The sequence below is a fragment of the Anarrhichthys ocellatus genome, unplaced genomic scaffold, assembly GCF_004355925.1.
Source record: "Anarrhichthys ocellatus isolate YVR2014 unplaced genomic scaffold, GSC_Weel_1.0 scaffold44, whole genome shotgun sequence".
Classification (NCBI taxonomy): domain Eukaryota; kingdom Metazoa; phylum Chordata; class Actinopteri; order Perciformes; family Anarhichadidae; genus Anarrhichthys; species Anarrhichthys ocellatus.
This window is the reverse complement of record NW_022280074.1, coordinates 1659242-1730096: the sequence shown is the minus strand read 5'-3', so window position 1 is coordinate 1730096 and position 70855 is coordinate 1659242. Positions and strand designations below refer to the sequence as shown.

The window sequence follows — 70855 nt, the reverse complement described above, 5'->3', positions numbered from 1 at the left end:
GTTTTTGGGGTTATGAAAAGCTAATGCCGTCCAGTTCTAATACCACTTATGGTTTGAAATATCCAATAGACATAAGCAAAACAAGGACAGGAAAGGAAAGGAAAAATAACAAAACCAAAGGTGATGCGAGGAGAGTAAAGAAGGTATGGCAAGAAGAGGAGTACCCTGCCTTATCGGTTTAGCCGTGGACCACTGGTCATGGGTGGCTTCAGGTCATCTGGCACTAACACACTGGACCTCAGAGAGAGACACAAATACACACTTAGACAAGGGCCACTGGACAGGAGAGAGAGAGAGTATGGAGGAGGAGGAGGAAGAGGGAGCTGTTAGAGAGAAAGAGCAAGTGTAGCCGTGTTGATGTGCTGCAGGGTTTAAGTCAGAGGTTTGGAGCAGGGCCATCAGGGCCAAGGACAGAGGAGAGGAGGGCTCAGACGGAGATGAAAGCGAGCGATGATTCCCATGTGGACATCAGGTTGTTTGGGTAGTTGTAGTTTAGCTAGATAGGGTTTCGATAATAATAGACATGGGGGTTGTAAACATAGAGTATCTTATACAGTAAAGGAGTACGCGGATATGTTGGAAACCTCCACATACAACAACAAAAGCTCAATGGATGGCCACATATACAGTTATAATTAATATGGTGAGATGCACGGATGCACATTTCTATTCTTGTATCCTGCATATTATATTACACTGTAGCATTTGCTTTGACTGGTCATTTTAAGGGCAGGAGATTGTGTCTGTATCTGCTGGCTTATCATGAAAAGTGCAGCTGGATAGAAGCGATGGGCCAAACCAAAATGGAGAAAACTGAGTGAAGCCTAATGCACAGGTGAGCCGTTAGTCTACATGATAACATGTAGACTAACAGTTTTTTGATCAGGAGACTGAAGGCGTCGTGCTAACACTTTACAATTTTACCAACCACCAATTGTTGCAATAGTGTGTCCTGCTGTATTTGTGTGTGTTGACAGGTGACAGGTCTTCTGGGCCAATGAACTGGACAGACAAGACGCATCACTGTCACCTCATGTCTGCTCTGACAGGCAGCCAGGGCGGCCATGACAGGCGTAAGTAACACGTTTTTGGCCTGGACGCTAACACACTGTGACATATGCTCCCTAACACACAAGCTGCCCACTCACCACTTACAGTTTCGACAGTAATTACAGGAACCACACAATATTTTATGTGGAATGCCAGTGATTTGGATGAAACTTGGATGGTGAATTATGCCTCTTACATATATGTTTGTCACACACACACACAAAATGTTTTCAATGTATTTGCAACACCACTTATTGAGATGACAAATGAAGTGTTTGGGGTAGAAAGATGTTACAAGTCATTGGTTTCTCTTAATCAACTTTCAATTTGGGAAAGAAAAAGCCTACACTCTTTATTGTTTGTAAACTCAATCAACAAGCATAATGAGAGCTAATGGGCTCTATCGTCATGCAAATGCAGACAATTTACACCCTCGCATTGTCTTATGCAGTTATGTGTATCATCAATCTGGGATGTTTAAAATGTGCTTAGAGTCATTTCTTTTGGCTCATTGTGGTTATTCTCTTTGTTTCATATCTTTACATGCTTCGTCTACTCACTCCTCTGCTTCTCCCACATTACCCAGAATAACTGTCAGTAATGTTAACAGACCACATTAACCTTTAATGGTGAACATGGATCACATACAGGCTTTCAATATTTTTCATAGCCATGTCGTCTATAGCCATACATTCATTGAATTCATACTTTTCAAGGAATTAATAACAACAAAAAATGAATTCAAGGTATGTTGCTAGCTGTAATCGTGAACTCCTTCCCCAGAGGATTTGACAGAGTCGACATGCAGAGCTCTCCGACAACACAACAGCACATCTCAGGGACGCATGCGGTTGCTCAGGCTCTAAATAGCCATAGCCCACATTTCATCTCTATTCACAATGTGCATAATGGCCTCAATCATACACAGTCACCTATGCACCAGTTATTTCTTTTTCCATGATATATGACTTCATCTCCCCTTACATTATATTCAAAACCACCACAGCCACTGTTGCTCATAGCAACTTAGGACATATAGATGCTTCATTATTTAAAAGAAATATTTGGTAACAAGTGATGGAGTGATGCCCATGTTTATAATGCACCATAATCATACTTATAATACATTATAATCTCCTTATAGCACTGTATTTTATAGTTATTAGCACTCATACATATTCATAATGATTTATAACAATAGTCATAACACTTAAGGCATTTTATAAAGATATATAAGGTCAAGTATCATAATACTTCATAATTGCTACTTGCTGACATATAATTCCCACAGTTGTAATACATTATCATCTTTTACAAATGCATCATCGTCATCATGTTATAATGCCTTGTAATGTGATTATAAGTTACTCTAAGTGGTCATTGTTTGCTTTAAGTGAAGTGAAAAAATATCATTAAATCTATGCAAGAACAATACACAAAATGTATTTATTTTTTTACTTTACTTTACTAAAGCAAACAATGACCACTTAGAGTAACTTATAATCACATTAAAAAGCATTATAACAGTGGGTATAATGCATTATAAAAAAGATGATAAGGTATTACAACTAATACACAATGGTCCTTGCAAAAACAAAATGTCAATGAGTGACCAGCAATTATACCTTTACCTTGTAAGTCATTATAAAATGTTTTATAATGTGTAATGATTGTTATAAAGCATTATGGATATATGTGGGTGCTTACGGTTGTATAGTGCAACAGCCAGCTGTTTAAAACACATTTTAAGTATAATGCATTATGGACATGGTCGTCATAGAAAGTGTTAACTAAAATGTCATGATTATTATGTATTACACTGACATCATGTTCAAAGCATCCAGTAGACAGTATTTATCAGAATTCTTCAATAAAATGTTGTCTGTTCAAACATGGTAAATCATTCATATCTGAGGTGTAGGCCCATATCAGTTTATTGAAAGAGTTTGAAACGTGTGTACTGTTTATGTGTATCAAGGTATTTGGTACAACCTTGCCAGTCACTGTGAGAAAGACGTATCTGCAAACTTTTCTAACTAAATCTTCCACGAATTATATATATTTTTTGTTTTATTTAGATAAGATTTGGTCAAAACTGCATGTTGCATCCTTTATGGAATATTTTTCACCCAGTGTCTGTTAAAAAAGATAGAATGTGTAGTAACTTGTAAAATCAGTTGAAGTGAAAACAATAACCCGTGTATATGGGATTATCCTGCAATGTGCCATGTTGTGTGTACAATACTGTACATAAACATAGGATGCCACACATGGGACCATCACAAGAACACATGGGGAATGATGCAAAGTTCAGCCGTATACACAAACATACAGTGTTTTGCTGCTGTGTTTCCCAGATGCACTTTTCAAAAATAATGAGCGTTTTGTTTGTGAGGAGATTAAATATGTTCACAGCCGTACAGCTGTTACAATCTCATAACTACCATTAGGCATTCATTTTTTAATTAGATTTAAACTAAATGTTTACACAGTCTCTTATGTGCCAGGACAAGGCCCATGAAACAAATTAAAACACACATTTTGACAGTCTTGAAGCCAGTAGACTTTCGTACTGTTATAACTAAATAAACAGCTCTTCAGCGGTAGAGCAGCTTTATATAAATTGATTTTTTTAAAGGTTCCATTTAGGTCCATTCTGGGTCTTTGTCTATATACATTTTTTCTTTAATGTCTATACCTTATTCTTCAATAATGTGAAGTACGGCTGTCACAATATCAGATTTTCACTACACTATTATCGTGGCCAAAAGAATTCACGATAAAGGTATTATTGCAATATCTATAGAAACTTAGTAAGAAAGTAAAAATGATAATGCAATCAGTCAAATTCTTCTTTAACTATTGTGCGTTTTGTCTTTTTTGGCAAACTAAGTACACTCAAAATGTGTGTGTTGGGGCAGGTAGACAAAGCGAGAATGTAAAGGAATGGAAATGATTTAAGAGACGCTGGATTATTGACATAAATATCATATGTTTATTATTTACGTGATATCAATATTTAAGTAATTTTAATGTCACAGTTATTGTCAATTCCACTATATTGTAACACCGCTATTGTGTGGTATCACTAATTTGTTAATAATACCCGAATGCAACTGTCTCAAGCCCCAGGAGATACTGTATGTAGCTATTAGCCAATTTAGCTGACATTTTTCTTTATATTACTTATTTTTTATGGATGAAACCGAAATTTGTCCTGCCCTGCTGTCTGCTATTTTCTATTCGGAGAAAACAACAGTTGTGGAAACCAGAGAATAGCATACAAGGACAAGCCTGCTGACAGCAACACCACATAACATGGCAGATACTGTCCTGTCCTGTCACTGACGATGTCTGTTGTGATAAACACAACGTTACTAGAAAATGCCTTCTTAGAAATAAGAGAAAAATAAGCAGCAGGAAATTCTGCTTGTTATGAGCACATGTTGGAAAGGAAAGGCAACTCCAGTTAGCATGCACAAACCCACAAGAAGGTTGTATTGGGAAAATTAATTAGAGGATGATTGTGGTTTATTACCACTTAGTTAATTTGTAGTTTTTGCCGTCAGTTCTCTTGGTAACCGTAAGATTGTACACACTCAAGATATATGGGAACATGGCAGTAAGATTTGGAATAAATCTCCAGGACAACCAAACATATTTAAATCAGAAGAGACAAGTCGGATGAAGAAAAGATAATTGTTTGTTATTAACAGATGATATGTGATGATAAAGTCTTTGTCTTTGACTCTGCAGGGACATTTGTAATCGAGGGGCATCTGCCCTGAGCAGCAGCGAGATAAATCCCCCCTTTAGAGTCCAGACACTGGTGGTGGTGGCTGATGAGGCTGATAGAATGATGAGTTGATGAAGATGATGGATCTGTGAAAAGCGGGCGAAAATGGGGAGGTTAAGGGGCACGTAGCGGCATCATGAACGTACTGAAGGTAGAGAGACAATCATATTTAAAAGAGACAGCAGCAAGATGATGGGCTAACGATGTAATTATTTTGTTGTGCCATTGGATAGAGGAGACCAGCTGATCTAAACAGCTGATATCATGATTGACAGCCCCGCACAATGACAGCAAGGAAATAATGAGCAGGCATGCGTGAGGAGTGATTGGCAGATGTTTGAGAAATAAACTACAAGCCGAAGCATACAAGAGTATAGTCTTACTGACTGAACTCACAATAGAGCTTCATTTGGAAAAGAAAATATTATTAGTAATAATCTGTTTCACTTTAAGTTTTAACTCCAAATAGAGTGGTTTAGATTTGAAATTGTCCAGCTACACTGTTGTCTGATCATCTGAATACATGTGTTTCTCATCGTAGGTTATAGCTTCTCTGTGTTGTGACTTTGGTGAGTGCAAAGTTACCATAACAAAATTATAAATAGACCAAAGCTGTAATATACTGTAATTATACTTTAAGATAATAGAGTTATCCTTCTCATACTGGCTGGTATTTCATATGCACATTTAGCCCTACATGATGCCTACTGTCTGAACAAAGACAGAATTATGTTCAAGTCTTATCTCAGTTCAGAAAAAAAAAACACATTAAGATCATTGTGCTGTTGTACTTTACAACACTAGAGATTTTCTGTCTTTGACTCACCGCTAAAACTGCAACCCATGCTTCTCCTTCATTAAGGAAAGCTGTCGAACCCAGCAGATTATAACCAGATTGCAGTTTGTCCAAAATTCTGCAGCTGCTTTACTGATGGGAGCTTAGTGAAGAAGACAATCTTATACTCCATTTTAGCTTCACGTCATTGGCTACCGGGGCAATTTAGGGTTGATTGTAAAATTTTATTGAACAGCACCTAGCTGCTCTTTTCTCCTTAGTAGTCTAATAACGCCACTGTTGCTGCAATAAAATTGCCACTTAAGCCACTTTGAATATATAGACGGGGACACATTTTGCAGACATGAACAACTGTCTTATTATATCCTTTCACTCACATGGCTTTCTAACCTCTGACACTATTTGTGCCATCATTCTCACAAATGAATACACTACCCGGGCTAACGCTCATGATTATCTCCTTTTTCCTCAGTCTTGCACTCATGAATGAAAAGTCAATGTCCTGAATACTTTATAAGGCCTGAGTTGGGTCATTACGTTGAGGGTCACCCCATTAACAGCCTCCTATAGCCCGTTATTGCCGTACGCTCCAATGCAGCAATTACATGCCATGTATACTATCAGAATTGGCCTGCTTTGCTACCCAAGCAGCCAGCACACAAACAGTGGTAAAGCTGAGGTTTGTCATGTGTTGGCCAACGAGCAACATTAATGAGTGGGTGAGATGAAACATGGCACAATGACATGCATGCCTCCGAGGCTCGGTATAGTGGCACCGCTGGGACTTGCTGTATGAGGAGCTGTCATCGTCTGGGCAGCGCACCAGCCTCGTACACGATGATAATCGCTGTTTAGATGAGCACTAGTGTGTTCGCTATTGCCGCCATTGTTCATATGCATGTGCGTGTGTTACCCATCTGTTATCAAATGTTAATCTGTGACAAACATGAATGCAGCATCTGCTATTCTTAGAGAGTGATTATAACTAATGTGTTTTCCTTTTCTGAGCTGACTTGACGCTGGGTCAGACGGAAGGAGAGCCAGGTGGCCGTCTGAATGGTATGGACACATTTGGGAATGCGAAACGCTCATGATCCGAGTCCTGATCACCATAGATGTTGTGACGATTGATCCTCCATGACAGTTGTCTGCATGGCCAAGGCTAAACTGAATAGCACCAATTAAAATGTCTTAAATCATCTGAAAGACTTAAAGCTGCACTAATCAATCCTTTACACATTAACAATGGATCAGATGTCAGCGCGTGATATGAAACAGGTCACTTATAGTAATGAACTCACAGAGAATTAAAACTGATTTCCATTCCACGACTGTTTTCAGCACAAAAAAGCTCTGATAAAACCACTATATGCTACATTGCCAGCTCTAAACAGTAACAGGCATAGCTAGCAGTTAGCTGGTGAACATAGTGGAGGATTTAGTTGCTTAAGAGCCAAATATTTTCCTCAGGAGTTGGTGGAGACCAAAAGCAGAGCGAAAAGGAAAATAGATATTGTTCATTCATCAGGTGGCCATGAAACACAAAGTGAATGTTAATGTTGCTTTGTGTCTGCTGGATTGGAAATAGGCAACTGCTTGCTAACATGTTCATCTTAATGACTTCATAGGGTGATGTGTCAAATGTTGTGTTTTAAAGGGCCAGCATTTTGGGGGATCTATTAAATGAAATATTTGTAACTTATGTTTTCGTTAATAATCACGTTAAACTAAAAACCATTTTCATTACCTTAGAATGAGCCCATCACATCTACATCGGGAGCAGGTCCTCTTCACAGTACTGCTATGTTTCTACAGTAGCCCACAACGGACAAACCAAACACTGGCTCTAGAAAGGAGCCTTTCACGTTTTTTTACGTAACCTGAAGGCTACACTCTCCAACCTTATATGTTTAATATTTTGTTGAGTTTTAGAAGGCGTTTTCACAGCAGACATGTCAAAGTAAGAAAAGTAGGTGTTATAATGACATTAATGATGGCTTGGTTCTATTCAAGAGTGCTAGTAAGTCATGACAGAGTGACACCAGAACCAGCATACACAATACCAGGACCCTGAATCTGAAGCAGCTAAATGGAATTCAGCCATCATTATAGTTATTATTTACACCCATGCTTTTCCTACTGTGACATGTCAAAATGTCTGCAAAATGAAACAAGGCAAAGCAATGTGCAGCTTCGCCACATCAATGGGATTGGCAGTTGTGTTGGTTTTACTTTATTTATTAATTTATGAGCCGGCTATGGTTCTACTGATGTTTATGAGGGTCACTAAAGTCAACTACTTGTCCCATCTACTCCTATATCTCAGCTTCTCGTAAACCACAAAGATGATTTTTGAATCTTTGTACAGTTGAAAAAGCATAAAATAGCCTGAAATTAAAAGATGGAATATCCATCAATTTTCTCCAAATGGCTCCTTATAATTCAAGGGTGTTGAAGTTCAAAAAATTGCAGTAAAAGTTTAATACATACCTCATTGTCTCCCATTTTTTCCTGTTTTGTGCCAAAACTGAACAAAAGCATTCAACGTGTATATTATTTATATCATCTACATGTGTATAGATATGAGACATGTCATGTCAAAAATGTACTAAAATGAAATTGCTATTTATTTTGAATAATGTAAAAATACTGAACATGTTGCATGTTCTAAATTATTCCATGTGTCTTTATTTACAGTGTCTTTATCTATAAGCAGCGTCTGAAGTCATTTAACTGCCCTGTACATGTTCTTTTGCAAACAAGTTCTTCTTTGCGAACCTTTCCATGTGGAAAACACGATTCTTCCCTCCCGTTCTCCCATGTGAAGAATGAATATCGCCTACATGCTTGGCTTGTCTTGTTCTAGTGGGAATGGTATACCAATATAAAAATGTTAATGCCATGCTCTACCAACTGAGGCCCATGGGACAAAATATGGAAATTTCTTAGAGGTCTTTGGGCACCCATTAATATCATTATCATCACCACTTCTTCCACCGTCACATTTGCATGCCAGTGGATGGTGTGGTCATGCTTTGAGGAATAATATCAGCTCACAGAACTTAGCTACACTGACGACAATCTTCAGTCAAGGACTGACTGGAAAGCAGTGATGAACCTCGGATGTGACTTCCTCAGAGGTTTCGCATGCCCAGTCACTGCCCGGTCTTTTTGTTGCAGGGTCTTTCGTGATTATGTGTGTTTTTTTGTTGCATTTGGATGCAGAGTGTATGGGTGTTCCAACCCGCCATCCCCCGCGGAGGTCACTTTGAAATGGAATAGATTTTTCAAGATCTCAGCCAAAGCTGTAGGGAAGGTCACTTCATTAATCACAGCTAAATGCCACTGTCTGCCCGTCTCCCTTCTTAACCAAGTAACACCGACAGATAACATCATTGATTGATACTAATAATTAATTCTCCTTCGGTACAGGACGACAGAGAGTACCATTCTGCGGGGAACCTTTAATTACCATGTAAAGACTCATTAGGTTAATGCCATCGCGTGCTCCGGTGGCACAGGGGGCAAATGGATGTCTTCCTCAACCCGTTGCCTTTTGTGAAACAAGCTGCTCCCCCCTCTTCTCTCTCTCTTTTTTACTTCTTGCTTTTCTCTCTAGCAGTACTCGTCTACGCGCTAGCCTACTTTCTCTGCTGATTCAGTGTTGGAAAATGTCAACTCAGATTTTGCTTGAGCAGATTTTGGCAGATGGGTTGAAGCCCAAATGATGGAAACGAACCGACACAGGCTCAGAGTGTGTGTTTCTGCACGACACACACACGTATAGGTACGCGTGTGTCTGACTTTGTCTTGAGTCACGGACACGCCGCCAGTCATGCTAGTGTATCTGCATCACAAGCAAGAATAGAGGACGTGCCATGTTATTTTATTGTCTACCAATCCACGTAGTGTGAAGGAAGCTGATGCAATGTACCGCTCAGAGGCTATTACTTTTGAAATAATACTCTGTGACAAGTTCACATAAATAAATGTGTCATCTATTACTATCCCATTCAGTCTTTTTGTTTCAGCTGACAATTATGGAAGCAGAGTCAGGATTGCTATGAAAGATTTTGCATTTGCTGTTCTTGATTGTCGGTGTCTAGAAGATCTTTTCTATGAATAAACCTCCAGCACTTAGGCAGTGATGCATTCAACATCTGGGATTCATCATGAATAAACAAATGAACTTCGTCGTTAGCATTAGCAGGGAGAGCAGCTCTTTCATCAAAATAAAAAATCCAGGAAAAACATGGATTTATGGATTCCCACAAATCCAGACTACTAAATGAAAAGCCTAAATGTACTGTATTTCATTTTCTAAGCAGTTAACAGATTTAAACAGTACACACACCCATGTCCAAAAGAAGTTACATTTGGTCACTGATATGATGAAAAAGACCCGAATGCACCATTCACCTCATCCTGTGGCCCTCTGCTAGACTTTAGCTCCATCTTGTGGACCATTTAGATCTATTTCAGGAGAATATTGAGACGCAACCTCAAAGCTGCAACCTGGGTGTGACATCTTTCCACATTTCCACATATATAGCTTTTATTCTCAAAGTTGTGATTATTGAGTTTGAGCTGGAGTGAGAGCTGTGTGGGATCAGGGGCGGCTGATACTGACAATCTGGTACATCTTGTAAAAGTACCATTTGAAAACAGGCTTATAGCTCAATGCGGCATATTTAGCAGGCTTTAAGAATATGTGATGCTGTGTTTCTGAAAATGGGATCATCATTTCACTGTTCAAACATAACATACATGTAATGTAGTGTAAACTGTTTACTTCAATCACTGTCTGGATGATCATTAGCATGTCCTCATTTAACTGAATCCATTTTGCTCAGACATGGCACGTGTGTCATTGAATTATAGGCTGAACTATTATGTTCCTCGGAAAGTAAATTGTCTCCATTTAAACAAGTCTTATGTGACAAAATGCTGGGTTATTTCTTTGCTCTGTAGACAACCTCTAACTTTCCTGCCAGACGCGGATGTAATTCGCTCACTGGAAGTGAATCAAAAACCTTTGTTTTTGGTGTCTCAAAGACTCCAAAAATATTTCAGAAATTTGGCATTTCGCTGACATTTACCCAGACAGAGGGACGGAGGCTCTCTTCAAGCAGTTGATGAAAACTATTTTCGGAAATGACCCAGGAAGATTGACAAAATGCAAATAACTGGCAAAGAGCAAATGGATTTATGATCAATATTGGCAACAGCAGACAGGCCGCAGATGTCTGTCAAATTGCATTTCTCAATTTTGGATGTATTAGCCCGCAGGTATAGCATGTAAAGTCATTACGATTACATAGAACAATGAAGTATCCAGACACGCCCGGAATGTGCATCAATGGTCAGCGGTAGAGTGGATTCAATAAATCAAATGCATAAATCCTCCAGAGGAGATCATAGGGACACAATATATACTTTAAGCTCTATAGCTTTTGGTCAAGGTGAATGACAAGATGAAGGAAACTTTTAACTCATTTGGTTCCTTTTACAGTTAGAGTATACATTTCAGCCTGTGCCAGGTGCTAAATTGTCCTTTGAAGATCATTGGCTGCAGCCATTAGTGGATTATTTTTTTAAATGTTACTCAACAGGACGGAGCCCATCATAAACCTCAAGCAAGAAGGTTACACTTGTGGGCTTTAATGTGTTTTATGAACTGAAAAGCCTCTGAGGTTTATTGATTTTTAAATTACTGTAGCTGTACTGTACTGCACTATGGCTCAGTGGTTACAGCAAAAAGGTCTTGGGTTCGGACCTGAGATCTGCTTGAGACTGCAAGGCCTACTGTAAAGTCTAAAGATATGTCTGTGTGTATTTGCCCTGTCACCTTATATTTGCACCCGGTCCCCTTCACGTTGTGTGTGTCAGAAGCTCCAGTTCCTGTGACCCTGCATAGAATAGACGGTCTAGAAAATGGATAGATAGATGGATGGATGTATAGTTAACAGTTAGTAGCATTGCTGGTCTTTTTCTGTCTATCAACCACTTTAGTCTGGACTGAAAGTTCTTAAATGCTGTACCTTGAAATTTGGTACAAAATTTGGTCAATCCCCTGACTTTTTCTCTAAGAGTGCTGTGTTATCATACTAAATCATAAAGGTACAGAAAGAGGTGTAATTTAGCCAAGCTGCTATCATTCTACAGCTTTCTGAGAAAGACCTTACAATGGCCCCACTTCTTGTATTTTACAACATACTGGATGTCTTCACATGTAATGCTTTTGTAATGCTATCTGGCTGGCATCATGGAAAGCTACAGAATAGAGTTGTTTCTAAAGGAGTTGAAGCAACCGGTAACATATTGCATACAGAGCCGATATCCTTGACAAATGACACTAATTGTTATCTATATTCCAGAAAATGTCAAGGACACAATTCACACAGAAGAGAGAAGAGACAGGAGGAAAAGCTGAATATCCTGGAGGATGAAGATCCAGATCCAACATGTCTGGATCTTGAATAAGGTACCGACAGCCAGGGGAGAGAGACAGGGAAAGGTCTCAGGACGGCCGTTGGTCGAGCACAGAGAAGTCTCAGTACTGAAAAGTAAAAGCAAGGGGGGTGGAAAAACAGAGGGTAGGCAAAATACTGTATTTATACATATAAGTAGGTGAGAAGGTTAATGCAATGATCCGTATCACTGTATTAGCTTGACATCAATGTTTTGTGTATACTATATAATAATATTCCAAATAGCACTGTAAAAAGGTAATGCCTTAAGTAAAAGTAATAAAGAGTCAAATGAAAACATACTAAAACCTCATAATTTAAGATGTCATGCAGTGACAGATGTTGGCATAATTATAGTGTATGAAAATTAGAATGCTGTTAAATAAAATGAGGAAATATTTAACTACTTTTTTTTCATGAATACATTTTATTGTTTACATAAAACATTTTCTGCTAGATGTAAGGCTTCAAGGTCTTTTTCCAAAACCGAGTTAAACCTTTTTCCTGTTCATTTTATTTCTCATTCATCCTGAACAGTCAACGTCTCTTTCTTGACGGTGTTAATTTTATAGAGGTGGGCGAGTGATGACAGCTTCTTCTGTGTGCGTGAGGAGTTTACCAAATCTACTGCCACAGGAAGCAGATGGTTAAATATGGTTTTACGGTTGTATCATATATTAATATATAGAGGGCATCGCCAGCCCTGCAAGATGGAAAGGCCTAAATGTTACAGAGAGAAAGTCTAGCCTCTTGATGTAGAAGATATAGGCCTGGCTTGGGCATGTGATTCCTTCACTTTCATATCGACATAGTTATCTACTATCCTATATAATACAACAGCGTGATCAAATTCCTGAAATTCAGTTATGGCTTTTGGTTTTGGTGGGCCACAACAAGATTTTCTGTGGCCCTATCTGGCCACCCCTAATCCTGGGGGCACCACTGGCTTTAGTTCTTCAACAACGTTCGTTCTCCTGATGCTTTCCCAGGCTTCTGATCTCCGAGAGTTCTGCTGTCAGGGTTTGGGTTTGGCAGCGGATCAACTTGGGTCAAGTCCAAGAGCAAAGTGTGAACGTGGAAAAGTTCTGCAGAGCTCCTGTTACCATGATTTTACTGACGCACACGCTTTTGTATGAGTGCTGCTAAAATCGTGAGCGCATATGCGGTCAACCTTCAGGCATATCTATGCGAGAAATGAGGGAAGGGGGGGGGGGGGGGACTGTTTTAGTCACATGGATGCTACGTTTTCAACCTCCTTTTAGTTTACTTTGCTAATCACTTGACTAAACAGAGGCCGGTTTAGATTAGGTCTTTAAACACCAGTAGGTAGGATGTTTTCTCTCCAGAACAGCGTACACGATGGAAAGAGGGCTTTTAAAAGCCAGAGAGTTCAGCAGCTGGCCAAGTAATAGCTGAGTCATTGGTATTGATCCATAATCCTTTCAACCCCTGCAGATATATTATGGTCATTTTGTGCCATCCTGCAGTAAAAATCTTACATATTGCACACTTTAAAACAGTCACCTCATCCCTTTCTACTTTAAAGGCTGCCCCCAAAATATGAGAGCTGCCTTGACTGAAATTATAGACATTATAGATGAATGCCTCTGAATATTATACATTTTAGATTGTAGATCTTTTTTTTGGCTGTGTAAGAATTTTTAATTATTTTATATGCCCCATCTTCGCACTTTTGTGTTCTTCTTACATGAATTATCAACCTAACTGAAAACATGGAACTGACAAGATTCTAAAACGCAGGAAATACATATTCAGCTCGCAACTTCCTCCTATTCATAGAACCCGTTGCTTCCAAATGGACATGAAATATTTCATATTCCAAATATGTGTATTCTGGAGAATTCTAATTAGTAATCACAGTTTATACATGTACTGTATATATATATATATATATATATATATATATATATATATATATACATAAAAAACAATCAAAGATTTGGAAGTTTAAGACCACCTACACAAATGAGGTTTAGTCCAAATAACATTAAGTTTATGGAGAACTTTACATAATAGCAACAACAAAAACAAACAAACTGAAATTCTGTTGAAATTCGTGAGAATACAGTTCTGATTACTGAGAACTGACTGAATCTGGATACCATTAAGATGAAAAAAACATACCGACATTAAATTCACACGGTCAGTTCTGTTTTGACTGCCAACGGAGCAGCTCCAGGTCATGTATCTTGATGACTTGTGTAGATTTCAGTGATGATTTTCTGGCTTTTCAGGCTTTCAGGGGGAACAGCTATTGTAAACAATTGTTAGAGGAAAAACATCCTTCTTTAAAAAAAAAACTAAGTGCATTCATATCACTACAGTAAAAACAGTCTAATTATGTGAGGGGTTGTTATTGAAAAACAATTGTTCATAACTATGGATAATTTATTAATTGGTTAGAAACCTAAGTAAATTTGTGTGCAAAGTCAAAATCTCAGGCCTCAGTTCACATGTCTTCATCCATGTCAGTAAGTGTGAATGTCCTGCTGTAAGCTGCCATGATTCATAAACTTCTGCCAATGTACAGTAATTATTCATGTCAAGTAACACCGACTGTGTGTGGGTGGGAGCGAATCGAGTCATGTTTCTGCAAGCAAGCCGTCTGATTTTCACAAATGGGAAAATGTGTTTTTGCGCAAAGGGAAGACAACATGAGGCAACATGTTAGTCCTCCAGGCTGTTGTCTACTGTAATGCAGTGAGTGTAGTGTACTGACAGACTTGTACCGTGTTGCCGAATCAAGGCAACCATAAACTGTCAAGTTTAGACAGGAAGTTCAACGATTTGCCTTCAAAATAAAGTTTATTTTCAATGGAAAAATCTAATGAGAATTTTTTTAAACAAGAAAGACAAACAATATCAAAAACTAAATGCCGTGTTTCCACAATACATTTGCCTCGATCATTTTCCTTTAAACGCCGTTTGTATAGCATGTATTGATTATTAATTCACATCAATGAAGGCAAGAACTGACAAAACAAAATCAAATATAATCATACCTAGTTATAAGAGATGAGTACAATCCGTTTCTACAGGATGCATATTACTTGATTTTCGTGGGTTTTGTCGCAGCATGTTAGCCAGCCGTTTGTGTCCAACAGTAGTTTACTTGGGTTACTCCCACGCGGCTAACGCGTAATGGACATTATTTTGAAAACCTCTGGCGGAAATAAGCTGTAGGGTAAGTTGTCTTGTCTCGTGCTTTGAGCAGTGTTTAGCTTTACCTTCTGAACAAGTGACAGATTTACAAGTGGAGGGAGGAGAACTTTTTTTTTTCCAAGCTTCGCCGTCTCCTCTTCATTATGGAGGCTCGGGCACATTTCTACCGCGAGGAAATCAACAGCACGGTGTGGGAGGTCCCGGAGAAATACACACGGCTTAAACAAATAGGGACCGGGGCGTACGGCTCGGTGTGGTGAGTGTCGTTTACCTTACTCCGTATGTGTGTCGTAGTTGGGACTGGACTGTGCACGAGAACTGTTTTAGTCTGAGCCCAGCATTCATGTGCGTTAGCCTCACAGGCTGCATGCAGCCTGTGTTGGGCCCGGGTGGTAAATATCGTGTAGTGTAACGTTACACCGACACTGTCAACACGACAGCGTTTGTAACGTTATAACGTTATAACACCTGACACTTTGTAGCGCATCCTAGCTGCGCGTGTTAACAGCGCAGCGACTACATCGCGCGTGACACGTACCTTTCAAACTTATGTGCATTTGTCTGTTCAATAACAGTTGCAATTTTAGGACGTCAATATTAAAGATGGCCACTTTCATTTCTTCATGCAGTTACATACAAGGTACAGGAATACACTGTGGGAGAAACGGATGACACGCATGTTGCCTAACACCTATGCACATCCATGTGTACGTATATATACATTGTGTGTTGTTTATTTACATGTAGTAAAATACATAGCACAGAAATTCAATTAAACGTTAGGCTTACACATGAATACAGGTTAGGCGTCAAGCCATTAGGGAAAAGCAGATGTTTCCAATGCCCAGCATCACTTAACCTTATTGATTTACAGGTACCATATTATTTATCCAGTGTTTAGTGTTCATGTCAACTAATGCTGCAGTTTGGTGATACACTATATTTGTGATTTTATCTATATTGTGATTTATTAGTGATCTATAGCGATAGACACAAGGCTGCTGTCAAGTTCCATACAAGATTATAAAAAGACAATTGGATTCATAATCTACACTCTGGGCCGTTGCTAGAATTCTTTAACTTAAATACTGGTTATGAATGAGTCCAAGTTCCCCCAGCAGCCGCCACTGACCTGAGACATTTTTGACCAGCCGCCATTCAAACTCAAAAATGTCCAGAAATGTAATCTCCCTACATTATACGTAGTTCAACTCGTTGGTTCGAAGCCTGCACTTCCACCATCATAGTGGACTTTGGTTGTCAAAGCTGCAGATATTGTGCCAGTTACTGTTACCAGGGTTTTAAGCATCAGTGTGGGTGTGATGATCTGTGAAAGCTTAAAATGTCTGAACTTTAAAAGAAGCACCATCTGATGAACTTGGATCAAGTCACCACCATTATCTGTAATTTTGCCAAATTGCACGTCTCTCATAAATTGTCTAGTGGCAATTGCAAACACGGGAAAAGAACAGATTATTCAACAGAAATATAGCCGTTTCATAACTGCTGTACGTGTAAGATGTACTGTATTTACGTCGGATGCTTGTCTGGCATGGATCAGCTGCTGCGTGTTAATTTAACATTAATATCCTACATTAGTGCGTCGGCGTTGTCCAGAGCACTATGCACAAGTGTTGTGTGTAATGTGTGTTGGTGGATGTGGCTCCAAATAGCCTAACAAGCCTGTCCTCCTACGATTTGGTGCCCTGCAGATCACTGCAGACATACTGTGCACATCACCAGTTGCCAAACATTTACATATTCATTCTCAATAAACCACAGACCCCCCACACTGTTTGAGAATCCAGACCACCATCTCAGAACGTCTCTGCCATTACAGGAATTAATTTGCCTCCTTTGCGAGAGTGAAACCTCAAAATAGACCGTCCTGTCACTTTCTCGCTGCTCCTCTGACTTCAAAAGAGTGAAATCATAGTGATGCTAGAAGGCGCACGCAGACTCAGAGTGCAAAGCTAATGACTTGTTTTTCCATTATTCATCACAGCTCAGCAATAAATGAGAAGACTAAAGAAAAAGTGGCCATCAAGAAGCTCCACAGGCCCTTCCAGTCAGAGATCTTCGCTAAGAGGGCCTACAGAGAGCTCCGACTGCTCAAACACATGAAGCATGAAAACGTGAGAAGATTAAACCTGACACTGCTCTTTTTTCCTTTAAAAGAATGTAGATTTGACTTGTGTTAGTTTTTTTTTGGCCTTTCAAGTGGCAATCCTTAAGATTTCAGCCCTTCGTTTTAAGTTTTAAGTTTATTTGCATAAGCCCTGTGATAGCCTGTGTCGACCTGTCCGGGGTGTAACCTGTGTGTGTGTGTGTGTGTGTGTGTGTGTGTGTGTGTGTGTGTGTGTGTGTGTTTTTGTTTGTCTGTGTGTGTGTGTGTGTTCTCTCAAGTGCATGAGTGTGTGCTTGTGTTTGTAAGGGGTATATTGGTTTATACACCTTGTGACAACCCGGGGGACGTGGAGGCAAGATTCACAATAAAACAGGGGACTCAGAGGCAGTTGGTATGAAAGAAAAGTGTCCTTTAATAAAGAGGTTGGGGTAAAGGGGATGGGGTCATATCCTAACTAAAGATTCCTCCCGTTTGGGGTCTTTGGCCTTTGGTCGTCAGCCAAGGCAGTTCCACTGTCCTGTGTGGGTCGAGCAGAGAGAGAGATATATATGAGTCTTTTTGATTACCTCCTATTCGGCGCCGCTTGTCTCCAGTGGTACAGGAGATCCTCCTGGTCTACTCCCCAGCCTGTCTGCCGCTTAGGAGCCAGGCGAGCTCATGCCTGCTCTGATTACCTGATAGTCTGCAGGTGTGTCTAATGCCATGTGCTTAGTGGCTGCAGAACTTGAACCTGAGAGAACGCTCCCTCTATCACCTCCCCCAAACTGAGCTTGGGGATCTGTCCCCCTGTGCTGGATCTGCATGTCTTTTTTCCCTGGTTTGCCACAACCTCCTAAACAATAGTAATGTTACGTGTTGCTATGCGTGAAAAAGATATAAATATAATGTAAAAAATAACACATGTATACATGGACAACAATACATGGGGAAAGCAGATAGATTAATATGTTGTGATTGTGATTAGAGTGTGAGATTGCCACTTTAAATAGCATTAGCATTAGCATATCCTGGAAATACTTGAGCTCCTCACGTCTGCTCCCGCATCTCTGTATTCGTCACCTCTCTTTTTCATTCCAACCAGGTGATAGGACTTCTCGATGTGTTTTCATCTGCCTTAAGCCTCGATGACATCCAGGACTTGTGAGTATTCTTCGCCATGTTAGCAGAGCCCTCAGGCAGAGACGGCAATGCCTCTTTTCGTGATAGATATGGGCTTTGGACATGTGGAGATGTATGAAGCAAAAGACAGAATACTTTTAGATTGATTTATTTAAAAGACTAAGTTTAGTGTGCTGGTAAAATCAATACATTTAACTTCGACTTTTGCCAGAGCAAATTAGGAGGATACTGCAAAGAGGAAGAGTATATTGAAGGTTGTATGAACGTAAGTGTTAGGTAAACATACACAAGCATCCTAAGCTCCTTGATCAAAGTGTAAAAAGGCCTGGATTACAACATTAACAGGGTGTAGAAAATACCAGCACACAGCAAAGGTAAAGCTTTTTCTGAAGCATTCTTTGTGATCTGGTCTGAATAAAGCTTGTGTAGTGTTTGGTCTGTTAAATATAGGGAATCATACTGTCCATCTCTTGCCCCTCTCCCTCTCTTTTGCTCAGCTACCTGGTGATGCCTTACATGTTTACTGACCTGTCGAAGGTGCGAGGTCACCTCACAGAAGACAAAGTCCAGTTTCTCGTCTACCAGATGCTCTGTGGACTCAGGGTGAGCCGACCTTTTTCAGAAACGCACAATGTTATCGTGACGCATCACGAGAAGATTAGTCAAACATTTTTGTGACTCATCAAAACCTCACTGAATGCGTTCCAAAGTTATCATGCAGCACAGTCATGCCAGATTTATACTGTATTTTAACATATGCTACAATAAGTTCAGAGAATTGTCTGCACTTACACTTATACATACAATGAAGGACGCAGTGGAGAGTCAACCTTTTTGTATCTTAAATGGGTCAATATAACACAAATATACACAATTATAGAATAGAGAGGTACTAAAAACTATTTGAAAACAGACAAAGTAATGCACTATGATAAGCTATATAGTGTATACTATATATATATAGTATGATATACATTATACTATATTCAACTATACTAAACATTTGTCAGGTTAACAAATAGTGCAAACTAATAAAACTATCATGTAAACAGGCATATTAAAGAGACACAAAATACCATATATACTGTACATGCCATATACCATGCATTTTGGATGTTGCTGCAATAACAGCGTCTGCTTCCTGCTCCGTCTCTCCCTTTCTGCAGTACATTCACAAGGCTGGAATCATCCACAGGGTAAGCACAGGTCACATGTCAATGTAGATATTTAAGATTAGGTATTAAAAACAAATCCTGAGAAACGGTTTTGGTCTATGATAAAGGCTAGTATTAAGAAATTGTAATGCATGCAGTGATTTGTGTTGTACTTTATCTTTTACGCACCATTTCCTGTGCTAAAGATATCCATGGGAATGTTGATTTATTTCGTCATTGTTATTGAGTCAGATCGAACCCTGCCCCAACAGGTAGGATGAGTTGACTCTCTGATGTATTACTGCAAGTCTAGAGATGTTCGGCCACACCCGACTTCACTAGTGCCAAGTGTGTGTGTGTGTGTGTGTGTGTGTGTGTGTGTGTGTGTGTGTGTGTGTGTGTGTGTGTGTGTGTGTGTGTGTGTGTGTGTTGTCTAGGGAAAGTAGGGTTAGATCAATACAGCACTTACATATGCGGTAGATATAAGTGGCTTCTTAATACTTGTACGTCCAAACGCTAAAATGGTCTTTTAAATTCTTGGTGTTGTCCGAAGACAAAGTACTAATTTTCTAGTTTTCCTTGCAGGGAAGTAGTAGATTTACAAGTAGAAACACACTAATGTTCACTCTGTTATGAAGATTTGTTTTGATATATGTTTTGATCATAACATATTTATTGATTATGCTTATTATTACCAAAGGCATTAGTGTGTTGTGGATGAGCTGCGAACATGTGTTTGAGCTCAGCGAACTGTGCGTTTAGAAAATATGATCATGCACATGATTCAGTCAGTGTTAGCCTGCTAGTACTCTTGTAATTCCTGCACAGTCAAGGTGTTATCAACACTCACTATCAGTGCCACACTTATCACACATTATGTCACGGTATTTTATGAGTGACTCTGCAGAAATGCTGCAGTGAGTGTTATGATCAGCTTACAGTTGAGTCTCACCGTTTGAATCCCTGTTTAAAATCCTACGGTATTCAGGCATTGAGCCATTTTAAACTACAGGAACTACGAGCACTAAAGGCTCCTCCCGGTCCCAGTTTTGATGCTACGCAGTACAAGCAAGTTAATTTGCCGTTAAACACGATGTGCAATAAGTATCCTCCACTCAGCTCATTTTCTTTTTACAGGATCTTAAGCCTGGAAACTTGGCTGTAAACCAAGACTGTGAACTGAAGGTTTGTACTTCCAAGCATTACACTGGAGAACATGGCTAACCTGAAATGATGAATAATTGGATTCAGCAGTTACAAAGTGATCAAATAGTAGATTAGAAAAATAGACAGATGATTCTGATACTAATGTCAAGAAACATGTTTTAAGATATTGCTATTGATGCATGATCTTAAACATTGGAACCAATATGGCCAATATCAGTCTATATGTTCTTTAAAGCTGCAGTTGGTAACTCTCATGAAAACAACTTTTTTTTTCGTATTTGCTGAAACTATCACAATATCCTGACAAGAGTACATGAGACAAATAAGCCTAGTTTGCTTGGTTTTGGCTCGACTGTTTCCAACATGGCAGTCGGGTCACCAACTATCTCCTTTTACAGCTAAAAGTTACAGTAAAATATGTTTCTAAAAAAATTTGAGGCCAAAAATAGGCAAAAATAGGCCAAAAATGAACGTGCTGTAGCAGAATGTTGATTCTCATTGGATCAGCGCTGCTCAGTTTGACAGTGTGATGAGAACTCACAAAGCAGTGATCGACTCCTCGGCTCTGATTGGTTGTTTTCTTTCGGGCGTGGTAGAATCTTGCAAATGCCATTAGGAGAACTAAAGGGTGGCAGAGGACCCTGATTCTTTCACAGATCATCTGTCTCATGTACTACTGTCAGGAAATAATGACAGTTTGAACAAATTTGATAAGATGATGATTTTTTTTTTTACACACATTTGAACGTGCATATGAAAAACCTTATCAAACAACAAGTTAGCTTTACAGATGTCTGTCATGTACGGGCTTCATGTTCCAGATTGTGATTCCTTTTCTTTGCTGCCGATGCAGATCCTGGACTTCGGGCTGGCTCGCAGTACTGATGCTGAGATGACGGGCTACGTGGTGACCCGTTGGTACCGGGCACCTGAGGTCATTCTGAACTGGATGCACTACACCCAGACTGGCAAGACAAGCGCTGTTGTTACAACTTCTTACCTCTGTCCTTGCTGTTGTCTTAGTATTGAGTTGGCCTGTCGGTGCTGTAGCTGTTCAAACATCTCCAGTTACAGGGGTTTCTTTCTTTAGCGGTGGCTTGTATGGTACTTTATGGGTCAGCAGTTTTTTATAATCCTGCCGTTGGTGCGTGAAATGCATTTGAAGTTTCATTGGTTTCATGTTGACTGAATCTTATTTTATTTATTTTTTCTTTAATCTGTTAGCAGTTGACAGAGATGGGTCTGACAGCAGCCTGATAGTGCTGAGACTCCGTGACAGAGCAGTCACTGCAATCAAACTGACTTTCCCAGGATTTATGCTTCTTTAGGGGATGGTGCTTTTTTCATTTTGTAAACAGCAGCTACAGAATAGGTTGTAGCACAGGAGGCAACTCTGGTGCAGGTTTACACCCTCCGTGGGATTGTATCACTCACCAAGTATTCTCCAATATAAACAGCACAATAGATTCTGCTCCAAGGACAAGGAACTTTGCTCTGGCATATAAATGCCAACTTCCTCATTTGCACTGTACTGAGCTTAAGTTAAAACACTGTGACATGTTTTCTGCTTGGGTTCTCACTCGTGTTTTTTGTCCTTCTTTTATTCTAGTGGACATCTGGTCTGTGGGCTGTATCATGGCAGAAATGATCAACGGAAAAACCCTTTTCAAAGGGAGAGATTGTATCCTTTCACCAGCCTTGTGTGTTCACTGGACTTGTTTTAGTGTACATAAATGTAAATGTACTGAATGATTCCTAAATGGCATCACATCAAGCTTTAATATCTCTTCATTAATGTAATAATAAATGCCATTCAAGCCAGTTCCATGATGGGCACTATAAATCAGGTGCAGAATGGAACACAAAAGGCAATCACAGTATACAGTATTACATGCAGCAAAAACACGGTTTCTCAGGCAGCATCCAATGCAGCTACTTCTGCACTATATTACATAATTTTTCTGCATGTTTTAGATTGACTTTTTATGTCCTTTTTCGCACTCCAGGCACTTTAATGATTTATAGCATCGACTAGCAAATACAGCTGTCACTTGTGGCTTTCAGTTCCCTTTATTATTCAGTTTTATGGACCTGCATGGAAACCCTACTTTCTACTGCTTCTAAGTGGAACTTGCCTTCCCAAGTAAAAAAAAAAACAATCCTTGATTGTTACCTTTACCAGACATGGACCAGCTGACTCAGATCATGAAAGTGACTGGAGTACCTGGAGCAGAGTTCACACAGAAGCTGGACAGCCAAGAGGTAGGACAAACTATAGTGTGTGTATGTCATAAATATATATATATGTATATCATTAAACTACAGTAACTGGGATCCAAGATTTTTCCTTTCACTAAGCTTTACCAGTAGTTGGAGTAAAAATGTATACTTTGTCCTGAGGGTGGCACCAGAGGAAAAGTCAGGGCTTCAACAAAAGCATGTAGCAGGAAGGAGTGATGGGAAATAAAATGATTTAAAGACATGGAAATAAATCATAGAAATATTCATTTTATCAAAGTTATTTTCCTATTCAGTAATGTTTTTGTTTTATATATAAAAAACAGAAACAATGACTGAATTATAAATGATGTTGTCTATTAGTATCACACTATAATAACACATAAGGAATGCTATGAAATTTGCACCAATCTCAAACTGTATCGCTAACCTAGACTTAAGTTCAGTGCTCCTGTCAGTTTCATTTATTGCATTTTAGCAACGTGCAGAGCATAGAATGATATTGGTACAGAATATATTTAAACTTTAGCAGAAGAAGATGCTTGAGTGATTCATTGAATTTTACAGAAACACCTGTATCATTTGCAGACTGAAGCAGTTGATTTGTCATTTACACAATCAATTGGATCATTTTGAAGAATATAATTTAGTTTATTGTAAGCTATGTCTGTCTGTCTGTCTGTGTGTCTGTCTGTAGGCAGAGGAAATACATGTAATTTGAATCATTTCTAGTCCATGAGCAGAGAGGAAAATTAAATAGATACAGTATGAGCTGATGCTTTGATTTGCATTATATCTGGTCAAATTTAGTTGTTGATGCTTAATTTAATTTCTCTTGTGTCTTTGAACACAGGCCAAAAACTATATCAAGACCCTTCCTCGCTATCCCAGGAAAGACTTCTCAACGTTGTTCCCCAGAGCCAGTGCAAAGGGTGAGTTAAGCAACAGCCTTTTTCTTGAGCTCGACCGGTCCACAGATTTAGATTTTTACCTTTTTATCAAACTTCAGACACATTTAGTACAAGTACAGTCTTTTATTAATGTCCACAGTACTGGTCCACCACAGCAGCAATCGTTTGTTGTTGAAGTAATCATTTTTCCTTTGCTTATAATGTTCATCTTGCTACTTTCCTTTTCTGAATTAACACTGCAGTGACTTATTTTGCACCCTGTTCATGAAAGCTTCAAGTAGATTAACAACAGGAGAAATTCTCAAAGTAGTACATTTTATGTATCCGGCAATAGCAGAAATTTGTTTTGTAACTTTTGGAAACAGCAAAATAGGCACAAAACAAATAGTACTTTGGACTACACATAATTCAATCTTCTGCTTCTGAAACACTCGCAGCAACCATCCATATGGCTAATGTCAGTAAAAGTGTTTTAAACATTGAACATTGTACAATTTGATGTTTTTATGTTTGATCAAATCGTTGCTTTATTTTGTTCCACTGACTGTTTGCAGGTATTGACTTGCTGGAGAAGATGCTGGTTCTGGACGGAGACGAGAGACCCACAGCTGAGCTAGCTCTGGAGCACCCATATTTCGACAGCCTCAGGGACACAGAGGACTTACCTGAGCCTGCATCGTACGATGACAGCCATGACAACGCCACATTGACCCTGGATGAGTGGAAGCGTAAGCAAAAAACAATGAGCCATAATATAATCAATGTTCAGGTTTGAGTAGTGTATATATACACGTCTTGTGTGTGTGTACCTGTCATTTACAGATCTCACAGAAACTATATGTCATAGTACCAGTTCTGGTCTCATTTTACAACTTTTTTTTAGAATAGATACTTTCTAAAAACAATTCCTGTGTTATATGAGAACGATAGAAACAGAAGTAATAAGGTTGTCTCATAGTGGAAATAGTAAACATTGGAACTGTATTATTATCATGCTTTTGAAATGGTTAAAGTGGACTTTTCTTCAAGTGTTTACCATGTTGGCCATATAGAATGATTTATAACTCCACAAACATCCTGCTGCAGGGCTTCTGTTAATGTGGTAATTAATAATTAATGTTATAAAGTAATACACCTTTAATGGCTTTCTGTTTAAATTAGTATTGGAGTTGTGGACATGCAGCACAAGCGGAAAACAAATGTTTTTCCCCTTTTGCCCACAGGGTTATGCTTTAGAGAGGTGGGAAGCTTTGTGCCGTTCCCACGGCGGGACTCTAAGAGGAAACACACCCTGACTATTTCTCCGTGACCTGATCAATATCTTGTAACTACTGATGCCCCAACCTACCCCAGCATATTGCCAATGGTGCCCTTGTATATTCCAACCATGGATTCACTCTGTTTATTTTATCATGGATAGTGAAGAATGATTATATCAAAACTGACACACCTTTTGTTTTGTGCAATTGTTCCCTAAGTGTGGATTTCTCTTCATGATACACATTCCCTATCAGTATATTGTCTTGCAAATGTATTGTGAGTGAATGTCACAGAGTTTACTGTAGAATTTACTGTAATGTGGCTTTTCAATTAAATAATAAGACAAGATGTGTACAAAGTTCTGTTTTTATAGCAAATATTACATGTTGCTGCCCAAGAAAGACAGGCCTAACTGATAGTCAAGTATAATCTCTTGTCATGAAAACCAATGCAGTGTTGAGGTGAAAATGTCATCTTTATGTTATCAAATTAAAATGATCATCAGGGGGAAAAGTTTAGGATTTGCCAATGAATGCCCTGAAAACCCCTGACCAACAAAGACCCCAACTGATTGATTTATTCATGTCTCTGCTTGTATGACTTTGTGGTTCCATACTTCACAACTTTAAAGTCTGATATGCTGTGTATATCATAAATTCTTTTTTGCACCAAATTGTATGCCCAACTCTTGTGGATCTTTCCAGAATGTAGCAGCCTTTGAATATGTACTTGACTGGGCTGGTACATTTAGAGGCTGCTGTAAGGTTGTGCTGTTTAATTTATTGTGTCATCTATTTGCACTTGCTACCCACCATGACACTAATTTCAAACATGTTATACCATAAAATAGAATACTGGTCTGACACACTCTTGAGTAGGCGAGGGTGTGCATGTGTGTAAATTGAAAGAATAAACAGTTTTCATGAGCATGCATGTGTGCGCACATGTTTATTGCAGAACAGGTGTGAAATTTCCACTCCACATGTAGTTCAGAGTTATAGTTTGCTGATTTTGATTGAAAATTACACATTTAGAATGCATAAAGCTGTACTAAGAGTTATCATTGGCCCTGTTGAGTCGCTTGCGCGCGAAAATCATGACGTGGTGACGTCAAAGGGGCGGGCTAAACGTATCAAACTGCTGCTATCAAGGTAACGTTAGCTCACAGGCTACCATGAAAGCGGAAGTGAGCTAATTTGTCGTCAAAATAAAATAACATTTAATGATATAAATATATGTAGAATGACAACTAATTTTGCACAGCTATATGATCAATCAAAACTGAAAGTCAAGCTTCCCATTCCAATCCATTATTCTAAGTAAGTTCTTGAAGAATACCCCAGGAGAAAATAAACACTGAAAATGATATGCCCTATGTTTGGAATGGATCAAACATCTCAAGAAAATGTGTTACAACAGGAAATGGTGATAGAGGGGGAACATACGATTTAATTCAGAGTCTTATTAATTGTGACACATTGAAACACTGCCCTAATAAGGAGTTTATTTTGAAACATGTATCCGGAAGTTCTATGTTTTTACTCGGGCTAGTATCGATTTAGCACATACTCAGGACTCCAAACTGCTAGCATTTCTCCTTCTCACAACATTTAGTCGATAATGAGATGTTTCTCATATTATTAATGCAAATATATCACCTGTGTTCTCAGTAAACCTTTGGGTGTGACTGCTTGCCCTCCAACCGCCTTGTTGTGAAGAAACGGAAGCGGTATAAAATAGCGAAATATACCGGTTGTGCCAGAAAACTGTAGCTTGCTGGTAGCAGTTAGCTTCGAGAGTACAGCAAGTGAGGCGGCTGGCTGGGCAACCATTACTGTAGAAGCGGCTTCAGACCGCCGGCTGTCGAGCTACCTGTGTCAGTCAGTTGCCATAATAGGTAAGATGCCTTAAGTTTGCTACGTACTATTTCTTTATTATAGAGTGGCTCAGAACTCTTTATTTATTTTGAAGATGGCAACCTGTTCCGCTCATTGTCAACGTTAAAATACAACAGCTGAAGTTAGTTCTGCCTATCTTTTAAAGTTAGCAGGTTAGCTCGTGATATCTGTAACGTTAACTAATGCTACTTCTCTCTGTACTTTTATGTCAAGATACGAGCATTGTTACAATGCTGTGCCTTTCTCATCCCGTTTGACAAGATTAAGAGATAAAGCACCGCTATAGCATTCATTTACAGAACTGTAATTTAAATTGTATCCGAAGAAGAGCTTTTAGTTGTGTTTAAAACTGTAAATATGGCTGACATTTTACTCCCGAAATAATGACTCTGATCTGGTATCCTTAAAGCTGATTGGTTCTCGGGTGGATCAGTCAAGCCTTCCTGAACGCTGATTGGATGTGCCCTTTGTGTCGTTATTCGGCTGTGGTTGAGTCTAGCACTGATAGTAGCTAGTTGCCAACAGTGAGATAAAGTCGAGAATCATTTTTCTTTTCTTGCCGTGTATCTATTGACAGTGAGGAGTGACCCTCATTTTGTGTCCGTTAGCTGTCAATACGTTGGTGTACGCATTTACCTAATTACACTGAGTAAATTATAGTTTTGCGAGTTGAGGTGTGTGAAGGAATGTTAACACTACAGGTGATAGTTACCATAGTCATGCCGAATAACACTGCATTTAAATGCAACGCACAGATAGGGATGCTTTGACTGAGCATTTTAAGCCTATTCAGACCCTAGTGTCATTGCATTGTTACAGCAAAAGCATTCGATTTAGCTTAGTCCTGTAAATCTATAATGATCCCAAGAAGAAGTGAGGCTTGTCCAATACATCTAGCTAGATAAGAATAGGAGATTAATACACAATCAAGATAACAGAAGCAAACGATAACAACAAAATACTACAGCAAGAGTGGAATTATGGCATAACATTTCACTGTAGCACCACCAAATTTGTATATTTATTATTATTTACAGTCTACAACACCATTTTCTCTTATTTTATTTCCTATTATACCAACAGGAGGTAAAGTGTGACTGGTGGCTTATGAGGAAGCCACGTCGAAAAGGCCAGGTGGCCGCAGGAGATGGAACTGATGTCAGGAAGTCCAATGGGACAGTTGGCAGGCGTGGGACAGTTGGCGGGCGTGGGGGGGCCCGGCAGCGATCCCCATCCCCTTACAGTCTCAAAGCATCTCCAACCAGAGAAACCCTGTCTTACTCCCAGGCCCAGAAGGTGGTAGAGGTGGAACTAGATGGTAGGCTTCATCGCATTTCTATTCTAGAACCCTTGGAGGTTATTACTGAAGATGAGATGATGGCTCAGGACATTATTGAGTGTAACAGCAACAAGGAGAACAGTGAGCAGTCATCACCTCCCACCAGCAGTGCTCAAACTGTCCGCAAACCCATCACGCCCCGGGGCCGCAGGAAAGACTCCAAATGCCCTCCTGTCAAGTCGCCACCACCTTCCAAGAACCGCTGCCCCAATTCTCATCCCCCATCCCCTGAAAAGTTTAACGAATCACACCATCAGCACATGACCCTCCCTGAACCTAAGTTTCATGTGTTAGAAACCTTCACGCCAGTCGAAGCACCTCCTCTGCCCGCGGGATATTACCGTTACATTGAGCGGTTAGCTGAGGAGCAGGAAGCTGAGGCAGAATATGACATGGACGATGAAGACACCGCCTGGCTGGAGATGGTCAATGCTGGCCGGACGTCAGAGGGTTACTCAGCTGTCACACCAGACAACTTTGAGTTGCTGGTAGACCGGCTGGAGGAGGAGGCGTACCGGGAAGCCCGCAGCCGGGCACCCTCTCAAAGTGCTATTGACGACGATGCCTTCTGCTGCGTGTGCCTGGATGATGAGTGCCTCAACAGCAATGTCATCCTTTTCTGTGACTCCTGCAACCTGGCCGTCCACCAGGAGTGTTATGGTGTACCATACATCCCTGAGGGCCAATGGCTGTGCCGCTGCTGCCTTCAATCCCCTCAGAAACCTGTTGACTGTGTTCTATGTCCGAACCGTGGAGGCGCTTTCAAACAAACGAGTGACGGCCGCTGGGCACATGTCGTGTGTGCCATTTGGATCCCTGAGGTCTGCTTTGCCAACACAGTGTTTCTGGAACCAGTGGAAGGGGTCAGTAACATCCCCACGGCACGCTGGAAATTGACTTGCTACCTGTGCAAGCAGAAGGGCCGTGGCGCATCAATTCAGTGCCACAAGGCCAACTGTTACACTGCGTTTCACGTCACATGTGCTCAGCGTGCAGGCCTGTTTATGAAGATTGATCCTGTGCGAGAGACAAACGTTAATGGGACTACATTCTCTGTGAAAAAGACAGCATTCTGTGAGGCCCATTCACCACCAGGACAAGAGGCCGTCTCAGATGAGGAGAGTGAAGGGAGAGTGGTGGGCAGCCGAGGGAGGGCCAGCAGAGGACGGAGTGCCTACACAGAGGGCCCTATAACACCGAAAAAAGGCAGGAAGTCTGAAGATGGTGCCAAGCTGGGTAAAAAGAAAGGGAAGAGGGGCTCCGAGTCAACAGAACAACACACGGCTTCACCGCAAGTAATAGTGGCTCAGATACCCACAAGCAGGTTAGATTTTATTTTGTTTTGAATATAACAAAATGCTGTGCATCTGTTGTTGAACCAAACGATTTTTGACCAATTTAAGTAAGTGTACAGTTACAAGTAACAGTCTTCTTGTGGAAATGTCTGGACCAATGTTGGTTATGTTGACACTAAGACCAACCTGCATCTATCTCTGTTGTACAGGCTGAATATCATCTGTAAAGGAATCGTCTTTCAGAGAAAGAAACCGTTCATGCATAGGCTGCATTATTACTGGTTACTGAAGCGGCAGTCAAGGAGCGGTGTGCCGCTGGTCCGGCGTCTGATCTCTAGCATCCAAACCCAAAGGATTACTGAACAGATCATGGTAGGAAACCTTTCTACGGTCTTGGCTCTCTGACTATTTTTGTTCTCTGATGATAGCATTTTTTGTGACGTTATTTAGCCATTGTCCTCCCAAACAATTTCTAAAATGAATTGATTGCCTTTAGATACATCCGATAAAGTGTTAATACAATACCTCTCAAAAAATGTGTTGTTCTTTGTAGCCTGAGGTGGATGAGAAGGCTTCTGCTGCAAGAGAAGCTCTGAGATATTGGCAGAAGCTGCGGCATGATCTTGAGAAAGCTAGGCTGTTGGTGGAGCTCATCCGCAAGAGAGAGAAACTCAAACGAGAACAGGTAATGTACACGGGAGGAATCTCACAGGCTCAAAAAGGTGGCGACTTACTGTATTTCATTTTCATGCTTTTAACTTCATCCTTTACCCTTTTGATCTTATGAAGGGTACAGAATACTGTGATTATTTTCGTTGTTGTTAATTTAATAGTTGACAATTAATCGATTTAATGTTTGCAGTTCTACAGAATGCAGTATTTCAAATCTGAACTTTTGAGGATCCAAAGTACATAAATTATGGGTGTTTCAAATTGTAAGGCGTTCACCAATGTAGTCTGAAGATCTGAGATGTTTGAATGGTCACACTTTTCTCTTCCCTTTAGCCTCTTGGAAGTCTGCAAAAACTTTCCTTTGAAATTTGTATGGCTGCAACTTCCACGTATGGTGACATCACATGCATATCCTCTGCAGGTCAAAGTTCACCAGGAAGCTCTGGAGATGCAGTTGACCCCAATGTTGGTGCTGCTCCGCTCCACTCTGGACCAACTACAGGAGAAGGACACAGCCCAGATCTTTACAGAGCCAGTCAACATCAAGGAGGTGAGACACTCACTGTTCCAACCCCAGTTGCCAGAGACCAGATGTATGCAAACTGGTTCTATGGAGTTAAGCTGGAGGGCCTGTTGGCACCGGAAGTGTTTTTTCCCATTTTCCAATTTATTTAAATGATATGCTCAGTGTTACTTGAGTCAAACTTGGGAATCTCCCAATGTAAAGACCCTATAGGTAGCTGTTGTTATCACCAGTTATTGTTTATTTCACTGTATTTTCTGAGAAATCTGGTTTTGTCCGACGACTCTAAATACTAAAATACCCATGAGCCTCGGCTGCTGTTGCTGTGGAGAAGAAGCCAGTCAGAGGCTCAAATCAGGGGTGTAGCAAAATTCAGAGCACAACATCATTGCAATTATGAAGAAAACAGGGCTTCATAGTTGAAATATGTTTCCCCAACAGCATAATCTTTAGGTCCTGCCTGCTGTGAGAGGTGCACATGACAGATTTTAGAGCGAGGTGATGTGATATTTCTTGCCAAAATGCACCTTGGGAAGCGTAGTTAACCTGCCCCCAAAGTTTCTATGTACACAGGCTTATACTTTTTACTTTTTTATCAAAAAAAACTGATCTTTTCTTATATAGATTGTAATCCTTTGTATTGATAATTTAACTGAAAGAGGTTCATGCCCATCAAAGCTGGCAAAGTGTCTGTGGGGAGAGAAATTAATTGGATTTCTACTTGCGGAACCAGAGCAACCGAAACAGCACCTCCTCTATGTATAATTTATAATCTGTCCAGTTTTGTTACTCTTTTACTAATTTGTATTTTATTTGCCTATATGTGTCCCTTCTCCTCATGAACTTTTAGAGTTATGTTTTCTTGTCCTCAGGTCCCCGACTACCTGGAGTTCATCAGCCAGCCCATGGACTTCTCCACGATGCGCGCTAAGCTGGAGAGTCATGCCTACCGCTCCGTGGCTGACCTGGACACCGACTTCAACCTGATGGTGTCCAACTGCCTCCTCTACAACAGCAAGGACACCGTCTTCCACCGATTAGCGCTGCGCCTTAGAGACTTGGGGGGAGCCGTGCTGCGCCATGCACAGCGCCAAGCCACCAACACCGGCCTGGACCTGAACACTGGCATGCATCTCTCCGAGTCGCCGCAGAAACGAGCCTTTTACAGCTGCACCTGGGAGGACGGTAAGTCACCCTGTGGTACTCGACAGGAAATGTGAACACACGCACACCTGTTTTACTCTAGATAGGGGTCTGTGTGTATCCCTCTTATATGATTTAGAAGCATGGTAAATGATTCAGTACAATCAAGAAACTTTTTGTAAATATTTTGTTATGATTCTATTTCAACGATAATACATTAATGCACTGCAACTCAAAGGTGGTTCAATGGGACTGAAATAGATATGTGCTATTTTTTGTTTGTTGAACATGAATTAAAGTGTGAGTTGTGACTGCGAATACCTGAATAGAAATTATTACTATTTCAGCTCTTTTTGTTTGAAAGGAATTACCATTTGTATATCAATTACTCCTCACCCTGTTACTGTGATTTTGTGACGAAAACTTAGTTTTTCCTGCCTCCACGGTGAATAGAGAATAAGAAAAGAATTGAAGCATTCATTAAACAGCAAAACTATATCAAAACATCCGTTTACAAATGCTCTCACAGCTCTTGCAGTTTAATCCAAGTCTCATTTATCACATGCATCTTCGTTAAAGCCTTGTAAATCATTCGGGATTCGTCCGGACTCACACGGAAGAGTAGCTTTTCTGCGCACGTGTGAGACTGTTTATGCTCATTTTAAATAGTAAAGTTTTTGCAAAGCTGCATTTGGGAAGTAGTGAGAATATTACTGGATAAATGAGACTTTGACTATTCTGCTCGAGTTGTGTGAGAGTTTGTAAACGGATGTTTTGATATAGTTTTGCCGTTGTTAAACAGCCCCATTTATTTCAATTCATCACAACTTTTTTTTTTTTTTTTACGTTTTTTGATTATTCGTTCACCATGGAGGCATTGGAGAAAAATAGAGTTTTCTTCAAGAACATGACTGGTCATTTTGTGGGTAAGGTTTTCCTTTACGTGCTAAATGAGAACCAAATGCCCCCTCTCTAAAAATGTTTACAGTTTGTGTATAAATATGGGCTGTGGGTGCTTTTTTCACTGAAACCAACTGAGAATATGTATAATAATATGAAATGTTCTTCATGTTCTGTTTCTGCAAATAGCATGAACGTCAGCGACAATGCTTGACAGCAGAATAGTGTGGTCACCAGTAAACAGGGTGGTTGCATGTCTTATTTAGTATATGTTGAGATTTCAGGCTGTTCTGTGTGTAGTGGAGTCTGACATTTTCTTCTGGGAAGTGATGGATTTGAATAAGGTGTGAGATTTGGCAGGAGAGGGATGGCTAATATATATTTAACTGGGTCATCATTTTTGAGAACTATTTATAAAAAAGAAGAAGAAGAATTTGTTTTGGTTTTGTTTGTTCTACATCAATGTAGGTGTTTCTCTGACTCTTGTATCTACTATTGCAGGAGAATTCAATTAAAATTCACGAGGTCCATTTAGAGAGTATTTCCTCAAGCAAAGGTCCAGAACATCACAATAATGTCTCACTTGCGCAATGATTTATTCCAATATATTGAAGTAGCCAACAGTTGTATTAATGTCTATATGTAGTCAACAACTGAATAATATCTCAACAATATTTATTGTCAGTTTTTAAGTATTGAACTGGATGAAATATAATACATACATACTCTAATAATAAATAAATGATCTTCTCTCATTTCAAGTAAAATAAGGAATGGATTAAAAAATGTGCATCTTAAAATAAAGTACTTCATTTAAGAAAGATTAACTGAACTGAATTGTCCTGCAGCTTTAAATTCAGTTCATTCAGTGAAGTCATGTCACCCAAAAAAGCCACAATATTATATTTTCATCATCTTCTAAAAAGAGAAATTGTATTTGAGATTAATACAAAGGGAAGAATTAACAGATACGAGTCCGTCTATTCATGGTTAAAGACTCTGGTCCCTCTGGTCTCGCTATCCACATTCCTCTTTTTAGAGAACGTCACGTGAAATAACTTCTCTGTCCTCGCGTAACACTCATTTTATGACGGAAAGTTGATCAGAATACACATATTTGATTAGTAGAGTAGCATCACGTGAGAATATTTATAACGCATGTAATTGGTCGGTGTGTTTCCTGGCCGCTGAACGCGTACCGTAAAGGCTATAAAAGCTGCACCGGTTACTATTGAAGCGCTCCGTCAAAAATAAAATCGGTTTTTTTTTGGTCCAGGGTCCGGATACAACGTCGTCTGGGTCCGGATCCGGACTGCGGTCCGCCTATTAGTGACCCCTGTACTATTGTGTTGCTAGTTTAACACCATGTAGATGTAACTCTGTTGCTGTCTGTGGACGGTGTGCATGACAAACTGAAGTGATGAAAGTAAAGCTCTGGCAGTTGTGAGTTGGTTCATGATCAATTAATTTGACTGGCCTTTGTGGAAAAAATCGACAGCACTATGTTCTGCTCTCTTTTCTTGAGAGCAGAGGCAGGATCTAATTTCTCGTTCGCAAGAGCATTTACTCTTGGGCTGTTGCTCGTCAACTAATCTGTTCAATTAAATATCAGTATTAAATTCATGTTTGTTGTACTTTCGTGAAACATTAGCCTAACCCCTTCTTGTTGTGTCCAGTTGACAGTGTGCTGGATCCAGACAACCGGCTTCATATGACGGTGGAGGAACAGCTGAAGGAGCTGTTGGAGAAGATGGACTTTGTCTCCTCCATGCGATGCAGCGGCGCCCGGACTCGACGGATCCGCCTGCTTCGTCGCGAGATCAACAACATCCGCTACAGGCAGGGCCAACACCACCGCTTCAGCCTTCATAATGGACATCTGAAGGAAGACGACGATGATGAGGAGGAGGAGGAGGAGGAGGAGGAGGATGACGACAAAGATGCCAAGGCAGACAACGGACTGTCGCCTTCGGACAAAGGTGGGTGATGAGAAGCGCTGACATTTCAACAGTATGAAATTGCCAATGCATAAACCTTTTAAAAGCCTCTATTTTCTATGAGACCAGTTGTGAACATGAGCTAACGGAACATTGTCCTCAGGTAATTGAGCCAGGGTCCCCCCCACGCACCAACCCCAACCACCCCACTGTCTCCAGTCTAGTAAGTAGGGGCCCACAGAGTCTCGTTAGCCATGGCTGCCTCACAACTCCTCTCTCCCAGTGCACTCTATGTCTGCACCTCTTCTGTACATCACTCTCATGGACTCACCACTCTCCATTGGCCACGTACAGTCATGCCATGTCATCCCACTTCTGACTCCAGGCTAGTCCAGTCAAACAGTCTCTTGCTACTGTAGAGGTGCGCAGCACAATACCTGCGATTTGTGTCAGTTGAGTCTTAAAATGCTGCCATGTTATCATGTTGCTGGTGTACAGTTGTGAGAGGAAAGTTATTTATTCACTCGTCTAGATAAGGTCCTCCATATCTGTAGAATACCTCAACTCCCTTTGAGCAGGTTAAAGTGTAACCCATTCTGAAGTGACACCATATTCCAGTGTGAATACTACACCACCACATCACACGACATACTAAATGGACATCCGTTTGAAATGCACGCTGAGTGAAATTGAATTGAATTTTTCTCCTCTTCCAGATGACCTTAAATCCACTTCGCCCCCGACACTGGAACCGACTGGGCCAGCCCCTCCTCCACGACGCGGGGACGCACCTCTGGAACCTCCCACCCTGCGGCCAATCACAGGGGAGCGCCAGTCCCCCAGCTGGCCCTGCAAACGCCTAAAGATGGACGGTGACCTCTCAGACCTCGCCACAGCGAACACGAATTGCACTAAACCACAGGAGCGGCAGGTGTCGCCGCCCCCCATTTTGCACAGCGAAGGACCGACGGTGACCAACGGCCTGCCGGAGCTCAGCACTCCTCCGCGGCCCACCACCGGAGTCGGACGACGAACCTCTGTATTATTCAAAAAGGCAAAAAATGGCGCTAAGCTGTTCAGAGAGAGAGACAATCCTTTGCTGAACGGAAAGGAGCAGCAGGACCACAATTCAAGCAACACCCCGACAGTGCCCAACTCCACAGCCAGTACCCCATCCTCAACACCTGTGTCCACTCCATCGAAGACCCCACAGAAAAGCCCCGGACCCCCCACCCTCAATGAACAATGGACCCCCAGTCGGTACATGTGCTCAGATAGTGAGCTGGAGAAGACACCAAATCATACACTGGAAAGTGGTGAGAGGCTTTATGTAGTTACTTGCATTAGTTTAGGATCCTCTACCCAGAGCTACTTAGAACTGACTACCTGTGGCACTGAAGACCTTCATTCGGATGTGTCCACATAGGGAATTGTTAGAATGTGCTGTACTTCTCATCCCTCTCCTTCAAGAGATGAAAGAGCAGTCTTCAATTTGTCTTTATTCATTTTCTTCTGAGATTTCTCTCACTTGCTTTCAGGACTGACCAACGGCTTCAACAAGCACAAAGACGGTGGGTCTGACTCCGAGTACAGCCCTTGTCCAGTCCTGCACAAAGAAATGTAAGACATGGTGCATCCGTTGTCGGTGGTTGTTTGATTATGGTAATGATTGACAATTCATTGACAATGACATTGTCTTACAGTAGCTCGCCACCCAAAAGAAGCCTTGGGAAACCAGCTCTTTCCAAAGTTCCCTTTCTGGAGATAGTCAATGGAGACTCTGATTATACTGGTATGCTTTTTTCTTGTTTGTTTTGTTAAAAATGTCTAAGTTCACATGAATTTAAATAGCAGTCGTACCATTGTTATCCTCTTTTCTCTCTCTTCTCCCCACAAATGTCTCTTAAGCATCAGACACTCTAACCTCATTGGAAATGCGTGTATGTCCCATTCGTTTTCTTCTTATTCATAAAATCATTTCACCGTCTGCTGCTGTTTTGCAGGCAACGGCAGCCTAAGGACTGAGGCTGGGAAGGAGCTGGAGTCCCTAGATCTGGTGTGGGCGAAGTGTCGGGGATATCCCTCCTATCCTGCTCTGGTAGTCCCTTATTCTTCTAAATGTTTATGAAGCACCATCTAATAAATACGGAGTTTCCTAAGACCGCAGACCAGCTGTGTGAGAGTGCGGTGCTAGAAACAGACCTAAATTTCCAGCGAGACTTGACTGTGTGTTGGTTTCAGATCATCGACCCAGAGATGCCCGAGGAGGGCATGCTGCACAACGGGGTGCCCATCCCTGTCCCACCCAAAGAGGTCCTCTGTCTGGGGGAGCAGAGGCAGGAGGAGACCAATGAGAGGCTCTACCTGGTGCTCTTCTTTGACAACAAGCGGACATGGTGAGGGACAAACTGACACGCTCAAATGTACCTGATATCCACCATGAGGTCAGACTGCATTTCAGCTGGGTGAAATGTCCAGTCAAGGAGGATCACAATGATTAGAATTAAATAAAATGAGTGTAGTTTTATATATTGTAATTGATGCAAACAGGTCTAAAGCAGTGAAAGTGGTCATCTGTGTTTTTGGTACTGCAGGCAGTGGCTCCCACGGGACAAAGTGACAGCCCTGGGTGTCGACGACACAGCGGACAAGCTGCGCATAATGGAGGGTCGCAAGTCCAGCATCCGCAAGTCTGTGCAGGTGGCGTACGACCGCGCCATGATCCACCAGAGCCGAGTCAGCCACAGCCACGGCTTTGTCGCCTCCAACTACCTGTAGAGGGCAGCGGTGAGCCCTGTGTGAGCCCTGTGCGCGCCCACAGTCAGCCACTATGCATTTCTGTTTGGTTCCTAAAGCAGCAGGTGTGGTCCTACTGCGAGTTGTTAATTTGTATTCACGCTGTGGTCTAAAGAGAGGCTTCTGCACAGCACGGAGTCCTGGACTGTAGTTCGTTACCAAACCACTAGTGTCTGAAACACAGAGCGGGGCTGTTTGTTTGCCTTTGTGTCGTCATGGAGCTCTGGATGTGAATGAAGTTACCTTGAGGTCCCACGGTGCTGCGGTCGGTAAGCGTTAAATCCCTGTTCAGGGGTGTATCGAGGTATCTGCTTCCTCCACCTGGATGTGTTGAAGCCGTGTGTCTGGATCAAATGTAAAAGAATTTCCCTCCGTTTCGTTTAATGCTACTGCCAAGGAATCAAATTGTCAGAAAAGAGATTTGTCCTATTTATATGAAACGCAGAAGACAAATGAATGGATCACTGCCATCTTTTATACAATAGCTTTTTACATTTTAATCTTTTACAAAGACACTTGTATATTATAAAGGCACACTTTGTGTACATATGTTTTATCTATTTTTAATTTAATGTTGCTGTTTTTAAAATGCGTATTTCAATCAACCCACAAGGGGCAAAGCGAGGCTGTGTGTATCTGTGGAGACGAAATGATTCCTGACTTGCTGCAGTGCGTGTGTGTGCGTGTGCGCGCGCATTCAGAGCATACAACACAATGAGCCAATTGTTCTTTATATTTGAATTCTCTTTTTGATACAGAGAAATACTTTATTTATGGGATATATAAATACAGTTATATTGGTTAAAGTTGAGAATTAAATCTTATTTAAAACAAATGGAGTGAAGTTTAAAAAGACATGCGGCCAACATTTTAACATAAGTTCACATTTGGTTTGGTGGTGATTTTACTGAAGACCAGCCGCCATCATTCACTGTTGACCCCCAGAATATTTTATTTATTGTCGAGAGCCCCATTTTATCAAATGGAAAAATACACCTTTATAAGCTTGTAATACCTGCATATTTTACCTGCTCACCAAATATTGTCAAAACAAATATTTCCACATTTTGGGAAATCAATGCTCTATTAAAAGACTTTTGGGATACTTGACTGCAGTTTTGTTTTTTTCTTTTCACAACCAAAGATGAGAACAGCCATTGTGCAGTGTTATTTAATCACGATCACTTGGAAGATATTTAAATGCTTTACAAGCAACGATTCAGAACGTTAGCTCAAAAATGAAAGTGATGTCGCAGGTTTTCAGTCAGAAAATTCTCTTTTTCCGCTGATGAACTCCAGCTAGCACAGTCTGTGTTTTATTTACAACGTTCAGCGTGGTGAATAGTACTGTTAGCTGTTTAGTCATAGAAAAGACCTAAAAATATATTTTGGCCAAACAAACGGCAGCAATCCACAAACACATTTCAGTCCCATCACAAGCTAAAATCCAATAATGGCTGCAGAACTGAAGTTAACCGAGAAAATGGTGGAAGACTGGTGTGTGAGACCGAACAGTCCAACACAGTCTGATCTAAATCAGATAAAAAACACTTTGTATGCAAACATACAGTATACGTGTCGCATGAGTGAAGTTGTCAGACTGCATTTTAAGTGAAGTCAGACCCTTTGACACAAACTAAGTGAATCATTAAGGTGTCATTTGACTATTAAAACATGCTGCAGAGCTCCAGGTGGGTTTATACTGATCATTCACAGATGCATAGAGGTTGTGCATGTCTTTTCTTGACAGCTGATTGGCTTATTCTAGACCAAGCGTACAGATTCATAACTCGCCAAATCAGTCACAGAAGACGCCCTTTAAAAAAAAATAAAAATAAAAAAAAAACAATGCGATTTATTAACATGAAAACAGGAAAATACAAAATCCTCGGTTGAAAGGCAGCAAGACGAGCAGTCCCAACACCAGAGGCCTCCATCTTCGACTGCTGGCACAGGAGTTTTAAGCAGTCCAGTCCCATGCGCAGTGCACCTTGTTCAACACAAACCTGCAGAGCTGCAAGGACAACACACGCAGCAGTAACTTATAAGATTACTTTTTTATGTTTCCACAACTACAGGCATGTAGTTACCCAAGAACAAGAAAGTAAAGATAGCGCTTAAAATGCTGTGTGATTAATCACAGCGAGAACATAATTATAATCTACAATATTGCCTGATAACAAAGTCTATCTAATTTACCGTCCAGTTTGGCTTTCAGTGTTCAATAGATCTGTTCTGTTATGAGACACTGCCCAATTTGGTGCATTACAATAACTTTTGCAGAGACGGGTTGTGTAAGGTTTACAACTTGTAGCTGTACTGAATGTTAAAACTGAAGAATAAAAAATATATTTGACAAATAGAAAACATTGAGTTTTACACTGTTTAAGAAAATATACTGGATATGAATATTGCTGGCGAACTAAACTACTGGATCACTACAATCGTGGACAACAGAAGAGCCTGAAAAAGGCCCTCAGTCATCTGCCAATCGAGGAGGAGCACCTGCTGAGGGGAGTTGGACGATAACTGTGCAGGTAAGACAACTTTTAGATTTATTTTAGCATTTTTCTGTTTGATACATCCCCTTAAATCCTTAAATGTGTTCTCAGTTTAGAAACCAGTGGAAATCTTTTTGTAGCCATCGCCTGACATACCTTTCAATAATCTTTTCTCTGAGTTGCTTGGAGTGTTTTGTCTTCATGTTGCAATTGTAGCAGGAATACTGATGAACCAGAGACTGGACCTCCCAGACACAGGTGTGTTTATACTACAATCACTTGACACACATCAACTGCACTCAGGTGATCTCCATTTCACTAATTGTGACACTGCTGGCATCAACTAGCTGGACCTCTGTTGAATTAGGGTTGTCACTTTAAAGGGGGTGAATATTTATGCAAACACTTATTTTACACTATATATTTTTAATTAATTTACATTAGTTTGTAAAAATCTGTTTTCATTTTGACATGAAAGAAGCTTTTGTCAACAAAAGCCAATTTATTCTGACCATGATTTCATGTATAAAAGCAATAAAAGGGGAAAACATGCAAGGGGGGTGAATACTTTTTATAGGCATTGTAGGTCTGAATCATGCAAACCGGTCTAAAGCAGTGAAAGTGGTTATCTTCAATCTCTATCTTTAGTACTCTAGGCAGTGGCTTCCACATGACAAGGTGACACCCTTGAGTGCAACCGACTCAGCGGACAAGCTGCGCATAATGGGAGGTCGCATAAGGCCGCCAGTCCAGCATCCGTAAGTCTGTCCAGGTGGAGTACAACAGCGCCATGATCCACCAGTGCCGAGTCAGCCGCAATCACTGCTTTGTCGTGTCCAACTACCTGTAGAGGGCAATGGTGGGGTGTGTGTGTGTGTGCATACACTCACCGTCCACTTTATTAGGTACACCTTGCTAGTACGGGGGTTGGACCCCCTTTTGCCTTCAGAACTGCCTTAATTCTTCGTAGCATAGATTCAACAAAGTGTTGAGATTTTGGTCCATATTGAGGTGATGGCATCACGCAGTTGCTGCAGATTTGTCAGTTGCACATCCATGATGAGAATCTCCCGTTCCACCACATCCCAAAGGTGCTCTATTGGATTGAGATGTGGTGACTGTGGAGGCCATTGGAGTACAATGAACTCATTGTCATGTTCAAAACACAGTTTGAGATGATTTGAGCTTTGTGACATGGTGCACTATCCTGCTGGAAGTATAGCCATCAGAAGATGGATACACTGTGGTCATAAAAGGATGGACATGGTCAGCAACAATACTCAGTGGCGTTTAAACGATGCTCAATTGGTACTAAGGGGCCCAAAGTGTGCAAATATCCCCCCCACCATTACACCACCACCACCAGCCTGAACCGTTGATACAAGGCAGCATGGATCCATGCTTTCATATTGTTTACGCCAAATTCTGACCCGACCATCTGAATGTCGCAGCTGAAATCGAGACTCATCAGACCAGGTTTTTCCAATCTTCTAGTGTCCAATTTTGGTGAGACTGTGCGAATTGTAGCCTCAGTTTCCTGTTCTTAGCTGACACGAGTGGCACCCGGTGTGGTCTTCTGCTGCTGTAGCCTGTCTGCTTCAAGGCTCCACGTGTTGTGCGTTCAGAGACGGTGTTCTGCATACCTTGGTTGTAACGAGTGGTTATTTGAGTTACTGTTGCCTTTCTATCATCTCCAACCACTCGGCCCATTCTCCTCTGACCTCTGACATCGACGAGGCATTTTCATCCACACAACTGCCGCTCACTGGATATTTTCTCTTTTTCGGACCGTTCTCTGTAAACCCTAGAGATGGTTGTGTATGAATTTCCCAGTAGATCAGCAGTTTTTGAAATACTCAGACCAGCCCCCACCAACAACCATGCCACGTTCAAAGTCACTTCAATCCCCTTTCTTCCCCATTCTGATGCTCGGTTTGAACTTCAGCAAGTTCTCTTCACCACGTCTAGATGTCTAGATGCATTGAGTTGCTGCCATGTGATTGGCTGATTAGCTATTTGTGTTAACAAGCAAATTGAACAGGTGTGCCTAATAAAGTGGCCGGTGCATACAGCATAATGAGCTAATTGTTCTTGATATTTGAATTTCTTTTTTTGATCTCTTTTTGGACTATAGAAATATAGTTATTTTGGATAAAGTTGAGTATTAAATCATATTTAAAACAAATGAAGTGAGGTTTTAAAAAACATTTAGTTTTGTTTGGATTTCACACAAGACCAAACTGCCATCATTCACTGTTGAATATCCAATTTATTGTCGAGAGCTCCAATTTTATCAAATGAGAAAAATATACCGTAAGCTTGTACCTGTATATGTTTTAAGAAATATTTAGTCTCAATAGCATTTCCACATTTTGAACATTTTGGGAAACTGCAGTTTTATGTTGTTGATGTTTTTTTTAAATCAAAGGTAGTATCAATTCTCATTCTAGTATTAATTTGTATTAATCACTTGAAAAATATTTAAATGCTTTACATCAAGTATTCAGACCATCGGCTTAAAAGCTCAACAACAGCTAACAGGTGTGGTGAAAGTGACGTCCACCTTTTCCACTGATGAACTCCAGCTAGCACACAGTCTGCGTTTCATTTTTATTTTACCAATATTCGGCATTGTGAAAAGTATTGTTAGTTGTAAATGTTAGTTGTGACGCCATAACAACACTTATTAAAAAAAAAAAAGGCTGATAAAATATATTTTGTCCAAACAAATTACAGCAATCCACAAACACATTTCAGTCCCATCGTAAGCTAAAATTCAATAATGACCGCAGTACTGAATGAACCGAAGTTAACATGGTGGAAGACTGGTGTGTGAGACCAAAGAATCCAACGCTGCTCAGCTCGTACCGGATCATCTAGTCCTTCAATTCAAACATGAAACTCCCCCGACATGATAGTGGTAGTTTTCACCATTTGTGGTGTGTCCTCTTGTGTCAGTGTCCAGGCTGCCGTCTTGTCAGGAGGAGGTAGTTGTGACGAAGGGTTCGTAGCTCTGTCAGTCTACCCAGCAGGCGACCAAACCTCTGCGGTCCCCCTCGCGCAGCTCCAGCCTGGGCCCCGCACACCCTGGACAGCAGGTCCAGGATCAGTTCCTGCATTTTCTCAACGCAGCTGGCTGCCTGCAGGGACGCACGGTCTGTAGAACAGGGACACAGAGTTGTGACGCCTGGATCTGTTTGTTTGTGTTTGTATCCAAACATTGACTGACTCACTTCGCCAAACAATTACTGTTTGGCGCAGATGTCAGACTATGAAAACCCCTGCTACAGAGCAGATAAGTTACAGAGCCATTCTAAGCCTTGATAAAGTCAGACCCTTTGACACAGACTATAAGTGAATCCTTCGGAGGCGTCATTTTACCATTAAACCCTGCTGAAGAGCTCCAGATGGGTTTATACTGATTATTTACAGAGGAATAGAGCATTTGCGTGTCTTAATTTGAAAGCTGTTTTCTTATTTCTAACCAAACGTACAGATTCCTGGTGTCTGACCTGAGCAGAGCAGAGCTGTCGCAGTGAGCAGGGTGTATTCTGCCTCCGTCACCCGCAGCGTTGCCATGCTGTGGAAGAAGTTGAGCACCGGCCCGAAGAGATCCTCGCTGCCTCCTGTTCACACCAGCAAATAGGAAATTGTTCATTTTTTTAGGAATACCGTGAATTGCTTTTTTTCACAGCCTGTGAAATGTTTGATATTTTGAGAGTGACTGTATCTCTGGATTCACCTGAATTGACCAGCGGCCTACTGTGGATGTTTTCCTTTGACTCTACGTTTCTCAACCAGTTGTGTGTTGACATACTGAAAATCTGTAGGGCTGATACAAGAGAAAAACACAGTATGAATCAAACTGAACTAGACTGCTAGTATGACCATTGAAAGTGTGTGTGTCGGTTTATTCACCTGGACTGGGGCTTGTTGGGTTGTGGGAGAACTGCTGTGCTGAGAGCAGGAACATGACCTCCAGCGAAGAGGCGGACAAGAGAGAGCTCTGGTCAGAAAAATCCAGGAGGTCAAAGCCTGTGAGGGGAACATCGTTATTTGTTTGGATATATGTTGTGTTTATTTGATTTTTCATGATGTTCTTTGAGTGACAGCTAGGTTATATCACAGAATTTGATGAAGTTCTATTTTGTATTTACTCCCTGGTATGCCTCATCATCACTCGCTAGACACAATGGTATGCCGATGGATGGCAGTACGTACATCTATATCATATTGTAGTTCTGTGTGTCCTTTATTCTACTCGACTATTCATCTTGTAGGTTTTTTTTTTATTATAATCATTATGCCATTTGTCTATTTGGAAACCAATTACAACACTTCCCAAGTGAAGTATGCCAACAAGTGTGTCTTTGAAGTCTTTATTTATAAGTGGTATTATCATGTATCACATATGGGATAAACCATTTGAATCCCCTCTCTTTGATCTCATTCACGTTTCCTTGTTATTTAAAAACTACTTGTACTTAATTACAGATCAGAGATCCTGAAGGTCACATATTCCCATGAGTCTTACCTGGCACTGTCCTGGCAAACTGCAGCAGTCGTTGCAGTTGGGGTGACGCAACATCAGACATGCCTTCCCCTTCATCTATACACGACCACTCAAGCAACTGAGCAGACATACACAGGAAACCATGAGGGCAATGTAAAAATGTAACTGTTTTTGGAAAAAACAACCGATGTTTCCACACTGTGACCTACCCTGCAGTGGTTGCTGTCCTGTGCTTTGTACAGTTGATGGGCCTCCACCATCCTGTCCACCATGTACTTCTGTTCTCGCGTTAAACTGGCAGACAAAGCCTGAGGTAGATGAAAGTTAACATCTGGTTAAACCAGTATAAGGATTATGATATAACTTGCTCATGTAACAACTAAGAGATAGAAAGTACCCTATGATGTTTTTTTATGACATACTATACTATGACTTTTTACATTGTTTGTGACACAATATATGATAACAGTTCAATGACATAATTTATACTATGACTATGACATTTTTGTTTGACAAACTATGACTTTTCATGACATTTTCATCACATTTTATGGCATATACTATGACATATTTAAGTCATTACTATACTATGACATTTGGTATGACATATTATACTAGGACTTTTCAGTGACATGTTTTATGACATTTTTGTAACATACTATACAATGACTAAGTTTGGCATAAAATAATGGCAAAGGTCAAGGTGACCGCACATGACCGGGCAGTTTTGGATAAGAAGAGAGCAGTTTACACGCGGGGCTTTTTATTAGTTGTTTGGCTGCGAACAACAAAGATGTCTCTTTCCAAACCGAAAAGGAAAGTGGATGATGAACACAGACAATTTCAAGAAGGATGGACATTGCAGTATTTTTTGTGGAGTTTAATGGAAATGCTACTTTGCCTGATTTACAAAGAAAAAGTCTCTGTTTTAAAGGAATACAATCTTAAGCATCATGACTCAACTAAACACGGAGAACAGTCCAAAGCCTTTTGTGCCTTTTTGGAAGCACGTATCTGTGTGAGAAACTTTAATCGACACTGAACTTTAACAAATGCAAGTTCAGGTCCAGGATTAGTGATGCCCATCTTGAAGCTGTACTTAGGGTTTCAACTTTGACCTCCATCAGGGCAACAAAACGCCCTGCCTGCTGTCTGGCAGGAAATAGAATAAAGTACAAATGTATTCAATAAGTAATTTAGAATAATGTAAGGAAAACTTATAATGTAAAAATATATAAAAACTGCTGTTTGCCTGTTTTTGTTAAGTCTGACGGAAATGTGCTAGAAATGGAAATAAAAAAGCTAATTTTCAAAAATATTGCGCTTTCTTGTAGTACTTGCAAGTTAAAGTGGCCCTCCTATGAGATGGCAATACCAGCAGTGGCCCCGAGCCAAATTGAGCTTGAGACCCCTGCTGTAATGTGTAGGATTTAGCTTCTATCTTCATCTTTTTAACCTGTTTTCACTGCTGGGTCAGTTTGACATCCTTTAAACAGATACTGTACTGTAGACCCTTCCACCTGCTTCTCTCCGAAATCACTTTTTTGTTTTTCAAAATATTAGATAATAATCCTTCAGGGAGTGCAGTTAGTGATAGTGTGGACTCCATGGTGGCTCTGACTGCTTGACCGAGCGGGCTTAGTGAAGGGTCAATTAGCACTACATACAAAGTACAGGTGGCACAAGAGGAAAAGTCAAGGGATCACCAAAGTTAGTAGGATTCATCCTCTGGGGACCATGAATGTCATCAAAATGTAATGGCAATCCACGAAACAGCTTTTGAGATATTTCAGTCTAGACCAGAATGGCTCAATCTACAGACCAACACTGCTATCGCTATAGGGCAATGCCACTGGCACGGCTAACAAACCGCCATTTATCCAGTCAGACTGGCTCGGCCCTGCTTTCTATTACCTGCCCCGGTAGCCTGCTGGTAGAGCTGACCCTCTTGCTGTATGGGTTCTCCTCTTCCTTATGTCCTCTGACTTTACAACCTTTCCTCAGTCGTTTGGACTGGCACTGCACCTCTGTCAGAAGGCCTGAGAAAAAAAAAAAGATGCATTAAATCAGTTAAATGCACATTGTTTAAGTAGGCATTGAATACTCCATTGGATACTTTTAAGTTAAATCACAGTAGAGGTCGCTTACACTCAGCCAGCATTCCCACAGCACGGCACTTCCTCAGCCGACAGTCTTGGCACTTCCTCCTCATGTACATGTCCATCTCACAGCCACCGCCACTCTTACAGTGATACACAGCCTTTTTAGTCACACTACGCCTAAAGAAACCTACAAGTAGAGAGAAAGAAGGACCAGGTGAGGCTGAAATATAACCTCTCTAGATTAGCTTGTACATACAGCGATGGAGAAAATCATTTTTAAAAAAATTGGAAAGGGAGAAATACCTTTGCATCCCTCACAGGTAAGAGCATTGTAGTGATACCCTGACGCTTTATCTCCACACACCACACACAGCTCTTCCTGACCCCTGCTCTTCCCACCCGACACCACCCGTGTCCTCCGCCCCAGGGGCAGTCCTACCACTCCGAGCCCCTGAGCCTGGACCCCACAGTGGGGCTCAAGGCTGGGATCACAGGGGGCCTCCAGGCAATGAGGGCTGTAGTGGTACGAAGGATGGCAGGGCTGCGAAGAGGAGGAGGAGGATGGAGAGGAGGTGGAAGAGGGTGGAGAGCCATAGAGGGAGAAGGGCAGGTTGGCGGGGCTGTACTGTTGTTGGCTGCAAGGGAGCAGCTGAAGGTCAGGGTCCTGTAGGGGGTAGCCCAGAGGGTCAGCCAGCATGTCTGGAATAGAAAAAGGTGGAAGTCCAGGGGAAAAAAAAACTTTAATAATTGTTTTGGGGGTCAGAGATGTAAGTTTAAAAACTAATGAGTGAACTGTGTTTTCTTTGGCAATAGATCCAGATACAAAAGGAAAAGGATCAGAGCAAGAGTATTAAGGCATTTATTTATTTTATTGATCTGACGCATGAGAAATGAATTTGAACTTCTTAGAAAACTGTTCACTTCTTGGAACTTCCTTTCCACTTCCTGGAAAACAGTGCATCCTCACTGGTGCTGACTTTCTGCCCATTCTATCAAATCAAACTGCCTTGTTTCCCCATGTAACTGACATCCAATTTGTTTAGGATATGGCTGATATTCTATATGTTTTATCATTGTCAACAAACCTCATAGAAAGACATGTACCACCAAGTACTGTCTGTGTGGCTTAAGCCTGACATATCGTACTCCTCTGTTCTCCATTGTTGTCCAAAATTAGAAGCACATCAATGTGTCACTCTTGCACCAGGTGACACGTTCCTTCATTAAGTTGAACATGGGCACTGTAGTCAATTTTGAGTCAATCTCACATATTCACCCTGCTGCCGAAAATACTGGAGCACCAAACGTGTATTCATCCCAGCGTCGGAAATACACGAGGGCAAAGGGCAAAACTGCCCCTAAGAAATATCATTTTTCCCCTGATATCACTAGGAGAGGGGCAAAAAATGCCGCCGAACTTTCTAAACGAATAAATAAATGGAGCGCTTCTTAATCAGACCTGTGACTGCGGTCAACTCAGCAGACACTCACATGTTAGTGCACCTATATGCTGACATTCACGGTAAACTCATTCAAACGGCACAGATCGGGAGCGAGCGAAGGACTTTGAAAGTTAGCGGAAAGATTAACGTGAGACAACATCCGGTTTCTTCAGACGAACATCCGGTTTTCAGAATAAGATGCCAACAAAGTATACATATTGCATAATGGAAATTAGATTAAATGAATTATATTCACATTAAGTATAAAACATGCTACCTGCATCTCGTGAGTTAAAGGGAAAATACACCTAAATTGTGCATAAAGTGTCTTTATTCTTTGATTTGAGGGTTGCTAATGAATAATACCTGACTGACAGTCAATTAAGATATTTTACTAAGTAAAAACTCTGAACTGAATTTGTACCTTCAAATGGCACATTTTTTAAATTTATAAGGTGCTATAAAAATGTTTTTCTCAAAAATTCCACACAATGACTGATGCATAAGTTCAGGAAAACAAAAATATCTTTCTCAATAATTCCATACAATGACTGATGTATATGTAATCAAGGCATCGTTGACTTAATAATTGTTAATAGTTGTTTAAAAAATGTAATAATAACAATAAATAACCACAAAGAAATAAGAATAAATTGAATATGATTGTCTGATTTATGTTTGTTTTTTGTTCAAAAAATCTAAGAAAACACTTTGAATCTGTAGACTACTGCCTAATTATTATTATCATTATTATTATTATTGCCATTTGATGACAATTGCTCATATACTGTAAGCCTAAATAAGTATATTTATTATTTTGAACAAAGGTTAAATGTTATTTCACAAGTTTCAAAAAGTGCCCCCAATTCTTTGAAAATGCCCCTGGATTTCAGTCAGTGGGGGCAAAAATTGCCCCCCTAAAAAATATGTAAATTTCCTACCCTGATTCATCCACAGTTAAAAATAGTCCCCAACAAATGCCCTATTTACTCCTCTTTGAGTAACATTGTCTAAAAACTACAGTGACCAGCAGTTTTCGAAAATGACTGAGCTTTTTGAAAATATAAAACAGTTTATTTGTGACTGGCTGTCAATGAGATAAATAGAGTAAATTGACTATTACCAAATGTATCCTTTAAGGATGAATGCGTTAACATGTACACTAGTATCCTGGTTTTGAGTCTTATCTTGGTTTATGATTTTTTACATGGAGCATGAGAAACCTGGCTATTGATTTCCCTGTTTACAAGGCATCCACCCACACACACACACACGCACATGCACATGCACATCCACACACACCTACACACACACACACACACACACACACACACACACATGCACAAAAAAGACAATTTCTTGAAGTGCAATAGCAAGAACAGAAACATGAATGACCATTATAGGAACACTATTAGGCTGTTACAAAGTCAAAGAGCGTCGTAGGAATGTGGTCTTACGTGACTCGTGTGACTGCTTTTATGGTTCTTGGGGGATATAATAAAAAGCTGAGATTGAGGCCTTGTGAATTTGCTGAAACAGGATGCAGCTGAGAGCTCCCAGTGCCATCAAGGAGTTTTTGATCCCCGTTTCTGGATGCCTCATTCAGTCTGTAATGGCCGTTCCGTGTTGTGACGGGCTGAGACGTCTCTGAGCGTGTATCAGCAGCTTGTGTTTTGCAAGTCCCGTCTCCTTTGAGAAAACATGTGTGACCACTGGCAGCCTCTGAAAGAACAGCTGGACCAGCACGACTGGGACTGCTGTGGGATCTTTTATGCGCTGATTAAACGTAGAGCCCACCCAGCTGTCAGGAGTCTCAGGACTGCTGAAGATGTAAATTTAAAGGGTAAAACACGTTGCATGAAGATGGGGGCTAAAAACAATCGGATTATATGGAAAATGTGTCTTCGTTAGTTAGTTGAGAGGATCAGTGCCACACGGTAAATATAAGAAAATGGTATCAATCTTCTTATCCTGAAGTCACAGCATTCTCACAAAATACACTTCCCATGTCACCTGCTCATCACCTCATTACCTTTAAAGAACTGGAACATTTCTCCCTCTCACTTTCCCCAAGACTTGTTCTACCTCGGTGTTGAGGACACAGCCAGTCCTGCACTCTCTGATCCATCCAAGTCCAAAGGGAATGGTACGGTCTGGTACTTTTAATACTTTGCCACTGCGACTATTTATCAGTCATCAGTCTTCAACCTTTTGGACCCCAGACATTTCCTGGAGGTTTTCATGACAAATGACAAAGTAGATGTAGAAAACTGGTGCATTAAGTTGATTGACACCCTTGATTGAGTAAATATCAGAATCATCACTGATTAACCCGTCCTCACTCCATCCTTTTGTCCTCTTTCGTTCTCTCTCCAGATGTTTCCTGTCTTCACCAGACTGTGGCGGGGGGGTGGGGGTCCTTGCTTTCTCTGCATGTGACAGCGCTGTGGTTCGCACTGTTTGTAAACCATTTGAACACTGTCTAAACACTCCTCAGCCTCCCTTCCATCCCACGCACTAGGGAGCCAAACAACCCCAGCAAACTACCCCCCATAGCTGCGCCTCCACCGTCCTCCTCCCCCTGCTCCTGAGGGCAGGAGGGGAGACAACAGGGGGAATACATGTCAGTATAAATAGATCCTCCGATGCACACTCAGCCTCCCTGCGTGCTGTGAATGCATCGAGCCGGCTGAAACTCCTCAAGAACAATTTTTTTCATGTCAGCGAGTTCTCAGAGGTGGTAAATAAACGCTCATTTCATTCATCAACTGTGAAAGTTCAGTCACATCCTTGTTTTATAACAATATAATGTATGAGTTACTTACTCAAAGGCGCACAATACGGAATTCAGAGCATATCTATTGCCTGCTCATGGCCCTCAACAAAGAGCGGCTAGCAGCTAACATGCTGACAGCATGAACAGTACAAAGAACAGTATGAGTGCTGACTGAGCCAGCAGGGTCGGGCTGCACGGTGGTGTGGTGGCCCCTCTTGCCTCACAGCAAGAGGGGATAGGGTTTGATACCTGGGCTGGCCGGGCCTTCTGTGTGGAAGCATGGGTTCTCCGGCTTCCTCCCACAGTCTAAAGAACTGCAGCTAAGGTAAACTGATGACTCTAAATTGCCCGTAGGTGTGTGTCTGTCTCTATGTGTCAGACCTGGCGACCTGTCCAGGATGTACCCTGCCTTCGCCCAGCTGTGATCGGCTCCAGCGCTAATAATAATTGAATAATGCTACTCTTCCCTGACGACGCCGTGGGCCTTGACATTGTTTTCAGTTGTAACCGACATATGAGTGCAGTGCAAAGCTGCGGCCGTTAGCCAGCTAGTGGGGCGCAACAGAAAGAATCACATGCACTAAAATGCATGGGCGGCCATGTAAACAAAGCAGAAACTCGGATTGCAACACACAGAGAGGAAGAGTGACTTCAGTCTCTGCTCAGGTAGACATTACTACGTTATTAGTTGTTTGCTGCTATATTAATGCACTGAATTTCAAATTTAGCACCTTTAAAGGATCCATACATAACTTTTGTTAAACACCAGTGATGAATATGGGATATTGTTAAATGTATTATATAATGAATATATAATGAAAAGGGTCAAAAATAGTGCATAAATAAACTTGAGTAGACTTTATTTGATGTGACACCAGTCTAGAGGGCCTGTCCTGCAGAGCTCCCTTACATTTTGGTGTCACTTCAGAGGGTCAGTTCACCCATATTACAGAAAACAAACAAACAAACATGCTTTCTTTCTTAACACTGATGGTATCTATATTGTCAAAGCTGAAGGCACCACAAAGGAAATGCATTTATTATATATTTATATCTAAATATATTATTTTCTTTATTCCATCAATTGTATTGGGATGGAGTCTGAAATCTTAGAAGTGAATATCTAAAACGTGAAGAAATTCAACCAAAACTATCTGCAGTAAGTGAGACAATTTGTTTTCCTAATTTGGGTGAAGAAACTCTTTACAACAGCGGAAACAACAGTTGATAGCGCAGATTAGAAATAAACCAGGAACCAATAACGACACATTTGACTAAATTTACCATTGACTGATAACACTGGAAATACTTTGCAACTAAAATATCTCCACACATTCAAATCACATAAGACATTGACACTCGTGTCTGAATATCGAGTCTTTCCTCTTCCTGGTGTTAAATGTATTGGTATCAAGTTTCGACAGTCCAACTAAGACATCATTTATTCTATCTTCAGTGCTTTATCTATTATTATAAGAAATGATATGAAGAAAAGAAAGTCAGAAGAGACGTGTCAGTGTGGACTCACCGTAATACTGGAGCTGCTCCGTTGAGCAGTAACCATCCGAGGCAGAGAAAAACCCCCCTGCCGAAAAGCTCATCTCCAACTCAGTCCACTCTCTCATCTGGACAGAAAATCCTCTCTCCAGCTAGTAATACGGGATCTATCTTCACACACACACACACACACACACACACACACACTTGCAAAGACATAAACACACACACAGACAATTACTCAGAGGATTCACAAAGATATGAAGGATCTGGGAAGTGCGGAGACATTCCTCTATCCCCAGGTCTCTTAGCTGAAGAGGTTGATATCCCAGCCTATTTTTAAAAAACAGAGGATGAGTGCAGCTGGCTCTTGGTCTGTGGTGGATGATGTGCTGGAGGAGGTCTTAATCGTCCCCGGGGGATAGACGAAAGGGAAAGTGGGGACACCCAGGAAGGACAGGGATGTGACTGGGGTCCAAACAGCTGGACCTGGCCGGGGACTTCACAGATCGACGGCAGGGAGGGATGGATGGAGGGAAAGATGGAGACTTTATCCCACAGAGTGAAGGACACCCAACACTCATTGAGTGTACCCGTTAAAGTTTTTTGGGGGGGGGGGGGGGGTTTTTCCTCTTCCGATGTGAGGGTCCCGGGACAGAGAATGTCGTATGTGTACAGATTGTAAAGCCCTCTGAGGCAAATTTGGGTTTTTGGGCGATACTAAATGAATTGAATTGAATTGAAATTAAAATTGAAAATTGAATGTGTGTCTGTGCGTGTATGTGTGTGTGTGTGTCTCTGTGTGTATGTGTGTGTGTGTGTGTGTTGAGGTTTGGTCTGAATGGATGTATCCCAGAGGGCAACAGCTGGGCTCGAAAAAATGAATTATTTTCCTCAGTTTAATCTGATGAGTCGAATAAAGTATTTACCATCATTAAATCAATTGTTAAAAGTTTTTTTCGTGGACTAAATACTGCTTGTGAAGCTTGCTACAGTTAATGTGTGTTTGTCTGTCTGTCCGTCCATGTTTGTCCTCCAAGCCTTTGGGAGTGTGTTTACTTTGCTTTTGTTTACCGCTGTTCTGTTTGTGCTGCAGTTAATATTGGACAGCAGTTAGATTTAAAGGGGCTCTGGGACCTCCTCCTCCCCCACAGACAGTTAACCAGGCCGGGGCAGAGCAAAATGAGACGAGGCCTGAACCGCCCAGTGGAGACAGAGGAGTGACCTCAACACTGGCCTGTAAATCTCTGAGCAGGGCCGTTTGACATGCAGCATGCTTACTGGGGATTAACGGCGTCCTCCCACCCGCATATCATCCCTCTCACTGGCTCATTATGGGAACCAGGACTGATTGGTGGATAGCAGAGGGTTCGTCAGTAATGCTCACTGGAGCGATCGTGATTGATCTCAGTGACAAATGACACAGGAATTTGGGCGCCAGCTACACAGTGACTTTCCTTTGAAGATTGTGTCCAAAGGGTAAATCTGTACACATGTGACCACAGTCCACGATGACAAACAGTTTTGAGATAAATTGTACTCAAGGGAAAACCACAAACTAATAGAGCACAAATGAATGTCATAGACCTACAATAACAGTCCAACTGCCAGAAACAGTTGCATTCAACACCACAAGCCTTTAAATGGTGAAAACATTAGACTAATAACTACATTGATGGTATTACTTTGAAGGTTTTATGGTTAGATAAAGGTCACGGAGAACAGCATCATAGAAGCATTGACATATACTTCATTGATATGATATTGTCATTCTGTTTCTCCATATTGTAATTCTACAATACAATATTTCTGTCTATTCTATATACTGTATACGGCAGTGATTTGAGCTGAATGTTAACATCGGCTTGATAGCCAAACATGCTAGCAATGAAAATATTAACAAGCTTTAGTTTAGCAGGTATATCATCTTCTCCATCTTTGATGCCGTGTTAGCGTGCTAACATTCTCTAATTAGCACTAAACAGTACAGCTGAGGCTGATGAGTTTTGCAGGGATTATTGGGCAATTTAATTATCTGACCTGTTGATGATACTAGAGGGAAAGTCAGCGGACCACCAAAGTTCTTACAACTCATCCCAGTTTCATGGCAATCTATCCATTAGTTGTTGAGATATTTGACTTAAACCCACAAACTTCAACCTCACGGTGGGGCTGGAAGAAAAGTCAGGGGATCACGAAAGTCAGTAGGATTTATCCACTGGGAACCTTGAAAGTTTCTACTAAATGTCATGTCAAATAGTTCACTTTATTCTAATTTAAGCCAACTTGTTTGATCTTCACTCAGGCATCATTTCCTTGACATTACTACAATAATCTAGAGAGATGCATGACTCCATTGCAAAAGAAGAGGTGGTCTGTTGTGTTTTCCTCCATTAATATCAGTGTGTCATGGCAAAACAAGCATCAGCCATTCCTCCAACTGTCTCTGACCTCTGAGGCAGCAGCAGTGCTTAGAGTGACACTGAACGATGGGGACAACATCTGAGAGCGTGCAAATGTCGCCATGGATCTTCAGGAGGTGTCACACTGTTGGACACATTGTTGGACACGGGCCTGACGATGAGGGCTCGCCCCATGGGAGATGAGAATCACGAAAGAAGAGGGAGAGTGTGGGGGGGGGACTCTTTAAGGGCAAGTTCATATCATGCACGGATAGTTTAAATTGGACTCTGGCGTGTTCCCTGAATTAGGTTGTGTTCTGTGAACCAACTAACTGTACCAAAATGATGAGATGAGCGCCAGAGAAACAAGAGCAAGGTCTAGCATTTCAATGTAAACTTAAACAAAGCAAACTGAAAATGACAAAGAAGTCAACTTTTCCTCAAACTAAGTGATGGCATGTGCATGTGCAAACCTCCTGAACTCATTAGTCCTGAATCACTCACAGTACAAGCCCTGAGATAAATTCAGCACATCGTAAATCCTGTTCAGGACGTCTCCTCCATGCCGCCAGCTCCTCTTTATCGGAGAGCTGCTGGCTGGTAGCTGCAGCTCGATAATGGTTGGGACTGTTTACTGATCCTCGCAGGAAACTGACACTTACATTAAAGTGGCCTTGGGTTCGTGAGTAAAGTTCACAGCTTATGTTTGAGCATATGTGAGTGAGTGTGGTTGGGGGTTTACTTGGCTATCAAGGGAAGGAATGTTAAATGTAAAATATCAGTTGTCACAACTAAAATGATTTGTTTGAAACCATTTCCAATGATCTGTTGAGGTCACTACGTATTCTATGCTTAAGCATGCTGGATATATAAAATAAATACATTAAATTCAACCCCCACTGGATCCTAATGCAGCATGTAGAAACTGGCCATCATTAATTAACACCTGTGCCTTTAATCAGCTGGTGTGAATCACATTGAAGATCTGTTCTGGCTGGAATTGCATTAAAATTGCAACGAAGGGTTGAACACAGAGCAGCAGAAAAATGATAAATGTAAATGTCAAAAACTCCCTTTTTTTAAATCCTTATAGACGAGACTGATTCAGACTGCAGGATAGTAACGTGCTGCTCTTTAGGTCAAAGATCTGTGCGTTGGCCTATGAACAATTCTGTTAATGTTGCAGTTGTGTTAGTTAGGAGCAGAGGTGGTGGACTCACCGCTGATGGTGGGAACCTTCCTGTTGCACCGAGCGTCCCGACGTCCTCTCCCTTTGTCCAACTAACTTTTTGTAATGTTGACTTCAGCCCAGCCTCCATCCTTACACACACACACACACACAATCGCACGCACACACACACACATATATAATCACACAGAGTAAACAGACTGCTGCTCTTGATGTGTGTTTTAGCTGGACGTGCGGAAACCTGACCAAAGATCTTCTTTTCCTGTAAATGTTCTCCTGCAGGACAGAAGTCTGTCAGTGAGGAGGATACATTATTTATAAACCTTTTATGGGGAATATTTGAGGGAAACATGAAAAGTGAAACTGGACAACAATAGCATTCAGAGGTAAAGTGTAGGGTGTCTGACATGGTAAATTAGATATATTTTCAACACTATCCTAAATTTACCATAAAATCCCCCAGCATGGGGCCTTTTGGTTGGACTAGGGATTTGAACTGGCAACCTCTCCGAGTCACAAGGGACCCCGTTCCTGCACTACTTGTAGCAACTGGAATCATCTCATTAACAAATTCCCAGTATGGAGTGTTTATAAACAGCCTCTTGTTCATCCTTGTGATGGATGGATGTTCCCTATCACTGTTCTTCCTGCTAACTCTCCAACCCGCTCAGCAATCTCTCTGCCACTGTTTCACAACCCTCCACCCCAAAATACACATACACACACACACACACACACACACACACACACTGAAGCCAAGATAGTTTCTGTACTGACCTTGCTTTCTTGGTGGGTGGGCCCTTACTGGTTGACTATGCGTGATTGCATTATGTTTGATAGCGGGGGAAAGTGTGTGCATGCGTGGGTGTTATGAGGGAGGAGGGAGCAACTGAGAGGCCAGTGTGAATCTGCTAATGACAAAAAACAACACGGCTGTCAAGGCCTCCCAGGAGCAGGTCGAACACAGTCAGCAGGGGTTGAGGTTAGCAAAGGCAAAGGGGTAAAGGTCTACATCAAGGCCAAGAGCAGGCCTTGACCTCTGCTGGGCTGAAAAAAGTGGGAGGTGAAGAGAGCAAACTGTAGGGGAGGAAGCGACCCCAGAGTGTTTCTTCGCAAGAGCAGAGTTTTTTTAATTCGTAGAGAAAAAAAAACAAAAACAAAAAATCAGCCCAGAATCAAAAAGAACAAAGAAAATTACTTATTTATTGTTTAATCTTTACAGTACACTGACCTACTGAACATATTCAATATTTCTCTAAGTACAAAACTAACTTTTGTTGTGCAAAACAGTGAGAATGAAGCAACGAACATGTGTAAATTAAACACAGTAGTGTGTTGTTACTTTTATCACCAGTGCAAACAAAAGTGTCTGCATTTTTAAATAGCTAATAAAATAAAAATCATATCACTACAAATAAAAAATATATCTAAAATGAACAAAAAAACAATTCTCAAAACTGTGATTAAAGCACTTGGTGTAAACATCAATTAAAAATTGACTAAATAGAATTTACATTTGGAAATGTTTTGCAAAACATTTCTTCTTTTGCGGTCAGACACGTCACTGCAACAGGATGAAACTGGGCTTCATGCAGCGGTTAAGTGTCAACGCCGTCAAAGTGTTTGGCAACTTAAAAACACCAGAATACTCTGAGACAAACCCCGGTGTGGTCTGGTCACCCCCGGCCAGCAGAATTCTGACATCTAGATTAGGTCTGAAATCAAATTGAGGTTGTAACCTAAAATCAGGAGGATTTCGGGTTGACAGGAGGAGTTTCTAATCCATGTGCGACACCTGAAAACCTTCAATCGTCCCTTTAAAAACTCGAACATTAAGAGAATCGTAAATCACATCACTGCAGCTGAACTCCAGGGGAAGGACTTCATCTGCCACAGTACTTTTGCAGATAAAAACAAAGTGTAAACATGAAAAGAGCATAATAAATTACACAATCAAATCTCACTAAAATGTTCTTTCATCCCGATCCTGTTGGAAGTGATGATTTTGAGGATTCACTGGAAGCGAGTGTACGTTCGTGTTCCACCAGTACACTCTCGGCTTAGCTCCCAATAAGAGGCGTCGTCTCACCGCGGCCGCCGTCCACCTCCAACTTAGCTTTGCGGTAAATTAAGAACTGGATGCAGATCTGAACCACAACGTTAAGGAAATCTAAAGAAATCCTGGGAAAGTGTCTTTTTTTTTATGCAGCTAGAAACACAAACAACAATGACAAACTTGAGATCATATTTAACCATAAAGTTATGAAATAAATACATGAAGTGACCATTATTTATGGTGTTACAAATATATTTTACTGAATACCAGACTCCTTTACATCGGATGTACAGGATTGGATTCCCCAAGAGCTCATCATCAAGTCACATGTTTCTACCTCTTCTATAATATTCATTGAAAACGAAAGCAGCAAGCCACTGCACGCACACTCAAGTCCACCACTTTTGTGGGGTGCAAAGAAGCACATGGCCTCCAGGAGGCACTAGTGCAGCTTCTACAGCCTTGTTTCTTTGCTTGTGACAAGCTAATTTCCCTGTGAGTGCTTCGACCTTTGATACTGCATATTGTATTTCAAGACACACAGTCACGAGACACAAACCCATCTGATTAAGTGTCCCCTCTTCCAGCTCAGCACTGCCTAAAATGTAGCATGTACGTGGGATAAATAGAGAGCCCAGAGGCCCGGCAACGACGGCTCATGCTTTCCAGTAATTCTTTAAAAGGATACAATGAGGTCTAAGGAGAGGGTGCCGAGGCTTCCGATGAGCCAGGGCAAGTGATGGATCATGTAGCTTTTTTCGCCCTGGCCCTCATCAGGGTTCTTCAGCAGGACACTCAGGCCGTATGTAGAGTTTCCCAGGATGACCAGCGCGAACAGGAAGAAAGACACCCCCTCTGTCGACTTCCTCTTGAACTGTGGGGAGAAGTAGGGGGGGGGGGGACCACAAACCTTTTTTTTTTTTTTAAGGAATAGAGGATGGTATACACAGCCACCACACATTGTCCACCAGAGTGATGTGTGCAGATTGCAGAGGCAATCGTCCGAGCTCTCCGAGCATCATATTCACAGGCGTTTTTGACTGCTCAGCTTTCAGCTACATTTAATCTTGTCTCTTTCACTTTGATATACATTTTTCATCTGGTGCAGATACAAACATACATCAAAACACAACTTGTAATGCATTCACAGCTGTTTTTTGTCCATGATTATCATTTCACATGCATTTCTACATATCTTATTTATCTTTACGTATCACTTTAAATTTGGAAATATTTTATGAATGTTACTTATTGGGTACCCGTGGATACCTGACCCAATATGAGACTCCTCTAATTTTATTGTTTAGAACTTGTTGTATTGGAAGTACTTTAACCAACATTAGTGTAATAAGAAAATACATGCAATTACAAAAATAGAAACAACATTTGAAAGTGCAAAATATACAGTGATGCTGAAGTAATATTATGAGGATACTTACTCTAATTATTATTATCAGCCATTTGTTTTTAGTGTTAGCATAAGTATTAGTATCAGCTAACGTCTACAGTATGCAGCCAGTATTACAAAGGAATTAACACATGTGCAGCAGGAAGCACTTTGTCATACTCACATTAGTGTACATCTGGGGAAGTCTGGAAAAGAGGTAGAGGACTGACGACACTGAGCCGATGGAGAATCCAATAATTTCTTTAGTGGTAAAAGTCTGAAGCGACAGAGAGGCAGACACAACAACATTACACCACAAATAAAAAGCCAGACAAAATGAATTGACCCCCCTCTGGTCCCTAATAAACAAATTAATATGACTCACCTTGATGTGACTAACATCGGAGGTTGAGAGCAAGGCGCGACCTCTGAACCCAGAAGGAACAACTTCATGTTGGACACCTAATCCAGGGAGGGGGGCGAGGCCTGTGGTGAAGCCCAGGACACAGGCTACACCCACCACGTGCAAAACCCTCCTGCCTGGGGAAGAGACAACACCTGGGTTCAGCATCAATACCGGGAAAGACATCGAAGCACATTCCTCCAGACAAGGGTCAGAGTTCACCAGCAGTGGAACAAAGGCAGTGACATGAGGCATGTGATGACATAACCGGGTACAGTGATCACCCTCTTCCTCTGTCTGGACTAGTGTTGGATCATTGTTCCTCAGCACTGATATGAGACGCTTGTTCATTAGGCAGCTAAGTCAGATAAAAACTGGTCTTAGAAATAAGCAGTGCCTTAGTAGTGGCTGAATCAAGAAATCAACTAAACAAGGATGCGGTTATTATATTGTGCATTTGTAAACAAAAAAATGAGTAGTGAAAGAAAAAAAACACTCACTGTCTAACATCTTGTTCCATATCTTGTAGTACAAGTACATGCCCAGCATCACCATGTCAGCAATAACATAGTAAACGGCTGTATACGTCTGGATGACAAGGAGAAAGACACAAGTTGTGAAAAAAACATTTTTTCTTTCACACAAATAGTCAATATAATTGAATACACTTAAAAAAATCTATTGTTGTCAATATTTTACATGAATAGTCAAGTAATTAATTAGTCAATTACCAGAAAAATTATCAATAAGAATTTGAATAATCAATTACTCAATCAAGTCCCTGATCAAGGCACAACCAATAATTAGCAGATAACGGCTCTAAAAATGGGACAATTTGTTCATTTTTTTGTGTCATAACATTATTTTTTTTTAAAGTCATAATTTTGTTTCTTTGAATGAAAAAGAAAATCTCAATCATTTTTTAATTTCGGGTTTTCATGACATTTTATAGACCAAAAACAATGATTTATAGAAAAACCACAACAAGTCACCTGAAGCGGAAGCTGGTCCGCCAAGAAGGAGCCCACCAGGTTACAGGTGTCACCTCCCAACCACAGCAGCAGGAACCAAATAGAGAGGGCACTGTCCATGTTCCCCGTTTTACACGAGCTGTAGTACTGTCTGCAATCACAACCAACAGTCACAAGTACACATTATGATCAGATGACACACCAACAGTCACAATTACACATTGTGATCAGATGAGAGAGCACTTCCTCTGAGAGGCACAAACACTTACGGAAGTGAAGACACCATGAAGCAGAGGATGGACAGGAGGCCCAGGTAAACGCTGGCCATGTCCCTCGCATCCTGGGCACATTCCCCAAACCCTTCCCAGACCCATTTGGACCCGTTGGGGCAAAGGGAGGTGAAGTTTCCTTCTTGAGTGGTCAATCCAAAGGCACCGCGCGTGAGGACTCCGTCTGTCCTCATAGTCTGCTGGAGAGAAAGAGGTCTGTGTTTATTAAAAACACATAACATCCTTTTTCCACGTCTTCAGTTCTCGCTAACAGGTTACATCGCCAGCCTACAAAAAACATATTTACACGATGCTTCCTAGACAGCATAACACAGGAACATGTAGCCACTGATCGAACCATATGGCACAGATGTGGAGTTGTCGGAGCGTCAACACGGGCTTGAATCAGCCATAAACAAAACAGCAAGGAGAACAACACAGCCCAGGACTTAACACCGGTGTCCAGTTAACGCGGTCGCAACTGGGTCAAAGTCTGTTGAGCAACTAAAAACATCCAAACAGTCCGGTTATCCACATTCTTCTGTTAGCTGATTAGAGCAACACAGCGGAATGAAGTGTTGCTGTGTGTGTCTTCATTCATGCATCGCTCAACTACAGAAAACATACTTGTTTCTGTTTGTTTCACACAAAATGCGCCGATCAGAAACCACAGCATAACGTTAAATCAAATGAATTGTTAGCCACTTAGCTAACGTTAGGTAGTAACTTAAACTACCGACGAATAGACAGTTGGATTTTGCCTGACGGCTTTACGTCATAATTACCGAAGAATGACCGGATGGAAATGAGTAAAGCAGATGTATCTTGCCTGTGTGGCCGCTGACTTTCCGAGTCCTTAACTGAACAACAACTTTTCCGACACTGTGGAAACAACACGGAAGCAGGCAGATAAATCAGCTGGGCCTGCGTCCGCGAGCTGATTGGTCGGTGGGTTGAAGCGTCACTGCAGGCACATCGAGGAACTGGCACGTGACTTGAGATTGGGCTCCAAGAATGTACATTTCGTTAATTTAATAAGATTATCCCTCGCCGAGGATTGTACATGTGTGCCAGACATCCCTCCATGTTGTCGATACTACATTTGAACACATTGTTTTTTTCAGTTTTTTGCATCAGATTGTTTTGATGCCTCAATTGATCCACAGTCATCATAAAATGATGTTTTTTGGAAAAACAAAAACGTCTGTAATTGATTCGTAGAGCTCACGATAACGGATTCCTTTCTCCTTATGGATTTGTTATGATTTGAAGGTTGATGAACTAACATTATTCTGATTAAAGTTCAGGATCAATATCAGTGTGTAACATTCCCTGGTAGAGACTGTTATAGACGATTGTAAAACATGTGTTAAGGCTGTGGAACAAGGCAGCGGAACGGAGCGCATGTTATTGTTACATATCGATGGCCGAAGAGCAAAACCTATATCTGAAAAATGCACCTTTTTGAAAAAACTAAAAAAAACTTGTTTTCTTGCAGAATGCTATTTGTTAAGGATACTAAAACATAATACACTGTTTTTGGACTATATTATTATGTGTTAACAATATCGACTAGGTATTAGTGCCTCTCAAAGTGCAGATAGGAGGTTTTCTTCTTAGAAAATAGGCAGATTGGAGGTTTTGCGATTTGGCCATCGATATGTAGAAGAACCGGGACAAACAGTTTGATGTTCCAGAGCTCACACATTTCACACACTCTCATCACATATCTACGAGCTTCGTCAAATTACATTATTTATCTCCACATGGTAATTCAGTCATCAGCCCCGAGGCCTCCTACATTCTTCAACTAACTTTGCATTTTAGTATGTAGCTGCCAAAAAAATACACCTATAGGTGATTATATAATATTACCAGGTCCACGTGAGTAAATCCTGAGTAAAGCGGGCTTGTATGCAAATGATCTCTCAGTGAACTTTGGATTTATCAGTGGCCGTTCTTCTCATTTTGTTAAATGTTACGATGATGAGATGGATAATTATCGTTATCGCAAGAGGGGCTACTTTTAAATCGAAACTAATTGTCCTGGTTAATCGTGTTTGAGATGAGCAATCAGTTGTCAAGAGAAAAACATCCTACCACGAAGAGGCGAGCAAACCCGATGTCCGACTGCGGTTGAAAAAGACGAGGGGATTTGTTCCAGAGCTACTTGGGAAAATGTTTAAGATGTTGAAAGGTGGTCAGCAGACTCTCTGCCAGACTGCGGACTCAGCACCATACACGCTGATGTCAGCTCGTGCGTGTATATTATGAGGACTGCAGCAATAAAGCAAGTTCCCACTATCATCGAGTGCTTCTAGTAATGTGACTTCAACCTCTGGTTCAGTTTATTGTGTCAAAGTGCTCGGAGCGACAGTAAGAGGGGACTGAATCTTGCAATGCATTAGCCGAGGCTGCGATATTCTTTATGGAGTCAACGTGACTTCTTCTTGGCATTACAGCATTTTGATGTTTTAATGCACTATGTAAAGTTCACCATTTAAATCACTTTATATTGCATTGGTTTAGGACATGTACTTTCAAAATAAGTATAGCACATAATGTTACCATGTGTACTTTTCAAAGTAAGGGCGACACTTTCTGTAAAGAGATGCAGCTGTTAAATGTGTACGCACCACAATTGAAATAACAGACATTTTGAATGCAGGAATCTTGAATCATGGGCAAATTTAACCAAAATGGCTAAATACCAAGGATGTGTGGAAATAGGTTTTGTTGTTGTTTTTTGTAATTTTTGGTGAACTGCTCCTTCTAAGAGCTCGCTGGCAATCCCGAAACCTACTCAACACCACACATTTTCTTTAATATATTTCAAGAACAGGTTTTATTGATGACGCAACCAAACATCTATACCGTAGGAATACCTTCAGTGGGCTAGATTCTCTTATTTACACAATGCTTCCACAAAGTAATACAAATACTTGGTTTCATGTCAAAGTATAGATATAATACATTAAGAACTGGCAATGGAGGAATCAAACGTTTTATAAAGCAACCGTCACAACAAATCTACCAATGAAAATGGATGATAGAAAAGAATAAGAGCAATCATTAACTTAACTACTGCAAAACAAGTCCTACATCAAAAATCTGTACAGGCGGGTTCTTGAGTGTCCATGACATAAGGAGGAAATGCAGCTCTTCTATGTTTGTCTTTAAGAGTTCTGTTGAAGGCAGATGTTTATTAATGTAGTCGACAGTTGTTCTTCCCAAGGAGAGGATGAGATAACCCAAAGCAGTTTGTACAGTGAATCTTGTCGTTTTTTGTCTGCTGCCTCAAACAAACGAGAAGTGTAGAATTTGAAGAAGACAGTCTTTACACTTCTCTTGTTTCTTCTGTGAATGGTTCTCACTTGATGTGGACCACTTTCTCGTCCGTTTTTAACCGTTTGCGTCTGGGCTGTATGAAGTAGTCCTCAGAGTCGTCCGTGTCGCCATCGTCCATCTTTTCCGGGCAATCGGTGTCGGGTGTTTCCGGTGTTTCCGGGAAGCTCTGCCCAGGGAACATCTCCTGCAACTTCTCCTCGAAGTACAGGCTTACTGCCTTGCCAGATATCGCCATCTCTGAGCCCACCTGCCGGAGGAGGAGAGGGAGGAGGAGGAGGGGGGGGGGGGGGGGGGGGGGGGGGGGGGGGGGGGGGGGGGGGGGGGGGGGGGGGAAGAGAAGAAGAGGGTAAAGAGTGATATGGAGGCAGCAGGGGGAATGAGTACAATTAAGCAGGATAAATAAATGGGATGAAGCAGGGAGGAAGAAGAGGAGAATGAGGAGACAAATTAGATCAGGTTAAGACTCCTAGTGGTAGGGTGGCCCCAGCTCAACGTTGCTGTACAGAGCAGAGATATCCTACCGCCCCGTCCCACTGTGGCTCCATGAAGCATTTACACAATCATAGATGAGGGTCAAAATATAATTTAGGCTAGGCTTAAATACTTCCTGCTCGTTAAGAACCAGTTAGTACAACATGAACATTTAAAATAGTTGATACCACGAATGACACAGGAAAAGAAAAATGTTGATGTTACATGAAAAGAACACAGCAAACCAAAAAAAAAAAAAAAAAAAGGTACAATAAATAAATAAATATGAGATTGTGTTAACACACGAGGACTGTTAGGACTTTAAATTAACACCAACATTTTACAACTTTATACCTCTGCTGGAAACTAAATAACTCCAAAGCCTGAATTCTCCAAAATAAAACCTGAAAAGCTAAATACTATGAGGGGCCGTGCAAGCCCTGACTTGTTTTGAGCCTCTCACGTGGATATACTTTCACCCTCTCTCATTTCCACTTCTAGGTATGTGGATACTTTGCTTTCACATGAGGGATCTACCTAACACACACTGAACATCTTGTATTTGCTGACCTCCAGTGGTTTGACTTTTCAACTTGCTGCAGTAAAGTACAAATGGTTACAGGTTCAACAGAGTACACTTGTGACTGCACTCAACCACAGCGATCAGTGAAGCTGGTTGTGGTCATAAGCGGAAACAGGCGTAAAACTTTAAACTAGAGGGCAGCAATACACTGCTTTTCAGCCTGGGGTTAAAGTCACTCTATAATTAAGTGTGTACGTATATAGGAATATGTTATATGCATATAAACGTAGTATTAGACTGTAATATAAAGAATATACGTTTGTAAAATGAGAATAAATGGTTATGTCAGAGCTATTAATAAAGCCGCAAACAACTATTTGCCATGTAAAGAGATCGTGGAGTAACGTCTACCTGGATACATGAAGTCACTATCTATGTGTGTGTTGTAATCAGAGTTTCTCTGTGTTTTGTTTACGTAGCAAGGCTGTCCACGTGTGCATTTCGGTGCATGCAAGGCTCTCTGTTGCGCCCCGCTGGCTAGCTGATGGCCGCCGCCCTGCACTGTGCTCATACGGCAGTCACAGTTAATTATAACATCCAGCTGCTGCATCGCTCCTGCTCCCCCGCCAGGTAAACACCGTCAGCTCTGTCAACATGATCTGAATCGAGAACCTTTAAATCTATGTTTACATGCATTTGAAATATAAAAGACAGAAATGATTTAGGATTAATTATGTCAGATTGCACAGCCGCTGATAAATTACAAAACACACCTATACTACATTATGTTTTGCATCGTAGAATCAACCACATGTAGGCTAGAATTGAAAAGAAGTGGTTCGTAAGAGTTTGTGGTTCGTGCGGCGTGTCGATTTCAGAAAGATACAGAAATGGGCTAACACAGACCTGCCCCTTAAATAAACTGGTTTCAAGACCTCTGAAGCAAATAGCACATGAATAAATTAGACCTCTGTAGACCCCCTGTAACCTCTAACACAGTTCTTATCACCTCTCATTAGGATTAAATGGAAAGAAATGTAATCCATTTTTCAGTCGTTCTATGCCCAATTTCTGTAGTTTGAAACCGTATGACTGCTCGTGAATTCTCTATGCTAAGATGAAGGGCAAAAACATTTCTTGGAGCCTCAGTGGGAGGAGACCAGACATCTGTGCTCCATTTGAAATGGCTTACCTGCGTATTAATCTGTTTCTCCTCATCATAAACCTGGATTATGCGAGACATCTAAAAAGGGGCAATAACATTATAACAAACAGTGAAGCAGCAGGGGGGGAGAAAAGAGTTCACAGCACAGGCAGGTTAAATAATAACAGATCAGAGATCTGTTTACGGCCTACTGTGCTCAAGCCTAGAGGTTGTTTCAGCAGAAATGAACAGCAAGTAAAGTCTGCACTCTGTCTGCAGGTCTTCCTTCCTCTACAGGAAGCTACCGGGAACGTGTGACAATTTCAACGTCAACATCTCTCTATGCTGGTACATACAATGCACTTCTGTCTGTTTCCTCACTATTTCTGTGTAAATGTTTCTTCACCACTTCTGTGTAAATGTCAAGAATTTTGTCTTAACAACCGATATAATCACGGAAATGAATCAGCCAGATTATTTAACTGTAGCTGACAGAAATAGTTTAAAGAAGTAGAAAAGAAGTGTCTCTGAGAATGCTATTGACACCATCAAAGGCTTCACGTATCCAGAGCTTAAGCACTGCTGCTCATCATCATCATTGAAAAATGGAATTTTAATTATGTTTTTTGTTTGATTTGTTTTTTAATTCCATGAATTGGTACGTAGGCTGATTTTTCTTGACAGGGATGGCATTCAACAGGACAGCCGTCCTTAGCTGATAATCTATATTTTGTTGGTACTAGTTCATCAGAACTTGTTGTAATGCTCGTGCCTGGAAAGATTAGATTTGTGTTCCATTATAATGTCATACGTATGGTGAAGTTGTCCTGAGATCAACACTGGCCAAATACAGTGATGTCTCGGGGCAGTCTGGGTAGTCATTCCACACATTGTTAACTTCTTGAAAAAGTAGAAGCTCCCATATATGTTTGGAAGGAGAAAAACATGATCATAATAAATATTATAAATAAAGTATCCTTTATAGTGGATCCCTCTAGATGACATATCAAGCTAGATTGAACTACACACAGAGGGTTTATGAGATCATCAGCAATTAAGCAGATACACACAACCCACAACAAATAAATACATCCAGTATACGTTCAAGTAAATCATTTCCCCAATAGATGATTCAAGTAACCATAGTGACCCATTAAAAACCAAACTTGTGATTTGCCATTGTGATGCAGACAGTGTTATTAACAGGGTTCAGACAGCGTTACGGCAGTGGGTGTGATGAAAGCACAGTGGCGCCTCGATACTCCATCACCCCCAACAGCCAATGTTAGTAGATGTACAGAACTGTATGCACATTGCCGGCCGTAAGCAGCACCCATTCCCACTTTCTTTTCCAACGTCAGGCTGTGTCTTCACACAAGGTTAGACTAATATATTTAGGTAATATATTAGACCTAATACCAAATATCTTTGGAGCCTTAAAATGGTCAAATGATTCAATCGAAGCTATTCAATTAGCTGGTGGCAATTTAAACTCCGACTCATATCAGTCTAACCCTTGTCTGCATGCACACGCACACAAGTGGAAGCCATTCTCCAAAGCAGGCTCAGGATTCATGCCGCTCACCTCGTTGTAATTTGCACAGTTTATGAAGATCAGACGCATGTCGGACACAAACTCCTGGATGGTGCGGTAGTACTGGGAGCTTCGTAACTGCAGCCTCCTCTTCACCTTCTTCAGGTCCATGGGCTGCTTGATGATCTTGAAGTAGTTCGGCACCTGGTTAAACAAAACTGGGTCAGACAACATCTCTAACGGCATCAAAGGATGTCGACAAGTTTCTATTTGGCTTGAACACAAGAGGCGGAGGACAATGTGGCTTGCTTTTTGAGGATAGCTTAGGTTTCAATTTTGGCATACAACAAAGTAGTTCTGTGATACCAAAGGGAGTAAGATGAGAGAATTAAGTGTTGGAAAGACAAACTTTTTTTCCCCTGTTTCATAGATGGTGTCAATGCCTTGCTGAGTTGTTGTCCCATGAATATAGGACTGTACCTTATTTTTTTACATTTAAAGCTTCAATTGGGGCATTCCAATAAAGCTCTTAATATCTGTTGTCATATTTTATGATGTCATCTCCCTAAAAACAAACATATCCTCGAACAAAATCCTCAAAGTGATTAATCGGATAAATGAGTCGAGTCTCTTTTGATTAAATCAACTTTCTTAAAGGAATATTACTCGTCAGTTTTGTCAACATAAATAAATGTAGGTGTGGACTGAGGACTGAGCGCTGTGGAGTATTCCACGCAATGTTTCTGTAAGTTATTAACAACTTGATATTTTTTAGTAAGCTTATCCAAACACACCAAACCTGTGAGTCAACCCGCACATCCTGACTACGCAGCCACTGATGGAAAAAACTACAAATAGTAAAAGCCTATTACTATTATATCCCTACATGAAATGCTGTTGAATCAATGCAACGAGTGTGTAACTCACACAAACCACATATCAAAAAGAACACAGCAGATTTTTGTGAAGAAAATGACCAGAACATTTTCAACTTGCCTCAAGCACGTAATAAATACTGCAAACATAAATATCCACGTTTCTACAGAGTTTCTTCTTTCAAACTTAAAAGACTTGAAAACTTAATCAGATGTTTATAATTATGATTGCACCTGCTTTGCCAACATGAGGGCTATAAGAAATTATGTTAATTTGTTCAGCTCTTCAACACAAGCATGTCTCAACGGATTTAATGAGTTCATAAAATAATGAGCCTACCAAGAGCTAACCAATCAATTATAAACTGCAGAACATAAAGGATAAAATACAGTATGCAATAAAATAAATTGAAGAAAAATATATCAGCACACTGGACACTAAAAAGGTGCTGCCAGGTGTTTGCAGTGCATTTCAAAATTGTCCTAGAATCAGCTGTTTAGTTATAATTGACTAAGATTTCTATAGTCTATTAGTCATTTGAAAGTGATGCACACATCTCTGGTCTCTGGTAAGCACGAGATTTAAAGTGGTGCTTTTGTGTGATTGTTTGTGGAGAAACTAATTTTTATAGATCTGTCAATTAAAACAACTTATCAATTAGTTGACAAAATTGTATGATTGCTAGTCGACTAAGAATGTCTTTGTCCTACAGACAGCTCCAATGCGGACTAATGAAAATAAAAAAAGAGGAAAAATTCATCGTTGCCACCGCATAACAAACAAAAGGAAAGGAACAGGACTGAAGACAGGACCTGGGCCATCAGGTAGTGGAACTGGCTGAACTGTGTGTGTGTGTGTGTCATGTGGAGCTACTTACAGAGCTAGCAACAGGTTCCCTGAAGCCCACGCTGAGCTCATGACAGAAGATGTGCAGCAGGAGGCGTTCACATTTCTGCAGAGAGGTGAAGAGAGAGATATTAGTTGCCTTGTACTAATGATGAGGAGGCCTGTGAAGGTTGTGGTGGCTGTACTGACCCTTTGATCATCTGGTCTCAGGTCCTGCTCTCCTATCACTTTCTTGCTGTCGTCACAGTACTCTATCTCGGGGGTGGTCACACTCCGGCAAAACGTGCAAAGAAAGTCACCCCTGAGACACAAAAGTCACACATTGGGTTAACATTAACTTTCATGATCTGCATGGTCAATTAACTGCAGCTAAAGCCAAACGTTGCGGTGATGAGCTAAGATATTACGTTTAGACTGACGACTCTACAAGAATGAGTTTGTTTCTACAGATCGGGTATCAACTTTGTCAATGTCTGTTTTACTGTTGCATCTCATCCATTCTGCATACAGGGTTTTAGAAATAATGTTCCAGGACTTTCCCACTTTCAGTGATGTTCACAGTGTTTCCACAACATAACCAAAATATTCAGTGTGAACGTTGTGGCAGTGTGCAACAGCAGTTAAATCGTTTTAAAAATGCACCACTAAAAGAAACGACCTAGACTGATCACTTACGTTGGGAAGATTTTTATGGTGGGCACATGGCATTTCATGTGGAACACTTTGGGGCAGCGGTCACAGCAGAGCAGGTCACCACCGTTGATACAAACAGCACACCAGTCTTCGTTCGGGTCGTCCTCTTTCCCACCAGAACTGCCTGTTCCGGCCAA

General features: G+C 41.0%; 5 protein-coding genes across 9 annotated transcripts in view; 2 read left to right on the top strand and 3 right to left on the bottom strand.

Annotated features, from left to right (window-relative positions):
- Positions 1-15315: 15315 nt before the first annotated feature.
- Positions 15316-26316, top strand: mapk13 (mitogen-activated protein kinase 13). Its single transcript, XM_031868858.1, has 12 exons — positions 15316-15551; positions 17301-17430; positions 18505-18563; positions 19040-19145; positions 19709-19738; positions 20834-20881; positions 21717-21831; positions 22473-22544; positions 23046-23125; positions 23955-24033; positions 24567-24740; positions 25236-26316. The coding sequence occupies exons 1-12, from the start codon at positions 15439-15441 to the stop codon at positions 25319-25321; spliced, it is 1092 nt and encodes a 363-aa protein (XP_031724718.1). The 5' UTR covers positions 15316-15438; the 3' UTR covers positions 25322-26316.
- Positions 26317-26829: 513 nt separating this feature from the next.
- brpf3b (bromodomain and PHD finger containing, 3b) lies at positions 26830-38883 on the top strand. Its single transcript, XM_031868869.1, has 13 exons — positions 26830-27169; positions 28254-29833; positions 30014-30176; positions 30358-30489; positions 30898-31026; positions 31872-32184; positions 34719-35021; positions 35696-36295; positions 36518-36599; positions 36683-36771; positions 36983-37077; positions 37221-37375; positions 37574-38883. The coding sequence occupies exons 2-13, from the start codon at positions 28278-28280 to the stop codon at positions 37755-37757; spliced, it is 3801 nt and encodes a 1266-aa protein (XP_031724729.1). The 5' UTR covers positions 26830-27169; positions 28254-28277; the 3' UTR covers positions 37758-38883.
- Positions 38884-42872: 3989 nt separating this feature from the next.
- Positions 42873-56261, bottom strand: nr1h5 (nuclear receptor subfamily 1, group H, member 5). 2 transcript variants are annotated; one of them, XM_031868874.1, is made up of 11 exons: positions 56229-56261; positions 52638-52812; positions 47195-47590; positions 46938-47078; positions 46704-46828; positions 44999-45097; positions 44811-44907; positions 44195-44311; positions 44019-44108; positions 43789-43902; positions 42873-43433 (listed from the first exon to the last, which is right to left on the bottom strand). In XM_031868874.1, the coding sequence occupies exons 2-11, from the start codon at positions 52732-52734 to the stop codon at positions 43231-43233; spliced, it is 1479 nt and encodes a 492-aa protein (XP_031724734.1). In that variant the 5' UTR covers positions 52735-52812; positions 56229-56261; the 3' UTR covers positions 42873-43230. The 2 variants fall into 2 exon arrangements, with proteins under 2 accessions (XP_031724734.1, XP_031724733.1); XM_031868873.1 differs by lacking the exon at positions 56229-56261 and having other exon boundaries at positions 52638-53200.
- Positions 56262-57382: 1121 nt separating this feature from the next.
- Positions 57383-62208, bottom strand: slc66a1 (solute carrier family 66 member 1). 2 transcript variants are annotated; one of them, XM_031868875.1, is made up of 8 exons: positions 62113-62208; positions 61284-61480; positions 61036-61165; positions 60544-60631; positions 60026-60180; positions 59825-59917; positions 58942-59127; positions 57383-58344 (listed from the first exon to the last, which is right to left on the bottom strand). In XM_031868875.1, exons 2-8 carry the CDS (start codon positions 61475-61477, stop codon positions 58258-58260), a joined length of 933 nt encoding a protein of 310 aa, XP_031724735.1. In that variant the 5' UTR covers positions 61478-61480; positions 62113-62208; the 3' UTR covers positions 57383-58257. The 2 variants fall into 2 exon arrangements, with proteins under 2 accessions (XP_031724735.1, XP_031724736.1); XM_031868876.1 differs by having other exon boundaries at positions 62069-62172.
- Positions 62209-63095: 887 nt separating this feature from the next.
- The window catches only part of trim33 (tripartite motif containing 33), a 13008-nt gene continuing 5248 nt past the window's right edge, over positions 63096-70855 (bottom strand). For 2 of the 3 annotated variants that reach the window (XM_031868870.1, XM_031868871.1), the window contains 6 exons: positions 70701-70855; positions 70215-70326; positions 70057-70131; positions 68355-68507; positions 66818-66868; positions 63096-64878 (listed from right to left, as the gene is read on the bottom strand). The exon at positions 70701-70855 is cut by the window's right edge and continues 288 nt beyond it. In XM_031868870.1, coding sequence (XP_031724730.1) covers positions 64654-64878; positions 66818-66868; positions 68355-68507; positions 70057-70131; positions 70215-70326; positions 70701-70855 — 771 coding nt within the window. In that variant the 3' untranslated portion in view covers positions 63096-64653. The remainder of the gene's footprint in view (positions 64879-66817; positions 66869-68354; positions 68508-70056; positions 70132-70214; positions 70327-70700) is intronic. The other variant, XM_031868872.1, reaches the window with a different exon arrangement.

Excerpts from the sequence above, each read along its gene's own strand:
- brpf3b (XM_031868869.1), top strand. The coding sequence starts at position 28,278 with ATGAGGAAGCCACGTCGAAAAGGCCAGGTGGCCGCAGGAGATGGAACT. Across the intron at positions 29,834-30,013 it reads GCTCAGATACCCACAAGCAG|GCTGAATATCATCTGTAAAG; the intron begins GTTAGATTTTAT and ends TCTGTTGTACAG. Across the intron at positions 30,177-30,357 it reads GGATTACTGAACAGATCATG|CCTGAGGTGGATGAGAAGGC; the intron begins GTAGGAAACCTT and ends TGTTCTTTGTAG.
- nr1h5 (XM_031868874.1), bottom strand. The coding sequence starts at position 52,734 with ATGAGAGAGTGGACTGAGTTGGAGATGAGCTTTTCGGCAGGGGGGTTT. Across the intron at positions 47,591-52,637 it reads GGAGCAGCTCCAGTATTACG|ACATGCTGGCTGACCCTCTG; the intron begins GTGAGTCCACAC and ends TTTCTATTCCAG. Across the intron at positions 44,312-44,810 it reads GTTTGCCAGGACAGTGCCAG|GCTTTGACCTCCTGGATTTT; the intron begins GTAAGACTCATG and ends TTCCCCTCACAG.
- mapk13 (XM_031868858.1), top strand. The coding sequence starts at position 15,439 with ATGGAGGCTCGGGCACATTTCTACCGCGAGGAAATCAACAGCACGGTG. Across the intron at positions 22,545-23,045 it reads CCTTTTCAAAGGGAGAGATT|ACATGGACCAGCTGACTCAG; the intron begins GTATCCTTTCAC and ends TACCTTTACCAG. Across the intron at positions 23,126-23,954 it reads AGAAGCTGGACAGCCAAGAG|GCCAAAAACTATATCAAGAC; the intron begins GTAGGACAAACT and ends CTTTGAACACAG.
- slc66a1 (XM_031868875.1), bottom strand. The coding sequence starts at position 61,477 with ATGAGGACAGACGGAGTCCTCACGCGCGGTGCCTTTGGATTGACCACT. Across the intron at positions 60,181-60,543 it reads ATGGAACAAGATGTTAGACA|GCAGGAGGGTTTTGCACGTG; the intron begins GTGAGTGTTTTT and ends TCTCTTCCCCAG. Across the intron at positions 59,128-59,824 it reads TTCCCCAGATGTACACTAAT|TTCAAGAGGAAGTCGACAGA; the intron begins GTGAGTATGACA and ends TTCTCCCCACAG.